This window comes from Crocuta crocuta, unplaced genomic scaffold, assembly GCF_008692635.1.
Source record: "Crocuta crocuta isolate KB4526 unplaced genomic scaffold, BGI_CrCroc_1.0 scaffold291, whole genome shotgun sequence".
Taxonomy (NCBI): domain Eukaryota; kingdom Metazoa; phylum Chordata; class Mammalia; order Carnivora; family Hyaenidae; genus Crocuta; species Crocuta crocuta.
In genome coordinates, this window is record NW_027527977.1 from 2,786,874 (window position 1) to 2,858,962 (window position 72,089).

The window sequence follows — 72,089 nt, forward strand, 5'->3', positions numbered from 1 at the left end:
ATCTGGTTTTAACTTTGGTCCTTGAATAGCTATTGTTGTTAAGTAAAGTATCCATAAAGCTCCTCACTGTCCCAGATAACCTAGCCTTTATCTCTGTGTCACTTTCAAGGCACCTGCCACAAGCCCTCTCCTCTCGAGGCTCTGTCTAGCTTGTGTCTCAGCAAGTTATGTGGTTAACCAGACCTGTCTACACCCTCCTGACTAGTTGATGCTCACCATAGTGATGCTTACCACAGGAATTCTCATATCCAGAGAGAAAATGGAAGAAAAAAATGTGTATGCTTTCTTTATCACAATGAACTTGAAATTCTCACCTTGAATAATGATATGAGTGAATCTAGCACAGCCAGAAAGAGAGCTACTCTAGTTCTAGTCTCTTTGGAGACCTTTCCCCTTCCTTTTCAGCCACTTTGCCTGCCCTCAGCATCGGCTTCAAGTCCAAAGCTAAAGAAAAATTAAACATAAAAAACTTTTCTCTACTTCTAGAAAAAGTGAAATACTTCACAATCATGGCTTAACCTGAAGTACTCTTGAGTTGTTACTACAGTTGTGATTTTTCTCAATTTATTCAGACACTGGAAGATCAGCAAGTTCAAAGAGGTTCTAAACAAAAAAAGGAAGAAAGAGAGAAAGTAATGAGAGGAAGGAAGAGAAAGAGGTAGAGAAAGAGTACCTGTGGAAAATAGAACATGACTACCTGTCCTTGAGGAGAGGGATGTTGGTGGCTTTAAGAACTTGACCTCATTGTACACACTGTACATGTTGGCTGAAGGAGGCAGCCCTGTCAGGCATGAGGAGATGGACTGGGGGTGGGATATGTCAGAACAGGACCCCCACTTTCTCTCCTCCTCCAATGGTGTGTGCTCCATTCCTGACACAGTACATTTCAACAGGCCCAGCTTACAGCAGGACAACTGAATCTCAATGAGACTGAGTAGTTCCCTCCCACCCATGGGTGTGAAGTAACTCACCTGTACCAGCAGGACATCCCATTGCAAATTCTAATAGATTATGCCTTTCCCAGGCATGATGGGGCTTGCTGTTCTCAATAGCCTAGCACCTATATCCAAGATAAGACTCAGGGCAATGGCTATTTTCCATGACTTCCAGGCCTTTATGGTATTGAGTGCCTTAGCAGGGATCTGAAGTCTGGCATGTGGGGTAACAGGTCCTACTTGTTGAGCATTCAAATGTATTAAAGTCTAGAACAGTACTTTAATCCACCAGGCCAAGGGGGTTTTACCTGTTAGTAATTTAATCTGATGCTTTAATATCCCATTTGTCCTTTCTGCAACCCTCCTGATAGGGGAGATGGAACCTCCATTGGATGTCTTGTTCTTTTGCCCAGTCTTGTATATCAGGACCTTTGGAAGGTGACCTCTGATTGCTATGTATTCAATGAGGGTACCCATGCATAGTACTTAGCTTCTCTGATCCTCTAATCATGGCAGCCTGGTCTGCACAGCTACACAAGATAGCTTGGATAGTTTGTTCACACAAACAAAGGCATATTTAAAATCCTCACTCACAGGGTGGGCGGGGGACCAATATCAATCTACCAATCCCTCACCAGTTGGGAACTCTGGTGGATGAGCCAGTCCATTTCAACAGTTGCCTTGGGCATCGTTTAGAACACACAGGACATGTTACTGCATTAATCAAGTCACCGTATTTCAAGAGCAGCCTGGTTTCTTGGCAAGACACCACCCCACCCAGGCACTATGGTGGCCACTCTTTCTATGAACTCAGTCTGCTATATCTCCTGAAGGGTCAGGTGCTAGGGCTTGTATCCAAGCAAGGCATCAGCTTCCTGATTGAATAAAAGACCTATAAGCTTCTAAAATCCCTAAAAAGGTTTGTGTCTCCATTATGCTCTTAGGGTTTGAACAAGCTTGCATCTTATCAAACATAGCTTGTGAAATAACATGCATCTTACCTGACCAAACAACTCCCAAACTTTATGGCTGTGTCTAGGCCTTGAATTCTCTATGGATTCATGGCACATTTTCTTCCTTGCAGATGTTCCGGCAAAGTCTTCAGGGTGCTGTCCTGCAGCAGAGGCAAATATTCACATGTTAACTTTACATCATCAATGCAATGGGCCCATTTGACTGATGTGGGGCTGGAGAACAGGGACACACCTTGAGCTACCATCCCATGACGTACCGTGAGGCTATGCAGGTAGCCTTGGGAAAGCACTTGAAAAGTTCATTAGCGTCCTTCCCACATGAAGGCAAATTGATCTTAGTTATCAGAAACCTGTACTTGTCAAAGTCTTTTCCATGAATCTCCTTGAAGATGAGACACTTTTACAGAAATCGTTTTTGCCAAAGCATCAGAGTAAAGCAATAACTGTCTGCGGATAACAAAGGACTTAAAAACAGCCCTAGTTAAGGATTCGATGAAAGTGCTTTATAATGCAATTGACAAGGGAATTTAGTTATTTTTTTTGACATCCATTTTCAAATGATCACCATTAGCATGATACCAGGGCATATCAGATTTAGAAATTTCATACAAATATACCCTATAGAAAGTCTGCATCGCTTCTTATTTTACAATGCTTCCTATGAAATTTAACATAGACAAAAAGTCACATCGTTATAAAAAAAAAAGACTTAGCTCTTTTAATAGAGAATATTCAGTTTCCTAAGCTATCAAACAAAGACTGGATAAACACAAAACAGAATCTTTGTTTTCTAGGTAGATTACATTAAAGGTAAAGAAAAACCTTCATATACAGTTTCTTATCAAGAACAGATCAATAATCTAAGAAAACTTTGTCCTTTTAACAGAGAGAAAACCAAATTCTAATTTTGCACCAGTGTAATATTGATATTAAAATTCTTTTTTTTTCTTCTTAACATAAATCCATTCCAAAGTCAGGAGTTGGATGCTTAACCAGTTGAGCCACCCAGGTGTCCCCTACATAAATCCATTCCAGTCTTAGCTTGACTGCACATAAAGTTTCTTTCTCATATTCTTTTTTGACAAGCCTTCTGCAAATTTCTATATCCATTCAGATTTTGCCCTCTAGATGTTTTTCATCCTGGAACAATTATTTTACTTTTCTATTTTTCTTTACAAAGGAAGGAAGGAAGGAAGGAAGGAAGGAAGGAAGGAAGAAGAGAGAGAGAGAGAAAGAAAGAACATCCACCCTTCATACCTTTCCTTATCCACATCTATTTTCCTTACCTGCATATCATATATACTCACTTTCTTTCACTCTTATTATTTCTTGTTAAAAAAGAAAAAAATCCAAAGCAACTTAGCTCTTTTACAAATCAGTTTTGGCAATACTCTCCAGAGGTGGGAAAACATCACCAGACACAACTTATTGATCTTTGATTCCCCAGTAATTGGCACAAGGAGAGTTTGGGGAGGATGTCGTGAAAATGTAACCTACCTTACCAGCTCAATGTGTCAACCTCCCACAGGTGTGTATTTTTTCACACGCACAAAAGAACACCCCCAGAAGTGAGGTTTTAAAGAAAGGATTTAAGCAGAGCACAAAAATCTATTTTGGAGGCAGAATCCCTTCTCAGTGCCCCCCCAAACCACAGCACATAGAAATGGTCTGTTTTGCTAAGCCTGAGAACCGGCCACGGCTGACTGTCCCACGTGAGAATGGAAACAAAGAGTGAGAGGCTCTGGAAGTGGAGGAGGCAGCTTTTCCTAAAAAACCTATCCACAAAGACAATGATGACCCACTCAAACTTTTTTGCCCTATTACCCCTTAATCTGTCAAATTCAAAAAGTTTAATGAAGTCAAAGGATTCAAAATAATCTTTATATCAAATACGACTGCCCTGCAGTGTTTACTTCACAGTGTTTTTTAACCCTGAACCACCACGAGAAGGAAGGTCATTTTGGAGGATGAAAATGTAGGTCAGACATCTGGGCTTAAGTTCGTGGAAGGAGCTCTCCACCAACACTGACTTCCTTCCCCCGAGCTTACTGTAAGAAGCTGCTTGTTTCGGTCAGATGGTGAGAAGCCACCTTTGTGTCCCAGAATGCTCTTCGTGCATCTCCCACACGGGGCACACAGCAGTCAACCTGAAAGAGCATCTTTCTGCCTCCTTTCCACTCCACCACAGGGGTGAGTCAGAGGCACTTCCTAGACGTTCACCTTCTGCTGTCACCGAAGACACTGCTCAACTGGGTTGGCCGCGAGGTTAAGCAAATTGTCCAGAATGGTCTAAAAAGGGGCCTGAACACCATGAAGCTCAATTACTGCTCTGCGGCAAAGACAGTAGCCCAGAGATCACCAATAGGTAAATCATGCCTAATAATTTCGTTTCCATCCCGGAAGTACACTGCTGTAGGCTAATCAAATACCGAAGCTGATCAAGAGTTTCCCATGCAAGAAAGATTTTCAAAGAAATAATCAGATTTGCACTCTATTACTTAGTTACCAGTACTACAACAAATTAGCACTAACTTGGCGGCTTAACACTGCACATATTTATTCCCTTACAGTTCACTGGGCCAAAATCAAGTTATCAGCAGGGTTCTGTTCCTTCTAGAAACTCCAGGGAATTTGCTATTGCCAGCTTCTGGAGCTGTATTCCTTGTCTGGTGGCCCTTCCTCCATCTATCACATTATCCTCTTCTGTTGTCAAATCTCTCTCTGTCCCCCTCCTATGTAGATGTTTGTGATGACGCTTAGGGTCTTCCGTAAAAATCTAGGATCATCTCCCCATTTCAACAGCCTTCTTTTAATCACATCTGCACAGGCCCTTTTGCCACTTAAGCAATAATCACAGGTTCCAGGGATTAGGATATGGATATCTTTGGGGGTCATTAATTAGCCTACTACTCCAGCAAGATTTTCAAAGAAGGAAACAATCAGAGACACTCTACGCTGACATAACGAAACATTACATTCTCTTGATTATTTAGAAAACGCCTAAGATTGTTCTCATTATGCATGTCAATTTATCATCATATTCTAAGGTCACAAAAGTGCTCGTCAATACAGAATTCTGGTAAATAAATGAAACCAGAGATTCAGCTCTATCTGATTTCAGAATAAACTATGAGTTATGTTTTCATTCAGTTAGAGTGCCCTAAAATCTCTGAAATCTTAATGCAAGTAGAATTTGAAAATCTGCATTTCCAAGAGACGAGCATTTTATTTTTGCCTTACACAAGATGTCTTGAAACTCCCTATTTTTTTTTTTCGAAGAAATGCATGCAGTTACGTCTTTCACTTATGCAAATATAAAGTGGAGCAACCTGGGAAAATGTGGTTCCTGGGGATGAAACGGCTTTCTGTAAAAGGTGATTTTAAAAGTCATTTATACTGTCGGCAGAGTCGCATCTCTGTGACTACGGCCTTTGTAGAAAGAAAATGCATTTTGAACCGTCGATATACTGTGGTGTTGTGCACTGTTGCTTTTGACTGCACAAGTGTGTGTTTATGAGTTTTTAATTAGCAGATGTTGAAACAGTCAAAAATGCAGCTAAGATACAAAGATGCAATTTTCAGCACCTGCTGGAGGACAGAACAATAAATAAAATTGGACCATAGGTATTGCCGAGCATACAAAAATTTAAGGCTAAATGAATGTTTAGAAAGTGTGACAGTGCTGGGCTGCCACAGTCGGAAATAATTGTCTTTGGGGCTGATGTGATTATTGTGGCCCTGTAATAAAACACCCCCAAATTTTCTGGTGTAAAACAACTATTTTATGTTGATCACAAAACTTCAGGAAGGGCTCAGTTGAGCAATTCTCTCCTGAGATCTTGTGAGCAGGCTGGCTTCATGCATGTACAAACAGTGAAGTTGCATGGGACCCTCTTCTTAAAGGGGCCCCACACTTGTTTTAGTGCACTGCTTGACAGTCTTAATGACTTTTTTTTTAGCAAGGAATTGTGTGCTTTCATTTTTCACTGGGCCCCGTGAATCATGTAGCCGGTTCTACTTATGAGGTTGCACTCAGACATTGGCTGGGGCTGCAATGAATTAAAGTCTCAGCTAGACTGAGTGCCCAAGATGGCTCTTTCACATGCCTGGCAGCTGATGCTGGCTGTCGGCTAGGAGCTCATTGAAGGCAGTCAACCAGAGCATGGCCTTTCCAGCATGACATTCTGAGGGTAGCTGGGCTTCTTGCACGGTAAATGGCTTCCACCAAAATTAGCATTTTAAGAGAACCAGATGGAAGCTGTATAACCTTTGACAGCCTAGCCCTGGAAAATCATAAAGCCTGTAAGAAGTTTCTTCCTGTAGGCATTGGAGTGGGGTAGGGATTGGTTGTCCAAAAGCAGACAATTCACCAAGGTAGTAAGCAACCTCAGGAAAAATTAGAGGGAACCGAGAATGTTCCTCAGAGATTCCCAGAAACCACTGAGGAACAGGGCTGGGTAAAGGACTGGAGTTCCTCCACACAAACAAGACAGAGGCCATTATAGTGTGAGGTATTTATGGAAGCTGGTGAAGTCAAGGATCTATTGATTATATTTCCAGTGAGTTTCCCATAAAAATCTTTAACTGTATGAGTAAGCAAATATTGAAATTAACATGCTCTCTCTGACTACTCACAGAGAAAGATCCTCAGAGAAGATTCCATGATTGAGAGACTTCAGTACAGGCAGTGATTCCTGGAAGATCTGTGACAGATCTTCAGCCAGAGTTTAACAACAAAAAGTTGAGCAACAAAAGCCAGAGTCTACCACCAGATGACTATCATAATCTCAAGAAAGGTACTCACTTGGAGTGCCTAGGTGGCTCAGTGAGCTAAGCATCTGACTCAATTTTGGCTCAGGTTATGATCTCATGGTTCATGGGATCGAGCCCCACATGAGGCTCTGCACTGACAGCATGGATACTGCTTGGGACTTTCTCTCTCCCTCTCTCTCTGCACCTCCCCTGCTTGCTCTCTCTCACGTGCATGCTCTCTCTCTCTCTCAAAATAAATAAATAAACTTTAAAAAAAAAGAAAGGTACTCACTTGAACTGTGCCTCAGCTTTCTCCTCTGTACAGTGACACTAATTAATAGTCCTAAAATCACAGCATTATTATGACAATTGAATGAGAAAATGCATGTGTTAGAAGAGATTATATTATATTCATTTTATTATAATCATTCAACAAGTCTAAGCTTTTATAAAAAGGGTTCGGTACTAATGAGAATAATTAGGAATCCCTTGATTCACCTTCTGTATAGTAGGAGTAATGCAATCATTTCTTCACCCAGTAAACTCACTCTCATTTGACAACTTCAACTCATCTAAATTCTTTTTAAAAAAATTTTTTAGTGTTTTATTTATTTCTGAGAGGGAGAGACAGTGTGAGCAGGGGGGTGTCAGAGCGAGAGGGATATACAGAATCTGAAACAGGCTCCAGGCTCTGAGCTGGCAGTCAGCACAGAGTCTGATGGGGGGCTCGTACCCACGAACCATCAGATCATGACCTGAGCCGAAGATGGACACTTAAGCGACTCAGCCACCCAGGCGTCCCTTCAACTCATCTAAATTCTTAAGCCCAAATTATAGTAGTAGATTTCACAAGCTAAGCAGCATAGATCTAAAGGATTTGCTTTCCTTTATACTGGATTCTATTTTCTATGTGTTTTCAAATACGGTAATGAGAAGTTTGGCATCCCCTATGCAGGCACAGTCAAAAGCAAGTGGTGGAAGCAAACTTTGCTTTCTTAATGGATCCCACTTAGGGTTTGGGGTGACCGTAGAAGGCAGTTAGGCACTTAACAAGTACTCTGTGGGAAATCTGCGTCTTTTTTCTCTTAGATGCTGAAAAGCCCAGGAGTGTGGAATTGGCAGATGCATGGGACCACAGGAAACTAGGAATTTTCCACAAACAAAGTGTCCCATCCAAGGAAGCCAGGTGCACTCAGTTCCCACTCCAACATCCAGCACACATATAGCCCATCCCAGGTCTGGTCTCTGTCACGAGAATGTGGTTGTGGGAAATGGTTACATGGCTTCTGGTGTTGTCACCACTATAAACAAGGGCTGGTCCTTGCCTTCAGGCCATGCAAAGGGCTGTGGTGTGTCACCTAAGAGAGCATGTAAGGAAACCACAGAGGTAAGCCAGTGGAGTAGGAAGTCTGTAAGTTTTGTGACAGCCACAACCCCAGACCAACTCATAAATCCATCTTTGTCAAATGCATTGATTTACTTAACTGTGAAAACAGGAATTAAAAGGTGGGAGGGGCTCCTGGGTGGCTCAGTCTCTTAAGTGTCTGACTCTTGGTTTTGGCTCAGCTCATGATTTCACCGTTCGTGAGTTCAAGCCCCTGCATCGGGCTCTGAGCTGACAGCGTGGAGCCTGATTGAGATTTTCTCTCTCTCCCTCTCTCTCTGCCCCTCCCCCACTCTCTCCCTTTTAAATAAATAAATAAATAAATAGGTGAGAACCTTTATCCATAGGCCCTGATTAACGTGGTGTATTAAACCAATAAGGAAGACCAGTAACAGCTAGTTCCAACTTAGAACTGCTCTAAGGATTTACATTTTTTACTTCTTTTAATCTACACCACAACCCTATGAGGCAAGTATTACTGTCATCCTCATTTTACAGTTGAGGAAACCAAGGCCCAAGATAGGCTTGAGATACAAAATGCACATACATAGAATTTTAAATGGAAGCCAACTGTACATATATAAAGACATATGTATACTCCCTGTCTACATTATATAGTTCACAATAAAAAAAAAAAACTAACACAGCTACAAGCATTATCTAATTTTTGTAAGTGGAAATAAAAGCACAAAAATGAAGGAATAACTATATAAATTCTGGTTCATCAATCTAAAAGAATAGTATGAAGCCACTAAAAATTATTGTGAACACTATATGGAAACACAGAAAATGTATGAAATGTAAAGTTAAGTAAAAAATCACCAAGTACAGATTGCATATATGTTATGGTTATGGCATTTTAAAGCAGGTGAGACAAATGAGCAGAAGTGAAAGCAGCATATGAAAAATAATATGTAATTGTGGCATGATACTGGATGACTTTTCTCTTTTAATAACATACTGGACAACACACGTTCCATGCCAGGTACTAGTCTTAGCACCTTATATATACGATCTTATTCTAGCCTCTCAACAGCCCTGTGAAGTAGGTACAGTTATAATCCCCATTTCACAGTAGAGAGAAGGAAGGCAAAGAGAGGTTAGGTGACTTGTCGAAGATTAGCGCAATAAGTGCCAGAGCTGGCACTGTAACCTGGTATCTGGCTCGTGTCACATGATCAGTCATTACACTGTGATCTCTGATACTGCTATGATGTTGGTACATTTTAAGAGAAGAGATAGCATGAACACCTTTATGCTCATATTTGAGTCATCCTTTTTTTAAAATTTAATCTTAGTTTTAAATCAAAATATTTTCACTGCTGAGCAAAACTCTCAAAATCAGCACCCACTGAGCGCTGTTAATGAGATAGCAATACATCGCAGTTTTTAAAGCACACGCTTCACATAGTCCCTATTATAAAATTACAAGACCAAGGTCATGCATCTAGTACTCATACATAGATGTGTGTTTCTGGAAAGGCAGCAAGTAGTAGATCTTCAATGTTCTTCGTAAATCAAGAGTTAATCTTGAGAACCTCCAGTGACCTATGTAAGAAACATGTTAGTCATAGGTAACTTACCCAACTTCATGCAGATAGAATGATAAGATGATCAGGCAGTGGCAGGTCTTAGTCCAAGAAATGCAGGTTTACATCTTAAGGCTAATATTTACTAGCTCTTGTGACCTTGGGCAAGTAATTGACTCCTCAGTTCCCTCATCTGTAGAATGAGGATAATAATATTTCCAAACTCATGCCATGTGAAGACTAAATGCACATAAAACAGCGCAGTGCCTGACACACACAGCCAACACTCAGCATCTGTGAACTGCTATTATCGTTATGGTTAATGACCCTCAGTGTAATTGTCATTGAGTTTAGCACCCAGGGCCACATTAGTACTCCAGGCATGAAAAGTAAGGTTCCATTACTTTTAAATGCAATTTAATCTTACCGCAAATATAAGAAGATGAAGAGTTATGACTTGGTAAGTACAACCTCCCTGATTGCCATATACACCAACATACGGAACAAATGAAGGAAAATACCTAAATGCTTCTCCTCACCACCATCAGGCCAACACCCCAAATCTGAGTTCTCTTACTAACTGAAGGAATTCTATTGTCTTTGGTACTCTTTAAGGAGCAGGGGTTGGATTTTTGTAGTTTTTTTATGACACTTGCAGATGCACAATGTTCAGAAGCTACCACTTTTTCGGTGTTTCTTTTTTTTTTTAATTTTTTNCCTTTCAGTGTTTCTTTTAGCACCAAACAGGGTGCCGGGAAAAAATGGCTTAGCGTTAGAGAAAATGTATGTTCCTTTTACCCTGAGGGAAGTCCAGCTGAACGTGTACAACTCCTGGGACTTATTGGACCAAAAAATAACTTTTCTTCCAGTTGGCATCAGTGGAGTAGGCTACACTGAACATTTGGGGCCAAAGGGAACTTTCTGAATGTGTAAATATGTAGCTTCCTATATTCCTTTCAAATTAATTTAAAGTGGGAGTACCTGGGTGGTTCAGTTGGTTAAGCATCCAACTTCGGATCAGGTCATGATCTAGCGGTTCTTGAGTTTGAGCCCCACATCAAGCTCTGTGCTGACAGCTTGGAGCCTGGAGCCTGGATCCTGCTTCTGATTCTGTGTCTCTCTCTGCCCCTTCCCTGCTCATTCTCTCTCTCTCTCTCTCTATCTCTCTCAAAAATAAGTAAACATGAAAAACATTTTAAGTGAACTAAAAGATCTATATAATAATATTAACATTGTATAGACACTTTGTTCAAACCACCTTAAATTACATATGTGTAGAGATTAAATGGAGAGTATAAATTTAATAACCATGAGGAATAATATAGCTGTGGTATTTGAACATAAAAGTTGGTTGTGAGTTTCCTGGGGCCACGCAAACAGGCTGCTCACTCCTCCTCAGCAGTGTCCCAAAGTGGCAGCCAAAGACAGATTCCCCCCAGAAGGGAGCCATTTACTCTGGGTACAGTGCGCCACCTTGTGAGCTGGAGAAGATGTGCAATTTCCTGAATGACAGCCTGCCCGCAGACCAAGCTATAACTTGGGCCCCAGACCCCAGAGGGCACCATGTCCAATGTATTTGGAGGTGTGAGATGTGGAAGTACTTTTGTATTGGCTCCCAGGGCCAGCTCTAGGCTGCACAGGGAAATGACTGTTGAGTATTTACTGGAAACATCAAGTGCTGCAAGCCCAACATAGAAAATCATAAACTGCCACTAACTACTCCAAGTGGATTTTAAGCAAGTCACCTAATTTCTCTGGGCCTCATGTGCAAATGGGAAAGTTCAGCCAGGTGATCTGCAGGGTCCCATCCAGCTTTGAGAGGAACTGTCACCTCTCTGGTCTTCTCACTGCCCTTGGGTTTCTGATCTTATTTGTTCATTACCTTAGAGCACGCAAAGCCTTTCACAAGTGGGCCATTTGCCTACTGTTCTTTTTTTTTCCTTTTTAAAAAGTTTTTTAAAATTTATTTTTGAGAGAGAGAGAGAGAGGAGAGGAGAGGCAGAGAGAGAGAGAGAGAGAGAGAAAGAGAAAGAAAGAGAATCCGAAGCAGGCTCCAGGTTCTGAGATGTCAGCACAGAACCCCACGTGGGGTTCAAACCCACAAACCACAAGATCATGACCTGAACCAAAGTCAGATGCTTAACCAACTGAGCCACTCAGGTGCTCCCACTTGCCTACTGTTCTTTGCCTACCACCATGTTCATTCATTCATTCAATTATTCTTTCAAGAAATATTTATTACGTATTCCCCACCATGTCCCTCTGTCCACGCTATCCCAAGTGCATGGGACTGCTTGCTGTTCCCCTAACATGCCAGGCTTCTTTTTGTGCCTCTGTGTTTGCTTATACTTTTCCTTGTGCTATGAATGCCTTTCTCCCATTTTCCACTAGACCAACTCAGAGTCATCTCAGTGCAAATCTTCTCCTTTCGAAATCTTCTGGATAGCTATCATCCTCTGTGGCTTCTTATCATTTCCTACCTTGATTATAGTATTTAGCACGTTGTTTTGAAATTACGTGTACATGTATAACAAGGTAATAATACCTTGATACACTCAGAGGTGTGATTTTTTCCTCTGTAAATTCCTTCCTCTGTCTACTTCTCCTACCCTTTTTTATATGTACTTTTATATGTACTTTTTATACTACTACCCTCAGGATAGGGCAATTACTGCCATATTCACTGGACAAAGGATTTATTGCACAAATCTGAACACCAAAATGGACTTGTGAGATTCACAGCAAAATTATAAAGTTGATAGATGGGACAGAAAATCTTTTCTAGCTTTCAAGAGCTTGAACACTTAAAGTACAAATGTCAATATTTGTACCCTGAGCAAAAGATTTTGCAGCTGAGAAATGAAGAGCCAGCCTATCCAGCTACTCCATTCCTACTCTTGTATAGACTAGCAAAAAATTAGAGTTAAAAAATAGGTATCCGGCTTCTGACACCTGCCTGTCCTCAAGCCAAGTTTCAGGTGGGAGTGAGAACTTAGGCCTCACTTCCTCTCTGGGACCTGGAAAAGTAACAACAGTGCAGATGTATTCTAAGCCAATGGTAGCATTAAGGAGAAAATGTGCTGTGCCATGTTGAGGCAAGGGAGGGATGAGAGAACCTCTGAGTTTTCCCCAGAGTGGCATGAAGACCAGAATCTGGAAGCTCCTGTGCCCCCCAAGAAGCATAAGATATTGATGAAGGACAACCAGTAACCCTAAAGGTCCCAGAAGTCAAAATGAGGATGCTGCAAAGGGATTGCATGGCTCCAATGACCAGGGGTTCTGTGGATGGCCAGTCCCAACACTGTGGCCCTTCCATACGCATTTCTTGTCTTTGCATCTCCAGTGGCTAGCACCGTGGCCATGAAATGTTTCCTTTGTAAAATAATGTAGCCAGAAAGATGGAGCAGTAGTTACCAAAGGAACTCAGTTCTATTAACACCATTTTCCTCAACTCTCCATGTAACCCTCAAGTACCCTTAATAATAAAATAACTCTCCAACTCATAGAAACAGAGAGTAGAACTGTAGTTGCCAGAAGCTGAGGGGTGGGGGCAGAGAAATGAGAAGATGTTGGACAAAGGGTACAAACTTATTTATAAGATGAATACATTCTGGGGAATTTAATGTATAGTGTGGTGACTATATTACCAGTACTGTATTGTATGCTTGCCATTTGCTGAGAGATCTTAAATGTTCTCCACAAACATACACACACAGAGGTAACTTATGTGAGGTGATGGATGTGTTGACTACCTTGCTGTGGTAATCCATTCTCTATATAGAGAGAAATAGACAAGTCATCATGCTACACACAATAAACTTATATAATTATTTGTCACCCATATTTCAATATCGCTGAAAAAACAAGTCCCCAACACACACACATAGACACACACACACTAATAATAACTCTAACAGTAGCCCTCTGATGAAAAACTGATAAGAAAATGTGGAAACAAATGACAAGTATATAGAATTTCAAAATCTTTAGGGCTACAAGCTCTGTGAGTATAAGTCAAGGCTGGAAACAAACACCGAACTGTTTTGCAATCATTAATACTTTATTATATTAGTACTTGACATGTTCATTTTTCTCCTAAAATTTTATATAACCAATATATTATAAATATATAAACAGTTTCCTTACAAATATAAGTATCAGGCCAACGTCTGTGTTTAACAAATGCTTAATAAACATAGGTGCTAGATCCTTAGCCCCATCCTTCCCACCCCAGCCCACCCTGCACAGCCCCTCCCACACATTCTTACATTGTGGTTGTGTTTTCTACATTTTCATCCACATGGCACAGAGCCCCATTTTACCAACAGAGTTCCCGGGGAATGGCACCATGACACGTGGCGGCATGGCTAGGAAGTAGTCATCGCGGCGCATAAACGAGCAGGCCACGGGCGCCTTCATTCTCCTCCGTCCGTTTTCAGGGGCTTGGGGCAGGGGAACAGCTATGGACTATGCTATGATTTGGAGGCGCCCCAGAAATGTAACACTAGATCTACTACAGAGCTTTGAGAATTCTGCGCAGGTCTTATCGAGAGGCCTATGAAGTGGAGAAAACCGGGGCCGCACAGGACTGGCTGCAGAGCGCTGGGTAAGGAACGGCGTCTCCCAGCTTCTTCAGCCCAACGCCGTTCAGGCGCTCACGTAGCGGACGATGGGGGTGACACAGGTGCAGCCCACGGTCACCCGCACCTTCTCCAGCCGGAAGGAGCGCGAGCAGCCCTGGGGCTCCCTCCGCAGGACCAGGAACTCCTGCTGGATGGGAACGGAATTCATGGAGCTGTCTTCCTGCCCCTCGGCGTTGATGCAGCCTGAGTGCCTGCACTGGGCCTCCACGATCTCCGAGGGGAACCGGTTCGGGTCCCGGGTGACGCTGCAGGAGGGGCGGACGGAGCAAGTGGTGAGACGAGGGAAAGGGGGACGGACATATGTGAGAGCCCAGGGCCTCTAGGTGCTCGCCTGCAGGGAGGCATTTCTCAGAGACCCAGGGCGGTGGCCAGAGGGCCTGGGTTCATACACTGCCCTCCGGCAGCTGTTGTGACTGCCGAAGGCTGTTTCCTCCACTCTAAAATGGAAATTCTCACAGGTCTCTTCCACGGAATGGTTGAGAATATTCAGTGATACAACTGCACACAAAACGCTACGCTGAAATATTGGCATTCAATAAATGTCAGATCTTTCATTTTTCATTGCAATGTTATAATTATTATTCATCCTTTGTCTAGATATGGAACATCGCTAGTAGGTCTCCTGATATACAGTCTACAAAGCCTGCTGCTTGGAAAGGAAAACCAAAGCCCCGGAGGTCTGTGAATGCACCACATGCTCTCAGTTTCTCCCTGAATACCCGTTCTGCCAGGGAACACAAAGGCAGCAAAGCCACGCCAGCCAACTTGCCACCAGACACGCTCCCTTCCTACAGGAAGCAATTTGGACAGCTCCAGAAGCCCTTCTAATTGCTCCTGGAATCTGTTTTCATACTTGTATTTGGAGCATAGATGAGGCCGTGGTATTCCAAGATCCAGCACATCAGACAGCAACCACAGGACGGTACCTTGAACATCCCATCCCCAAACTACGTCCCCTTCCCCAAACTGGCCTCTCTTGTCCACTCTGACCTCCTCACCATTCCTTGCAGGCTGATGTCTAATCTGAGTGGATCACTCCAAACTGATTTTTCTGGTTCCCACTTAGTCAGATTCAAAGATCATTATGTAGGCTGCTTTAAAGAGCCCCCTCTCTCAATATGGAAAGTTTGTAAACATCAACCTAGGGCTGCATGGAGCACCCAAAGGCAGAGAGTCAATAGAAAATTAGAAGCAAAACAGCAAGACCTCTGACCACACAGGAGGACCTAGCATGAACAGCAAACTGTGAGCTCCCAGGCAAAGTTGGATTTCTGTTTTTAAGGGCAAATACTAGGACTTTTTCCCCCTATATTTTCTAAATTCTCTACTTTATGATTAGAACAAATAAACATATTTTTCAAAAGAACATGAAGAGCAGTCTCATTTGCACTTACTTGTAATCCCAGGGGGAACTGGAGCGGTTCTGGAAATCATTTGCGACGGAAATACCCCCCTGGTTTTGCCTGAGGATGCGAATGTCGACCCTCACGCTGTTATCTTCCAGGGGAGGGCACAGGGCTGTATCCCCTGCTTTGGGGTTTTTCCGAGCTGCCACCTCCTTCAGGAGGGTGAGCCCCAACATCAACAGCAGCAGGGACTTAACCTGCAAAATAGAGAAAGTTGAGTGGGTTCGGAACGCTGGTGTCGCTTGCTCCCATGCTCTAGCTGAACTCAGCATGCCCAGCCTTTTAGGGGACCAGACTTCTCTCTGAACCTCAGATCCTCACCTGGAAATGGGAATAGTCATACATGAAGATATCAGGGTGCCAAACTGAGTATATACGCATTAGTCTGGTGATTGAGCCTCCAGCAGTCCGAGAGCTCCTCAGCAGTGGGGCAGAAAGGTTATCGGGATCTGGGACTGGGTTTAAATCTCATCACTGTATCTCTGGTTTCTCTTCTTTCCAAGTGGGTTATAACACTCCCTTCATAATAATATTCACAAGATTAAATCTAATGTTCTAAATAAAGGATTAATAAATGATAGCTCTCATTTTTATTTCCAACCTTGTATTTCATGAATTTTCCACAAAACCCCTCTTCCCAGCCATCTCTCCACCTGGAATACACTGCTCCACCTCTATCTGTCCAAACCCTACTCTTCCATCAAGGTCCCACTTAGAGTTGGCCTTCTCCAGGAAGTCTCTAAAGTTACTCAATTAGATATGATTGTTCGTTTTTCCTTCAATCATAAAGCACTTGCCATCTAGCATTCAAGTGTCATTTCTTTATTGTCTGGAAATGTGCCCTCTGTGTTCATGTCAGATATACATCTATTGGATTGTAAGTTCCTGCAGGAGAATGTGTCCTAGAACAGGTATTCTACAAATATTTTCTGGATGAATGAAACAAACAAAACAATACAGTTAAATTAACAGTATATTTAAACTCAAAGCACTAAGAAAAACACTTTGCAAAACCAACCATAGTAAAGTTCCAATTATCCATGTTAATTGAAAGAAGCAGAGCCACTAATGATGCACAACAACAAAGAATATGGAAACTATTTGTCTTTAGCTCTGAAACATATATTTTTCCTACTTACATTGAAGTATCAGTTTATCAGGTATTACAGGAATACACAAAGAAAGTGCTCTGTGAAGACCTAATTAAAAGAAGAGCTAAAAATCTCTCCAGCTTCCTTTTGTCACAACCATGCTCTGCTTACCCTACAATCACCCCCGACCCTTACTGGATGGACAAGACCCACTGCCAACTCTCAACATAATGCAGAACAAGAGCTAAAGCTGAGTTGCTTTCATTCTCTGGGCTCAATGTTGATCAGACTCACATTTTCCATGGGTTAAGGTAGGGGAGGTGATTAGACATGTCCATTTAAAGGACCTTCTTTTTATATTTTACAGATGCTGGAGGCAAGAAATAACAAGAATAAACAGGTCATGGTGTCAACTTGCTGTATGAAGGCAGGTGACACTAAAAAGAAGTTGAAAGTAAGATTGACCCAGATAACCCCAAGTAGTTGTCTACTTTCATCTACTACAATCATTCACTCATTCAGCAACTCTTTCTCAACTCTATAGTGTGGGAACTCAAGATACATGCTCTGGGGTCAGATGTCCTGGGTCCATAACTCAGTTTCAGGACTCTGATTAGCTGCGATTCAATTTTGTCCACCAGAAAATGTAAAGATCAAATGATATGACCCATATAAGGCATGAAAAGCACTGCCAGTATGTGGTAAGTATTGAACACAGGTGGTTATTAAGTAGACATTGTGCTGATGACACACAATGAACAGGAAATATGTGGAATTTGCCCTCATGAATCTTCTGTTTACTGCTATGAAATAAACTTTAAAAAGTTAAAGGATACCCATGTAGACCAGAGAGTTCTTTGGTAACTTCCCAAGCCTACCAATTACTTTTTTAAGTTTTTTTTTTTCTTTTTTGAGAGAGAGAGAGAGAGAGAGAGAGAACACACTTGCAAGCCAGGGAGGGGTGGAGGGAGAGGAACAGAGAGATTCTTAAGCAGGCTTCATGCCCAGCAAAGAATCCAACTTGGGTTTTGATCTCACAACCGTGAAATCAAGTGTCAGACATTTAATTGACTGAGCTACCCAGGCACTCCTACTTCCTTAGGTTTCTTAAGAAAATTCCTCCTGTGTGTTTTCATCTTTTATCTTCAGTATCATATTCACTGAGTCACTTCTCGCTTTCATTATCAAAGCTTTAAAGTAACTGTATCTTATGGTTATATGATTCAGCAATAATTTCCATGCTTCTAACAAATCATTATATTTGCTTATGTTATTGGAATATTTTAGAATACACTTTCACATCTCTGAATACTGGATTCTCAAAACCATCTCACAAGGTAGGCAGAGCCAGTATTAATTATCCCAATGACACTGGTAAGAGTCATGCCTGAAAAAAAACAAACAACTTGGTTGAGTTCACCAGCTTGTTGGTGTCAGTTAGGGGACTCAACCCTAGGTGTCAGTGGTCAGTACTATTGCTGTTAAAGTTCATCATTATCATCAATATAAAGCCATTCGTGGTGATCTAGCCTTAGCTTTGCCTCCCAAGAGGAACCAAACATTTTAAGCAATGTAAACAGCTGTGTCAGAATTGCATGAGCATTGTAGGTCACATAGGAAATCAGATAATGCCTGCAAATCACTCTAGTTTGCTCCTCAAAGCTTTTGATCTGAAACTGTAGATTTTAGTGGTTATGCACTACAGAGCAGGGGCTCTGATATGGCCCTTGCTGATTCTTAAGAAAATGACATATACAACACCTGTTCTCTGAGAGGTTCAGAGCGTGTCTTAGAGATTGAATTCTTATAGGCTACCTATGAGGCAGACATACAAATAGACATCACTCCTATTCTGTACAGTAGGAACAGAGCAAGAGAAGGCACCAGTGAAGGTGGGCAGTATCAGAACACTGACAGCCGGACTCCACAGTGTGCTCACCTGAGACTGAGTATTTGTTTCCTTTTTTTTCTTTTTTTTTTCAATTTTTTAAAGTATGCTTGTTTCTGAGAGAAATAGAGAGACAGAGCACAAGCATTGGAGGGGCAGAGAGAGAGGGAGACACAATCCAAAGCAGGCTCTAGGCTCTGAGCTGTCAGCACAGAGCCCGATTCGGGGCTTAAACTCATAAACAGTGAGATCATGACCTGAGCCAAAGTCGAACACTTAACTGACTGAGCCACCCAGGTGCCTCTGAGTATTTGTCTCCTGAACTGATCTGTAATGTATGCTCACCCCTGCGTAGGAATGTGTTCCAGAGCCTGGCAGTTCCTAAGCCCACAAGAATTTGCCTCAACTACTTACTGAGGATGCCCTACCTGTCTGTACCTCCCAGCTTCTAATCCTATTCTTTTTTTTTTTTTAAGGTCTATTCATTTTTCAGAGACAGAAACAAAGTGTGAGTGGGGAGGGACAGAGAGAGAGGGAGACATAGAATCTGATACAGGCTCCAGGTTCCTAGCTGTCAGCACAGAGCCCGATGCAGGGCAGGAACTCACAGACCGCAAGATCATGACCTGATCTGAAGTCGGACGCTTAACTGACTGAGCCACCCAGGTGCCCCCTGATCCTATTCTAATGCTCCTTGCATCATCATGTTTCTTGCAAATGATCCAACAGATTACTCCAAACCAGAAATAGAAATGGCTTTGGAGCACAAAATTATCTGATAGATTTTTTTTAGACATAAGGGCTTTGAATTTAGAAATCTTGCCTCTGAACCATTCAAGGAAAGGCATACTGTACTTGAAACCAGTAAACCTAGATTCATGTCCTAGTTCTTATGTGTACGGTACCCAGTGATGTTAAATCACTAGACTTAGTTGAGCCTTTTTTTTTTCATCTGTATAATGGGGAAACTAAACCCAATCTACTTCCCTGGGTTGACAAGAGTCTCAGAGATAAAAATAATATTTAACACATTGAATGCTTTCTCTATCCTTATGGTTGTTATATTAAAATGACCAATTTAACTAAAAACTAAGCCTTTTCAGAGTAAAGATTTAGTTATTCTCTATGATACTAATTAATCCTCCCCCAAAAAACCTATGAGGGAGATGCCATTATTATTCCCCTTTACAGATAAGGGGAATAATTAGGCACAGAGCAGCTAAGTAATTGACCCCAAATCCTACATTTAGTAAATAGTGGCGCTAGGACTAATCCCAAAGCCTATGTGTTCCCTAATCGTTACACTTTGCTGCATTTCTGATCATCTCTAAAATACTTAAATATAGTATTATCATCACCATATGCTATGACCTTTTATGAAATCCAAGCTCTTTTCAATTACATGGCTTGTAAAAGGAGAAAAAAAAAAGAGGGATTATTTATGCCAATAATATGGTGAATAATTTCCCAAGCCCTGTTTTCAAGCTCCTCTAAATTATATTCTTCCCAGCCTTTACCTATCTAATGTCAGGCAAGATTCTAGAGCCAAAAGAGTTAGCCTTTCCATCATACTAACATCTCTCTTTCTCCTCCATGAGGAATGAGACAAGGCAAAAATAATCAGCTATCTGAGACAAGGCCAATGGGAGCTATCCAAAGTTCAACACTGGGTGGCTCCACTTCTTTCATCCTGGGCACTCTTTGTCTACTTGTAGTCTTAGGGGAATCATTAAACCTCTTGTAATCTCACTATCCTTGGCTAAAATACATGTGCACACATCCTAAAAGGCTGGAAGTCCTCACCATGAGATAAGAAAGAGTTTTAGACTAACCTAACTCTGTAATGGTGGTGGCCACAGGAGTGATCATGTTCAGTTGTCTGTGACACCAAGAGTGAGCAAGCCAGCAATGACCTATGCGAAAGCTACCACATAAGAAGCTCTGTTTTACACCCCATTATAACTTCTAGTTATTTTTTTCTTTTTCTCCACCAGACCAGAATCAAAATTAAAGTCAGTTTAGCTTCTAAGAAAGGATACCAATAAAGATCCCAATCAAGCCCAATTCCTTAGAAATCTTCCATCCTGAAATCCCAGGGCTGTCTGCTACCAAACAGAAATTATTTTTACTCACCATGGCTATGTTGCACAGGATGGTCTTTGTCATTTTGCTCTGGTTGCCTGCTTTGTGTAGTAAACTCTTCCTGTGTGTGTGTGTGTCGCCCCGTGTATGCCTGTGCTGTGTCAGTGAGAGCACCTGTCGGTTTTATAGCAATCACTGTCCTTATTTCGATTGACCTGCTTACTAAGTTGTGGTTACCCCAGAATTACTGACGAATGTAGTTTTTTTTCTCTATTCCACTTCCTGAAGGGGAATCAGAGAGGGACCCTAAAAGAGGATGACGAAAAAAGGACCAAATCTTCCTTTTCTTCCACCCCCATTGGCCTCAAATTACAATAAAATTCTTAACTAATTTACTCCAGAGATGAACCAAATTACAAATTGCTGTCGTGATCTTTTATGTTCTTCCACAAATGGCTAATGACTCTTGTCACGTACCATATGTTCTACTTTCCATCATACGATATGAACCATGATTTAAGTGTGAGGTATATCATCCTTAGAGGATCCTTGGTATTAAATAAGGGGACTATTTTTAGCTCCATTTTTGAGCGGGAAAACAAAACCAAAGAAATTAATGACATCAGTGAGAGATTCAGAATTATTTCCCCAGGCAGTTTCATAGATTCCCTGAACAAATTCTGTTTTAACCCCATGCTTAAAATCCTATTGATGCATAATAAATAATCATTTTCACATTACATATAATGACCATTATCTTGGCCAACTCTGATTAAGGGTTTTTTTTTTTTTTTATTTTAACAAAAATGAATTAGCAAGTAAAGCCTTTAAATGCTCTAAGATAATTTCAGATGACCTACGGAAAGTTAAGTTTTCTCAGTTTTGTTCAAGTCACCAAACATTTATTAAGTACATATTATACATCAGTTATTGTATCCTAGGAATACATGGACATATCTGAAGTAGCAGTAACTTATTTTTTTTTTTTAATCTCCAGTAAGACCAGGTAAAACTACATATGCTCTTTTTAAAAAGGAAGGCACATTCTAGCATTTTCCTCTAAGTCATTTTCCTCTATCACAACCTGTTTGAACAACTTTACTCCATTTTCTTTAAATGAAGGAAATGAAAAGGAAGCAACTCTTAGGTTCACTGGAAGCCCCTCCAAGACCAATCAAAATTCTTCTGTGATCATGAGCCTTTCATCCATATTTCTCCTCCCCCTACCTCTGGATTCTTCTCTACACCTCTCCTCTGGAAGAATCAGAAGTTTAACTCCTATAAGAAGACTTCCTTGAATCATCCTCTCGGGCATCATCCCCTTCCTCATTACCTCTGTGTTCATATTTAGTCTGTCTCATACTTGTGTGTATGTTTCTGAGGTCTTCATGGACTTAGAGTAACTTTAGTCTCCCCTCCCCAATAATCTCTATCAGCCCTCTTCTCTAAATATACACCCCTCATATATAAGAACTAAATTAAAACACTATATTTTCTATGCATATACAAATTCAAGACAAGTCCCCTAGTCACTCCCTTCCAGCCATCCTGAAGCCCCTAATCCCACTGCGTAGGGAATTTCCAAGGTCATGCCAGACATATCCTTCTACATACTCAATAAAGCAAGCATATAAATCAAGAGCCATGTTTTCAAATTTGTTAATTATCAGTCATGCTACCAAAGCAATATATACAATAGACCTTTAAGAGCATATTAAATCAAGTGGGTCAAACCACTTAGTTTCTTCAGTGGTCTCTTCTCCATTCAGAGCCATACCTCACTGCACAGAAGGCTACACCAGCTCTCTTGAAAGAAGGAACAAGTAAATCACTTTTAATTAAGAGTGCCTGGTTCAATTCAAGAGGACTTGCTGCACTGCGGAGAATTAAATGGCCCTTGCTATAAGAAGGAAACTGACCTCTTACATCCAGCAGTCACAAAGTTTTCCCTCATCAAGGTAAAAATATATAACTCATCAGGATGTCAAACTAGTAACCAGCTATCACCAAGTTCAAACTCAATCAACAGATCCAGATCATTATTTCACCTAACTTTTATTAAGTACTTCTTACACTGTAAATTATGTGCAAATACTGGGGCCACAATAAGGAACATATGATGAACACAAAGCTGATTACGGTGGAAGTCCTTCACTGCCCCTGTACCACCCATGACCCAAGTTGTTACCACCATTAGGAGTTTTAGTAATACAAGTGGAGCCGTCATTCAATTCACTGACAGCCAGTACACTCTACACACAAGTCCAAGAACCCACAGAAAGAGATAACAGAAGATATCATAGTTCCAAGAATGAGACACAGCTCACGTGTGGTAAAATATTAGAGCTGGTCAAACATCCAAGTTAGCAAGACTTTTTTATGTCCTACCATGTGCTGGAAGCCATGCTACATGTCTGTTGGGGTTACTCTTATATAGGAAATAGAGAGTACTATTACAGTCTCTACCTTAATGAGTTTAAAATCTAGTTATAGAAAGAAAGCAAATACACACATATTAACCGATAAGATAATAACAAGATTGTTGAGGATCCTGATAGTTAAATGTACACATTTAGCTTTACAAATCCAACCTTGGACAGATTTTATCCTCAAAAAAGCTGAATCTGAGCAAGATAAGCTGTCATAACCTAACAGGATACATGTGGATATGGAAATTGATGCCTAGAAGTGAGGAGCTATTGCAGCAACAAGCTAAAATAGTAGCATGATCTCTAACGGTCAGGCAGGACGCTGAAATGACAAGGAAATTGTAGGCTAGATAAATGATGACCACATTATGCAATGGCAAAACATTTGGTAAAATTGCCTGCAATAACCTAGAGGTACAATAAGAGCTCTAAAGGAAGAGATGAGAAAACAGAATGTTATTGTATGTTAGATGCTACTCTCTGCATTTGGCAAGGTAATATAAGAAAGAGTTGGTGAGTTTGCAAACAAAATAAAAGAAAATGAAGAGTCCAGAAATTCAGAAAAACAAAAAACAAAACCCCCCCAAATATCTCTATCCCCCCCAAAGGCAAAAGATAAGATTGAAAAAAGTCTTTAAGAGATAAATGTCAAACCTGTCAAATAGACTTCCTACAGGCAAGAATCAAAATGAAGCATCTAGTAAATGCTTTTAATTGGATAAAAGGACTCAGAATAAAGAACGTAAGGGTGTAGTTCTAGTACTCTACCATTAAATCAAGAGAGGGAAACTTACAGGAATGAAAAAGCAAAGACATAGAGATGTTTTGGGAATTATGCCACAAAAAAGAACCAACTTAGATGAAAGTTTACTAAATTTTTGAGAGAGTTCTCAAAGTTAATCACAAATCAACTCTCAGCCCGGTAACCATCTAGGAGCACAAAGACCCTAAGGAAGGTATATTTGCCAACACTCTTTCAGATGTGGGTAGATTACTGGGGGGAGAAAACTCCCAGGAGGTGGAGCCAAGGACCACAATACACACTTGGGACGAGGTGATCCCCTCTCAAAAAATAGAATCAGGGTCCAATCAAAGAACATCCCACATGCACTGGCTATGGGACCTCCACAATGTCAACCAAGCAGGATTTCAAGGATTCTCCAGACCAGAACTACTGTGTGGCTCCCATTCTCTCTCTTTGCAAATGGAAGTGTCTTACCCCCATCTTAACTGATGGACCGAAACATTAAATAATTTTACAGGCTTTTCTGTTGATTTTCATTTTTTTATCAGACTTCTGACTCCATATCAAAATAGCCAGTTATACAATGATCTAAAGACTATTAACAAGGAATTAAATGCAAAAAATAAACTGAGGCTGTCACTCATTATCTCATTCACTAAATATAAGCTATTGGTATATAACTTACTTTCATCCAGTCTTATCTCCAAATGACACTGAAACACTTCTAATTTTCCTGAAGCACTTACTTATGTTAGAGTCAGACCTTTCTGAAGGTTAAGATCACTGGGTCAGAATTGCCTCAAAGTATTATGGCTTTTATTGTCAACCTCAACCTTTAAGTTTCTTGCAGCTCTTCTCCTTATCTTCCTCTGCTCAAGCTATTAAACTAATCAAATACATGATTTATTTTGCCATCTTAGTCCCTAGATCATTTAGAAAGTCAATGGGACATGGACTTTTAGAACCTTACCTCTCTATCCTCTATTGAAGAAAACCATGTGGTGACCTGATAGCATCTGTTACTGTAAAGCTACAGATTCCACAAACTCCACAATTCTTTTTTCCCTCTTTCAATGAAGAAGGTTATTATTTTCAGTTCCAGGATTCTTTGTGCCTATTAATTCAGTGTTACCTATTTTGTTGAAAGTAATATTCACATGTATTATGTGCTTTCTAGAATCTCCATAAGATCACATTCCATAGCAACGAACCCCCCTTTAAGTTTAACATATTTTCACTGTGGAAAGATTGTCAGGAACAAAACAACCTAAGTGTTTACCTAGGTTTAAACACTATAAAGAGTTTATTATAATGATCATTTGTCAGATGAAAATACTGTGCCGGGGTTTGTGGGCATGGGAATTATGTGGGCTTAAGTCCACAAAAGATAAAAAACATGGAAACCCTCCTTTCCCTTCTCTCTGTAACTGTCTCAAGTCCCTCTCTCTCTTTCTCTATGTGTCAATATGTCTATCTAAAAAAGAGTACAATTCCTGATCATCTGACGAAAAAGTGAATCTCTGTGAAGAGTTGCAGTGAAGAGTGAAAGAAGGGGACTGGAAACAAAACCTGACAAAGAAGAGAAGTAGAGGGAAGGGAAAGACGTGGGAAATGAGTTTCTCCAGGGTGCTGTGTGAGAATCCTGGGTGAAACAAGGTTGAGGTCACTGCAGAAAGTTCCAGATTAAATGAGGAACCAATCCCTCAATTCTGAGTCTATTTGCTACACTGTGGAGGCTTTTTGCACCAGAGTTTTTATCTCCTTGTTAACAAAAACACCATTTATTAAATGCCCACCCTGTGCCACTGTACTGGGTACCTAACATGGGTCAGAAGAAAAATAAAAGTGCTGTCCATAAAAACCAAGAAAAATACCATGACAGTTTCCTCCACCCAGGAGTGCCATGAATTTTATGTCAGACCAGACGGCACTTCTGTTTTGGAGAGAACTGACCATGGGCCTTTGGGGAAGTACAATGATAGAGCCTATTTCTATCCAGGGTAAACACAGAGAGGAAAATGCTATTCTTCCAAAACAGAAACAACGAGGGAAATCACTACCAATAGAAATAATAGGAATTTGAGTTATCCCTGGAGGGAAGAGAAATGGAGGGATGCCAGTAAGAAAGTGTGGTGGCTGACATAGCAGGGAAACTTTATAGAATCATGAGCCTCATCTTCAAATAGCTTCCATGTCTACACTGTGCTTTAATTCTCTTCCATTAATTCCACACCTAAAATTTGTTACATACAAAATAGTCCTACTATCTACATAGCTGCAAAGAGATACGAAGAGAGAATATAGCAGTCACGGGAACAGAGGCAGCAAGAGTGGAGCAAGCAAAAGCGTAGTAAGAAAGTAAGCACTGTCCCCATGTCCCCACCATCCAGGAGGGCCTTGCTGCAGAGTTTGATCTTGGGACCAGCAGCAGCCAGCTCGCTAGCCCCTGGGAACTTGTTAAAAAGCTAGAGTCTTGGTTGGTTGACAGATATTAACCAGACTTACTTGTGGTAATCACTTTGCAATAGATACAAATATCAAATCATTTTACACTTGAAACAAATATATTGTTATATATCAATTATATCTCAATTAAACAAGAAAAAAGAAAACAGTGTACACTAAAAAAACTAAAATAGATAGTACATGAAAAAATAGTTTAACTTAAGAGTAATCAAAGTACTGCAAATCATAATAAGATGCCATATCTAACCTCTCAAATTGGTATGGATTTTTAAATATACAATATTAATAGAATAGGGAAAGGGGACACTTTCAGGTGTGACAGGCAGGAGTGTTTCGGTATTGGTACAATTTTGTGTAGGTCATGTAATAAAATGCAACAAAAACCTAAAAAAAAGTTCCGCCCTTGGGAATTGTTCTAAAGAAACAGACACACTCAAATATCCACACATAACGATGCTTAGAGGGAAAAATTGAAAATGACCTAGATTTCCAACATAGAGTAACGGTTAAGTAAATGTCAGTATGCCTAATGACAGAATCTTTGTAGCCATTAGAAACTGCTTTCCCAGAAAATTTAAGATTTAAAAATATGTCTGTTGTAACATTTGTTGAAAATATCAAGACACAGTTCACATACCGCATGACCTTACTCTGTACAGATACATGCACACTATGTATATGCATGTATGTATATGTATATACGTGTAAATGTACACTCATAGAAAAGTACCTGAAAATATATGTCAAAAAAAAAAAAAGTAGAATCTCAGTCCCCCACCCCAAACCTATTGAATCACACTCTGCATTTTCACAGAATTTACATCACATAAAAGTCCAGGATACAGTGTTTTATGGAACATTTAAAAAGTGCGAGACTTCCCGTAAAATTATAGTGGAGTTCGCTAAACACATTACATTGTCTGAAACAGAAATGGTGAGTCAAGTACCCTAGAAGAGTGATCGGAATAAGAACACTTGAGCCTTAAATCTCAAAGTTGCACTCCCTCTTATCTAAGAACCCTCAGTGAGGCCAGGATGAAGAGATAGGACAGTGAGGTGGTTCCATGTCACAATTCAGTAGCAGCTACTTCAGGGTGGCCTAACCAAGGTACCCACAGACTTGCTGCCGGCAACTCAGGTTTCGTGCAGACTTTCACTTACTCAGCAGCCAAGCTGATTTCCTGCATTGAGATGGATGGAATTAGTCAACAGAAGATCTGAGTGCCGGTGACTGGGGAAAGCCCGAGTGAGTGTCTTTCGAATGCTGTCGATTTTTCCTAGCTTCCTCTCACTAAAATTTCTCCTCAGCTTGTTTCTACCAGGGTCATACAGGAACTAGGGATCAGAAATGTTTGCTCCTGGACTTCCCCACTGTCGTCATACTGACAACCAGCAAAGTTCTGGAGTGGTAACCTGGGATGGCAAGTCTGACCCCAGAAACATGACATTGCACTCCCTACTTGCCTCTCGATTACGTTGCCAGTTCCTGAGACTTTGGCCCAAATCTGGTGTGTGGCCCCAGCCTCGTTCATGAAACAAAGTCACCTTCTCAAACTTGCCATGTAAGGGAACCTTGTTTTTCAGCTTCTGATCCACAAAGTGTTTTTGTATTTGAGCCCTTCTCTCTCTGGGCCAGTTTCTTTCCCCTGGAGTGACCCCTTCAATTCTTGCTGCTCATTGAGGTTCTCCATAAACTCCTAGCTTCATCCTCAAAATCCATCTCCTTTGACTTTCCATCTCCCATTGTGCCTTTCCCTCTTCTGATCGCTCAACTTACCCTCATGGCATTTCATTTAGCATTTACTTAGAGACAACTTTTCTATGGTCCTCTTGAACATCTATGTGTACATGCTTTGGCTTTTTAAGTTTTCAAATGTTTATTCCTAATATGTTCCCTGGATCTTAAACTCTTTCAAGGAGACAGCTGTGATTTCTGCTTTATGTTCCCATCACTCCCACACCCCTAGCAAAATATCCTATTCACAGCTACTACTCTATGAATATTTATTCACTTGATTTAATTTAATGTTGACACTAGTCTATTTCTTCTTCCACCTAGTTTTTGCTAATGAAGTGGACCAGAGTATGTCACCATAAAATATGTAGGAAAAGCTCTCTGCCTTCCCGCTATGTAAAAGCAGGGCATAAATTTCCCTTTGTAAAGGTAACATATATTTTCATTTATAAAGGTGTCTCCCTCTCCCCTATTAGGCAGAGAAGGATAACTCTTAATCATAGGAGGCAACTCTTTTTCATCAATGGTGAAGGTACCAACTTGATTCTGTATAACAAATCCCACTAAATAGCTTTTATCTTTTATTAGTTTCTCCCATAGATCTACCTTCCCACAATTTACTTCTCCTAGAGTCCAACCTCTGTGTAGTTACTTTTCCGCAGTTTACCACTCTTTGTTTAAATAGTATATAAGCCCCCAGCTCTATCTACTTTTTTGGTCCTTCCTATCTCTTTTATGAAGGCCTCCATATGCATGCATAATAAACTCTTTCTCCCTCTAATTTTGTCAGTTTAATTTACAGGGCCCAAGTACAGGAGGTTAGAGGAGAGAATTTTTCCTTTCCTACATTAATTTCAATTCCTAATACATCAGATGGGCTGCTCCAAAAGTTATTAATTAAAGACGGTTATTTTGTACCAGAGAAAAACTTATAGACACATAATATTATTTGCAAGTATTCGGAAGTTTTGTAAAATGGAGAGAGATTGGACTCTCACCAGAAGGTCACACCAAGATGCTAATGAACATCAGGTAATGACATTCCAATGGGCAATTGTTTATCAGGTGGCTCTTTGGACTGGACCTCTATCAACATCTTTTCAAATGTTGGGATCCTGTGAAAACCAAAAAAGAAAAAATTTTTTTGATATTTTAATGTTTGTTTATTTTTGAGAGAGAGACAGAGTGTGAGCAGGGGAGGGGCAGAGAGAGAGGGAGACACAGAATTGGAAGCAGGCTACAGGGTCTGAGCTTATCAGCACAGAGGCCAACGCGGGGCTCAAACCCATGAGACATGAGATCATGACCTGAGCCAAAGTAGGAGACCCAACCCTGAGCCACCCGGGCGCCCCCAAAATTTGATATTTTACTTAAATATTCCCGTAATCTCAGTGTTAAGAGTAGGGGTGTGCATGAGTATGCACATGTGGATGGATACACTAATGTATCTTTTGCCCCTTTCTTGAGTTTTTCACTCTTTCTGTGGAAAACAATTACGTGATCCAAATGCTAAAAACTCTAAGTATGTTTCCTATACAGATCCAGGTTAAGAAGGGAATAACTTGGGGGTGGGGGGAAGACCAGAGAAAGAGCACTGAGAAACCACACTTCTGAGAAATGTTACTTTCACTCCTGCATAGGACTGACTCAGAATAATGAATCTCGGGGCTCTTCTCATTTTGGCAGAAACACTATAGGACAGGATGAAATGGGTTTCCTGCAAGGAACAGTTCATCTTTGTGGAGGCGAGGGACTGAAGGGAATACAAAGGAGAAGGGTGGGGAAGAAGGAAAGAAGAGGGGAAGGCACATGGGAAGAAAAAGCAGAGCGCATAGGAGCAGAGAACAAGTTAGCAGGGCTGTACCACCTCTCCTTCTGCTGCATTTGACCCAGGAGGAGATCAAAGGAAGGTGGATGGGGAAGGATCTCAGGGGAAAAACAAAGATCCTGTGGTTCTTGATTCCCAGATTCCCAGATTCTGACACAGGTCTTGGCCATGCATGCCGAGAGAGCACTTATTGAAGCTAGGGAGAAAGCTTCCTGTAGATTGCACACTTATGTCCATTACCCAGGTTTCGTATTGAGCAAATGGCCCAGAGAACACCACTGTTGACTTCTTATTCCATGACACCCCTCACACCCTGTGAACGTACGTGTCCAGAGCACCCCTGTGCTCTGTGTTAAGTTAGCACCTAACTTAACAGTAGCCATTAAGGCAGGGAGACATCTCTTTACCTTTTGCTATCAGCCTCCATCATAGATTTCAGGAGCTCTTTACATCTTTAGAGGTAATCTGATCCAACTTCCTCAGCTGATGATGGAGGTTGGATGGCTTTCCTACAGACTGGGCTGGTCCGAGGCCTCCCTCCAGTATCCATCTTCAAACAAAGGGGCCCTTCTCTACAACTCCTTCAGGGCCATTTTTCTCCTTAACAAAGAGCTGCCAAGAAAAACAAGTATATTAATAGCCTTACATTAGAGGTAAAGCTACACAGCTCACAAAGCACTTTCATGTACTTGATTTTATTGGACTCTTACAACAATCACATGAGGAAAAGAATCAATCTCTCCATTTCACAAGAAACTGAGACTTAAAGAGTGCATGGCAAGTGTCCAAAGCCACACAGCTATCAAATAACAGAGTTTGAAATTCAAACCAGGGCTTCTGACCCCAAGACCAGAGAAGGAATGCACATGCAAGGCTGGAGAAATTTTGACACAAAGGGGCCCAGGGCCTGGTGGAAGAGAGAGGGGTTGTCAGAGGATCAGACTTGAAAAGTGAGCAACATCTTTCAAGTGATGTCAGGACTGGAGTCAGGACACCTGAGTGACTGCCTGTTCTCTGAAGAGGAGAAGAAATAAAACCAGTCTTTTTTGTTGTTGTTGTTTTTTAATTCTGAATTCTTTTTAGCCTTTACACATTGTCTTACACATATTTATCTGTGTGTGAACAAGATAAATGGAAACAAGAGCAAGCAAAATCACATGGTTTCAGCTCTTAAGATGCCTTGCTCTACCAACTTTTCATTCCTAGTTCTCAAAGATTATATACTGATGGAAAGTTGCTCTCCATATAAAAGTAAGTCTGCACTTACTGTTTGTAATGATAGAATTTTTAAACCACCTCCATAAGTCTGAATTCCAAGTACTACTGTGGGGAATAAGCTTAGGAATTCCCTGAGCCTGCACTGATGGGTTAACAGGCAAAAAAAATTACAAAGCATAGGATGCTTACACCCAAGTTTGGGTAAATAGGATTAGGTAATAAGACTAAAGAGGGCAGAGGCAAAGGCCCAGTATAGAGAGGGTGGGGCCAAGGCCCCCAGGATGGGGGTGGGAGCAAAAGCCTCCAAGATGGGGGGGGGGAGCAAAAGCCCCAACACAAAGGTATATGAGGTGAGCAAGATTAGGTATTCAGGGTGAAAACGCCACCTGTTTAGTACTATAGCAGAAAGCTGCTTTCACAGGAAGGACCAAATTAGGTAAACAGGTAAATAAGGCTATAGACACCTGTGGGTGATACGGGCTTGGAGCTGATTAGCAAAAGAAAGTTGCCTTGTTAACCCTGAGGTTACTTGCCCTATCTGTCTTATCCCCTAAGCTAGCTAAGATAAACAGACAAGGCAACTCTTGTCTGCTATTAACAACCATCTGCCCATCTGCCTGGCACCAGGATTTTTTTATATTGACCCAAATCCCTAACAATGTATATCTTCAAAACCCCTTTTCCTCATGCCCATGAGTTAATGTTCACAGATTCATTGTCTCTTTGTGCACACCCATCACATTTGTAAGCCTTCTGATCTTAATAAATACGGAGTAAGGACCCTTATTCCAGGCTCTTGTCTTTTCCCAGACATTAGCCATCTCTTGTATTTTAATCCTGTGTCTGCTTTCTTGCAGGACAACAAAGAACTTTAGATAGAGTCTATGACACACTACTAAAGGTATTATATGGGAAGTACATGGTATGAAATCTTAAAAATTAATTTCAAATCCTAACTAGAGTAATTTTGGCAATTTAAAAAAGTTACAGGTGGGGGTGATGATGATATCAGCAAGGATGTCAGACAAAGGACATCCTTCACACACATATGGGGATATAAATTAGTAATTTGGTGAAACATATCTAAAACTTTAATGATGTTCATATTTTTGATCCAGCATGGACACGTCTAGGAAATCATCCTAAGGAAATAAATAAGTAGGTACAAGAAATTGGGCAACAAGACATTATTTATAATCATGAAAAATTAATAATAACAAATGCTCAATTATACAGGTATACATATAGATTTATCTCGAAAAAAAAACCGAAGGTATATTTTCCCTGGTGACTAGATTACAAGTGCTCCTATTTACTTCTTATGGTTATTGTCTAGTATTTTCCTAATGAAAACATTGTTTTTAATAAGAAAAAATTATATTTTAGCGGTTTTAGTACAAAACAATTTAAATGGCTTCCAGAGTAGAATTTCCTGGTAACTGAATGGGAGAAAAACATGGCAGAAGTAGGGGGCTCTGTACTTCCCGCCCGCATCTCTCAAACAAAGGGCTGAAGCCAAAGGACTCTGAACCCCAAGAGTCTGGGAGGAAAGGAGACAGAGTCTACTAGGAAGAAATTCCTGGTAACTATAGGGCCCACCATAGCATAAACTTTGTGAGACAATATGAAATAGCAAACACCAGTCACTGCCAAACAGGCTTCCAAGGGCAAATTGCTGAGAGCATTATCGATTATGGAAGGTCTTCAATTTCATCTTTGAACACTGGCACCCAGGCTATTGTCATACCAGGTTCACTCACAGAGGTAGCTGTGACCACTTCCTTAGAGCGGTCTCAGCCCTTTGAAAGCAGCAGATAGTATGATGGTTAGAATACAATAGTTAACAAACAAGATAGTTCTGAATTTGAATCTGGAATCTACTGGCTACTAGCTATGAGGACCTGGGCAAATCATCTGACCTCTCTAAGCCTACTACTTCCTCTTCAGTAAAATTGGGAGAGCAAAATTCATCCCAGAGGACAGTAGGGAAGATTTAATGAGGTAATTTACATGGTGCTTCATGTATATAGTAAGCTTTTAATAAAAGTGATCACTTTTAGGAGGGCCACCCCTTCTCACCTGTCCCAATCATTAAATGAATGAAGTTGCTATCTTTGGGAATTAGTTTGCTTAAGGAACTTGGAACCCTTCATCAGCTTCCCTATGTTATACAGCATTCCTATGTTAATCCTAATTTGCAATTTGCTAAATTTATTTTTTTTATCATCCATTAGAGTCAAATGTGACATATTTGAACTTCTGCAGGATTTTCAGAACTCTGACCTTAAAGTTTCAAAACATTCTTAGTCCCTAAATCCCTATCTTAATCTCAAATGCTTAATCCCTGACTTGCTGGTACCACTGGATATATTGCAAGGGGTCACTTTCAAAACTGGTTTTTCATGTTCATCAAAGATAAATTATAATAGCTATAGTGAGGTGGTAAAATCATTTTGGTTCTCTATTTTCCCAAACAGACCATTATGTTTTATTAGTCACAGGGACATTTTTAAAAAATAAAACTATGCACACAGTTCAATTCCAACTTTATATTTTTGGAGATTTTATCCAGCTTTATTATAGCTCTCATTCAGGACTCTATCCACATAAATTAATAGAACAGCAGCACATGTCTGTAAGATGGCATGAGCTGACCTATCTATGGCAAGGTTAAATGCTGATACTTAAATGTAGGAAGGCTTTGTCTGCAACCAAAAGTGCCTGCTGGGAGAACTATTAGCAGAATGGTAAATCCCAGCAGAAGCTAATATCCTCCTACAGGCTGTGGAAAGATACTCAGGGTTTAATAGTAAAAATGTTTAGGAAAAGAAGTTAAAATCTCAATTCTCTCCCTTGAGGAAAAACTGAAGAGAATGAGCTAGGATTACATGCTGGTTAATAATGGGCCAGGTAGAAATCAGCATTCATTACTGAGGCATCAGATTTGAAAAAGAATGTTAACGAGGTTTAGGGGCACCTGGGTGGCCCAGTGGGTTGAGCATCCAACTCTTGATCTTGGCTCAGGACGTGATCCCAGGGTGGTGGGACTGAGCCCTGCCTTGGGCTCTGCACTGATGGTGCAGAGCCTGCTATGGATTCTCTCTCTCTCCCCCTTTGTCCTTCCCCTGCTCAGGCTCTCAAAATAAATACTTTAAAAAACAAAACAATGAACTAGGTTTATATTTCAGCAAATTAAAATAAAGCTAAACACACTAATTATTTTTCTAAAATTATTCTAGGAATTAAACAAAACCCCTTAAGATAAGTGGAAACATCTCCGAGTTGTACCCACAAAAAAGGGAAGCCCCAAAATCACTACCCTCAAAAAGTGGATTTAACAAGATAACAGATTCATTCTGACCCACCTCCAAGTGGTGCCAGGGCTAAAAACATGTTTTGTGGGTAGAACTGACACTGGGTGTGTGTGTGTGTGTGTGTGTGTGTGTGTGTGTTAAGAATCATAGGCATTACCAGGAGGGACCTCAGAGATCACCTATTTCAACTATCTCCCTTCCGAGATAAACCAAGCATTCCCCTCAAAGCAAGTGGCTTGCCCAGTCTGGCTACTAAGTCAGCCATATATGGTTGGAAAAGGAACTTGAATGCAGCACCCTTGCTTCCCAGTGCAGGGCTCATTTCTTCTGCAAACTGTGGGCTCTCTAAAGAGGTTTCCTGTGCAACCGTGCACAACACTCCACCTCCCCACGTCCCTACTCTATAATAAAGCTTCAGTGGTGATACCTGCTCCTGGGAGGGGAGCGAGGATGGCAGGGTAGGTGGAGAAACTCCACACAGCTCAGTCAGGATGGAGTAACTTTGGCAGCCAGCACACAGGTGACTCATACCTGCCTTACTTCACTGACCAAACCCTTTGGGGGAAACCCGGCCTCAGAAAGTCTGGGATCATTGGGGACCACTGGTATAGTTCAAAAACTCAGGACAAATGAGAAGGGGATAACCTATTCTTTGGTTTCTATGAGCCTTTCTCATTACCTTCTTCCTCTTTCCTAATGACCACACCTCACAGGGCTGTTCTGAGGACTGAGGGAACACACTGCCTACACTGGGCAGATTCCAGTCCTTGGGAGAAGGCTGAAGAACCAACCCTTTGCTACAAGCATGAGGTAAGGGTCATCCCTGTGAGAAGCACTTGGAGTCAAAGCCACATTGACCAGAGGACAAGGAGTGGAAGGGCAGGAAAGAGAACAGAATTCAGGAACAAGGGGGAAAGTGTAAATGGCTTTGATGAAAGGATCATGTGTTTTGCTTTGTTTTGTATTTTAGAGAAAGGGAGAGAAGGTGCAAGCAGGAGAGGGGCAGGAGAGAATCTTAAGCAGGCTTCACGCTCAGTGTGGAGCCCAGCATGGGGCTCAATCCCATGACCCTGGGATCATGACCTGGGCCAAAATCAAGAGTCAGACGCTCAACCAACTGAGCCACTCAGGCGTCCGATAGTTTTTAAAAATACATCAAAATGAATCATTTTGCTTTAGTGAAACTTGGAATTTGCAATAACAGAAGTTATCATGGAGTATTTTCCACGCTGGCGGGCACTTACCACTTGCTCAGTTATGTCTCACAAGCACCCTAAGAGACAGCGAGCATCTCCATTTTACAGATAAAATAACAAGTAGCTCACCACTCACCCTAAGTTATTTGGTAAATGGCAGAGGAGAGACTCAATTCCAGCAACTCCTACCGAACTGTTTTTTTTGACATCTATCTTTTCATAATGACATTTCATTTACCCCCAAGAGAGTTCAAGAATAAGGTAGCATAAAATTTTTCGAGGTAGGACTTACTTCTCTAAGCCTCACACATTTTTCAACTATTTCAATGGCAAAATTAAATGTAAACAGACTTCTCTTTTTGAGTGAAGCATGTAGATAAAGAATCGTGTATTTCTGTGTCCTGGTGAATCTGGGCCATCACCAATCTCAGCGCCGTGTGGCACAGCAGCACCCTTGGGGAGAACAAGCTGCAGACAAGTCAACCCCCTGCACGAGCAGCCTGGCCGTTCCTGCAGCAGCAACAGGAACGTACAGATGCTGAGCTGGAACACATCCTTTAAATGCTTACCAGCTTCTTTCAGAAGTTGAGAAACTACACACATGTTTTTAAAGACCCGATGTGAAGACTGAGTTCCCAACAGTGAACCTGACACAATCACCATCCACTGTGGCTGCAGAATATATGGTTTTCTCCCTTCAGACCCTTTGGTTAGCTCGCAGAGCTGACATGTCAGCAAGGTAAACTTGGCTCTACAGCTTTTACAGAATACTAGATCTGCCTACTCTCCTCCTCCGTCTCAGTTTCTCCAGGCATATAAGATATAGAGCAAGGGTTCTACTGACAAAACATTGGACCTTTCTGGAAATGATCATTTGAGGAGATCCTTAAAAGCCCCTAGCTCTTCTTCATATCAGTACCCCATGGTCACTCCCACCCCTTCCTGATACTCTCCATCGTCCCCTCAATTCTACAGTTCTTACTGGGTGTAGCCTTCATTATATTTTAAAATTTCTCACTGACACATTAGGTGTGTGTATCCCTAACCATCCAGTCCTTTATCTGTACCAATGCAGAGCACACAATATAGGACTCCTTGCCAGTGTTCAATTCATGTCAGATTCCTCCCTGATACCACTGCCCTCTCCTGTGGAACTATGGTTTCTGGGTTACTTCCGACAGGACTTGGATCCCACTTATCTGCGAACGAACAAACAAAATCATAAAGGTGAAACTGGAACTCCCCATTTTCTGCTCCAGTTTCAGGGTAAGGTACTCCCCTCATCAGCAAGGGAGAAGGAAAAACTTCACCAATCACAGCGTGAAGAACTGACACAATCTCCTGTTCAGAGCAGCTTCCGATTCATGTGATGCAGGCCGCGCATAAAGTCATACTTCCCTTCCACGGATTCCTGTGCAAAAAGACTAGCAAACCCTAAGAGCCAAACATCCAAGTGCAAGTGTTTTCACAAGGATCCTGTAAGGAGATCTCTTTATGAGCAAGGACTCACAATACTGAGGTGTCTGACATACCAGGTATTACTTCTCCATGAAGAGGTTTTGATTCAGGCTCAGAAATACCAGGCAAAGGATCGGTTCTCCTGGACTTTCACTCACCAGCCCCCGTGGCCATTTAGCTATGTCAAATTGGCAGAATTTGATTTGTACAAGCTTATCTGGTAAATGCTGGGGTCACTGAGGAAGAAAACTGCCTAAAGACCTAACCCCCAAGGACACACAGCAGCCTGCTGCCACCGTGTGGCAACTTGGTGCAATTGTGGAAGCAGCAAATCCTGCAGGGCAGAGCTTTTAAGGAAAACAAAATTAAATGTGTCTACCAAAGCATACCATATTAAGGCCATATATATAATATAAAAATAGTTAAGTTTATTAAATGTCTCAGATATCTGGGTCAGAAGCATGTATTAGTCTTAACTAGTGCTACAGTAAAGAAAGCTTTCTTGACTTTTGTGACTTGCCTCAGAGCCTCATTCCACCAGCACAGAACCACTCAAAGCCTGTTCTAGACCCATGTGCTCAGGAGAGAAAAAACAGCCAACAAACACAGAAAGGATAAACAAAAACCAGCTGTGGTCCCCCTGCCCCCTTGTCAGAGGTTATATGTTATTTATAGCCAATAATGGCTTGGTTTGTTCTGGGCAGGAGATAGGAGAATGCATCAGTGGATGAATGAATGAATCGACATGCAACAATCTTAGTCCTTGCCCACTTTCTTCTCTTTACCCCATGGCAGCTTTGTCACATGTCCCTCAACTTCAATGCAATTAACACCGTTATTCGGGGAATGAAGGCAAAGATGGGCCAGGAGAGGAAATATGGGAGAAACTTCCTTGGCAGAACCCCAAAGTTCAGAGATGAGGCCTCCTCAGATGAGGAAGATGATGCCCTCAGAGACCATGACCTGGTTGTCATCCTGCATCTTGCTCAGGGCAGCCTGGATCTCTGCTGAAGAGAAAGGTTCTTCTTTGCCCCGGTTGATGGATTCTGTTAGGCGATTCATGCCCACTGACTGTGCATGAGCTTCCCGGAACACATCTAAGAGGGCCGCCTTGAATTCCTTCAACCTGTCCAAGTCAGGAAAAGATGGATGAAGGAGAAGTAAACAAGCCCAAGTGCTCTTGTTAATACAATACAGGCATCCCCCAATATCTCCTCTATTATAGAGCTTCCTGAACATTTTTAAGTACATATCCTTTGACCAACGGAGTCCATTTCTAGAAATTATCCTTACAACTACGCTTCCACAAGTACACAGTGATAAATATAAGAATGTTTTATTGTCAACAGCAGCTTTATAGAACCTAAGTGTCCATCATTAGAAAATGCAAATAAATTCATACATCCATACTACAGTCATTAAAAAAGAAAATCTAGGGGCCCCTGGGTGGCTCAGTCAGTCAAGTGTTCAACTCTTGGTTTCAGCTCAGGTCATGATCTCACAGCACAGTTTGTGGGTTCAAGCCCCACAGTGGGCTCCCCACTTTCAGCCTGGGATTCTCTCTCTTCCTCTCTCTATGCCCCTCCCCGCACATGCATGTGTGTGCTCTCTCTCAAAATAAATAAACTTAAAAAGAAAGAAAATCTATATAAGTTCCCGAGAACATGTTTTAAAATACAGTTCAAGGGCACCTGGCTGGCTCAGTTGGAAAAGGGTAAGACTCTTGACCTTGGGGTCGTGGGTTCGAGCTCCAAGTGGGGTGTAGAGATTACTTAAATACTTAAAAAAATAAAATAAAATATAGTTCAATGGTGTTTCTGGGGGATAGAACTGCAATTGATTTTAATGTCTTTTCTTAAACACTTTTCAATGTTTTCATATTCTCTTCAGTAAACATATTGTGTTGTATGCTTGAAAAAAAGCCAACTATAATTATAGATTTTCTTTGGTGTCCAGTACACATAAAAATTTACATATAAAACTGTTTCTGAACCTCTAGTGGTAAAAATTCCTCATCCCAAAGCAAAGAGCAACAATTCAATAAAGAAATGTGTCTGTATCCTACTGAAAAGAACTCAAGGTTACAGTAAGACAAAAATTTTGTTCTTGCTTCAAGACTCTCCTTCCTGATCTCCCAGGGACACCATATTCAAAATTCCCACAGAGCACTGTTTATAAAGCAAATGGTAAAATGTAAACAGCAGGGGATTCTGGGTAAAGGGTATAAAGGAGTTCTTTATACTATTCTTGCAACCTTTTTAAAGTTTGAAATTATAATATAAATATAAAATCAGAATATAAAATGTTCTAAATATCACTGGGCCTACGATTCTGAGCTCTGCTAATAACCAGCTTGTTCCATGCCCTCTCCCCAGAAAGCAGTCCTTGCCTCAGGGGCATTCACTTCCCTACTCACCTGGATTCACTCAATTCCACCTTCTGGGACTCCTTGGTCTCCTGTGAGTCTGCAGTCTTTGGAGTGTGCACTTCAGAGGATAAAGGGTTACAGTCAATGGGAAGACGACAGGTGAAGCCATTTCCACAGGCACTAGACAAGTAATCTCCACTCCCCACACCTCACTGAGTCTGCCAAATACTCACTTCCTAGGGTTCTTAAGGGCCAGCCAGGGTAAGGGAGTCAGACAGGAGACCCTCAACATACGTTATCTTGGATGCTTATGTCAGGCTTGGCAAAAAGTACAGCTCATCAAGAAGGAAGCAAACCACTGAGCAAATGGAGCCCAGTTTCCAAAATTTTGACTGGATTTCCCAAAGTTCCCTTTAGGAAAAACTCTTAGACCCAAAGCCCTGAGCAGGGAACCAAATGGAAATCCACAGATAACACAGTACACAGAGCAACTAAAGTCAGCAAAGGAACCATCCCTTTATCAAAAGGGGGCACTCACTCACCTTGAGGCATTTCCTCCTCTGTGTCACTGAAGTCATAAGGGTCATAGGTGTCCCCATCCTTGGCATCGGAGTGACGAGTTTTCCTCCTAAAAACGCCCATAGCAGTCAAGAGAAAGGCTTTGGGGAAATCCATCCTGTGCCTCCGACCAGAGGAAAAGAACTAGAACTACCTACAACCAAAGTCAAACACTAGGCCAAAGCCTGTAACAAACTGTTACTTTTACTTAAGAGATCAAAAGCCTCCAGACTAGAACACAAACAATCCTGCTTCCCAACGCTCTTTCTCCCTTATAAATTCAACCACAGGCATGAAAGGAAAAAGTAATCATGAGGAAAGGATTTTGAAAGACACACTCAAAAACCCAAGTGAGTTAGTGCTCCTGGTACTTAGCTGTAGCAGGAAAGAGGTCAAAAGCACCATGACAAAGACAACGGAGGGGCATGCTCACTCTCTACTTTGTCTAGGTTATCTCTGGCCTCCAACCCTGCGGATCTAGGCACCCTTTCCCTAAAACCTGGATGTTGACCAGCAGTACTTGATCCACCTCCTCCTCTCTCCCCGGCCCTGACTGTAGTCTTTTCTCATTTCTTTTTGCTCCGCCTTACCTCTTCCTCTTCTGCTCTTGGTCCTCCTGGCTTTTCTCCTCTTCATCATCTGTCTCTGATTCATCCTCATTTCGCTTCTTACGTTTCTTCTCCTTCTCTAGAACCTAAGACCAAGCCAAGCACAGGTGGGCGGGAAGGGTCACTGATTCTGGGCAACTGAATAAAGAACTCTGAATAAGAGTCCCTTCTACACCATCAGCTGAAAATCTTCCATGTCTAATGACTAAGCCTCTTTTGTCCCTGAGTCCCAGGACCAGGGGCAGAGGAAAAGGCTGCTACCTATCTTTAAAAATGTTGAGAAGTATGTTCAATGCCTTTCACATAAAAGGTATTTAATGAGTGTTTATAGTATGAAAAAATGAATGAAAAAAAAAAAGGCTGGCCAATAATGGTTAAGTGGAAAACAATTCATTTCTTTACAGATCAGGTGTTTAATTTAAATTTAAGACAACTCCCACCCTAGCAAAAAAAGTAAACCAGGAAATGCTTATGGACCCACAATTAAAGCCCAGAGTGGCTGTAATTCACTAAAGTGGAAAGGAGGTGGGCAACGAGGAAAAAGAAGTCAGTAAAGGCTTCAAGGCCTGGGTGTCTAAAATGACATAAACACAATGTCACACACAGAAATTGAGAGACAGAAGAATAAGAGGCAAGTTTGATAGTTCAACTTTTTTCTTCTTTAAGAGCTATGAGGAAAGGCTCCACATCTCTCCATATCTCTGTATTTACTGTATCCCAACCATCTAGAGTACCTGGCACCTAGAAGGGGCTCTTATATTTCATTTGAAATTTATCTGAATTCCCAGTATTACACTGTCAACTTTTTGAGTGTACTGAGTTTGGATATCTTTTGCAGCGCCAATCCAGTGACTATTACCCAGTAGTATAACTACTACATTTCTTTTTTTTCTTTACCTTTCTCTGAACAGAAAACTTAGGCCATGAGGCTTTCAAATATATGCCAACAAGGTGCTGGCTCTTTGGGCGTAACCTGTATGACACACACACTGCATTATCCCATCGGGCTGATCTCTTCCTCGTGGGGTGGGACCCTGATGGAAGCCTGTCACCTGGAAGGTCACTGAAAGCCTATGGTGTTTGTAACCAAGGGTAAGAAATAGTCTTGAAGTGTGAGAGAAAGCCGTCCAGGAAATTATGTAAAAGAGAAGGATCATGGTTTTCTTTCCAAATATATGTCCAAATATACATATGTCCAAATATGTACTGAATGTATGTAACTTATTCTAAGAACATGTAAGGCATTCTTTTTTTAAAGTTTGTTTTGTTTATTTATTTAATATAATTTATTGTCAAATTGGCTAACATACAAAGTGTACAGTGTGCTCTTGGTTTTGGGGGTAGATTCCCAGGATTCATCACTTACATATAACATCCCAGTGTTCATCCCAACAAGTGCCCTCTTCAATGCCCATCAACCAAATTTTCCCCTTTCCCCCACGTCCCCCCCCCGCCATCAACCCTCAGTTTCTTCTCTGTATTTAAGTCTCTTTTGGTTTGCCTTCCTCCCTCTCTGTTTGTAACTATTTTTTCCCCTTCTCTTCCCCCCTTGACCTTCTGTTAAGTTTCTCAAGTTCCACATGAGTGTGATAGTTCAACTTTCAATGCCAAGTTTTTGAGAAACTAATGGGATACCTCAAGAGACTGGCAAAGGAAAAAGGTAGAGAGGGGGTAAGAAGATCATCAGAGTCAATCCTTTGGAAACATCTACTTTTTTAAGAGATAAAGGAAGCACGAGTAGACAGAAAAGCAGTCTCTTGATGATGTAGCACATCAATTAAACCAGAATCTCTGGGGCCTCTAGAGGCTTAGCATCAGTATTTTAAAGCTTTCCAGTTGGTTCTCACACACAGTTAAATGTTGCTTTCCAATGATGATCTAAATGCAGGTGTCAGCCATGGAGAGCTGGGCAGCCCTGCTCTCCATGAACATACCAACATTTACTCAGAAGAAGCTCTCATGCCCAAGCATCTGAACCCTCACCTTCTTGAAGTAAGCATACTGGACCAATTCTACAGCTTCCTCTGCATCCTGCAGGTCCACAGTCTTGCTCATGCGGGCCTTGGCATGGGCTGTGGCCAAGCGAATCAGAGTTTCCAGTGTCCGGGCTGTAACTGGTGATGTCTGGGGAAGAAAATAAGGGAGGATTACTTGTCCAGAATTCCATAGGCATGCGTGTCATTCCCACTGCACAGAAAAGGATGAAGATACTACCAGAATGACTCTAAAGAGTACAAGAATTCAGAGCTCTGTATTCTATATAAACACCTTATAAAATTCAGAAAAATAAAAATAACCAAGGAGATCCAAATGTTGAGGGAGAAAAGAGTAGGTGAACAGAAAAGAAAATGAGACATCTTACAGCTAGAAAGAGAAAAAGCTAGAAAGACTACAATAATGAAAGAAGAATGATAATCCTTCACTGCCAGCCTGCAATGCTCTAGGAACTTTGCTTTTGTATCAACTAAGTCATTTAACACGCTCAATAACTCCTCCAAGTTTTATAGATGAGGAAAATGGGACTCAGGGCTTCAGGTAACTTGTGCAAGGCCACACTAGGGCAGGGGTGTGAAAGAAGTCATCTGAGGACGATTTTTTTTAATGCTTGTTTTTGAGAGAAAGACAGAGAGAGGGAGGAGAAGGAGAGGGAGAGAGAGAGCAGGCGCGCATGAGCAGGGCAGAGGCAGAGAGAGAAGGAGACACAGAATCTGAAGCAGGCTCCAGGCTCTGAGCGGTCAGCACAGAGCCCAACGCAGGGCTCAAACTCACGAACTGCAAGATCATGACCTGAGCCAAAGTCGGACACTTAACCAACTGAGCCCCCCAGGTACCCCTGAGGACAAAATTTTAAAGTAGGGTAAATTCAAGTCCAGAGAAGGAGAATTCTGGCATGCTCCCATCAAGTGATTCTCATGGACATGGGTGCATACCAAACTGGTGTGCTTCTATCTTTTTTAAATGCTACTGGCTAAATGGTATCTCTGGACTCATGAGTCAGAATGTCTGTGTTTAGGAACGGTCATGTATAGTTTTTCAGTTTCAGGGGATTTTGATATGCCTGCCCAGTTAAGCATCTGTGACATTATCTAGCGTTTTCATTTTTTTTTTTAGTGTTTATTTTTTTATTTTTGAGAGAGAGAGAGACCGAGTGCAAGTAGGGGAGGGGCAGAGAGAGAAGAACACAGAATCCGAAGCAGCCTTGAGGCTTCAAGGTGCCAGCATGGAGCCTGATGCAGGGCTCAAACTCACGAACCATGATATCAAGACCTGAGCCAAAGTCGGACGCTTAACCGACTGAGCCACCCAGGCACCCCTGGCCTTCTCAATTCCTGGATTTAAAAAAACAAAAAACCTACGGCTTGAGAGTGAAAGGATTTGTGAAAGGCCCAAAAATTGACTGAAGACTTGGGATCAGAACAGAGGGCTAGTTCTTTCTGTCGCACCCCCACATCTCCCACTGTGATTCTTCAGTGATGGAGCTGGTCACTTCTACTTCCAAGTTTATCCAATTATCATTTATACCCCATCCCACGTTCAAAAACAAATACACTCACTTTTACATAAATTCACCAAATCTTTTAATGGTTTAGAAGCTACCAGAATTTGGAGGTTACACACTACATTAAAAACTCCAATTCTTTTTTTTTTTTTTTTAAATGTTTTTTTTTTTAAATTTNCAAAAGCTCCAATTCTTGAATAACCTATAAAGAGTGACTGAAATCCTAGCCTGTATTAGCAGAACTACAGAATCCAAATGGAGAGATTTACCAGACCCACTAAGACCACAACTAAAATAGTGTATTACATTCAATGAGAGAGGGCTTCTGACACACTGAACATGTTCACATCATGAGAGAAACAGTTAAAAAGAAAAAAGAGTCCTTAATCTGAAGAAAAATCATACACAATCAATAGAAAACAAATTAAGACCTGTGGGTCTACACCATAGAAGAATATTCTAAGAGCGATGTACCAGGCATGCTGACACTGGCGGTGTCAAGGAAGTCTTAGCAGAAATTCCATAAGATGGAATGAATGCCTGTCCAAGTGTAAGGCTGGAAATGGCGATTTGGGATCATGTCTAAATCCAAGAGTCTATATCACATAATAATGGTCTTGGACTTGGATCTTTTTGCCATGAAATCTTATATGAACTACACTGCTCCACAAAATTCAGATAAATTCACGGGGAGATTTCTAGCAATAGCTTTGGATAATCATCATGGTTGTCTAACTAATCATTTGTTCAAGTCCAGCTCAAATATCATAGTCTCTTCCCTCCCATTCATACCCCTTCTACAAAGTCTAAAAGATAAACTAATAGCTTCTTCATCTCTACTCCAATCATCTTTTACATTCATTCCCTTTTAGGTAGCACACTGGTATATACTTATAAATATGCATATATGATCTTTCCATCTACCTTCCTGCCTCCCCATCCCAGATCTGAACTCTTTGAGGATAGCTCTTCCTATTTTAACCCTGCATGTAAGAACAAACACCAGTTCAGTTCCCAAAAGTTGTTCCTTATGTTGCTGAATGAATCCTAGCTCTGTAAGCCAATGTCATCTGAACCATGAGATACAGGCATCTCTGGCATTCTCACTTCATTTCCCTTTGTAAAAGGAAATGATAAGAATTGTATTTAACAGGAAGCCCTTCAGACCAGAAAGAAAAAAGTAAGGAATCACTAAGTTAAAATGTTTTCAGAGCTCCCAGAAAACTGGGACTCCGCAGCCTTCTACTTAAGGAATTCCCATGTCCATCTTCCCTGTGGGGACTTACCCTGGCAGTGTCCGAACTCATGCTGTCTTGACTGCGCAGGCGTGAATACTCTTCTGCAATGTAGGCAGCTGACTCCTGAGTTAGGACGGGCTTGATAATTTTGGCCACGTGGATGTACTTCCTCATGAAAGCTGCACTCACCATCTTCTCCCTGGACACATACACAGTGAATTCTACTTCTCTGCCACACCTTGGCACCTGGCTGGGATAGGGACTTGGCCTCTCCTCAGAGAAGTCAGGTCAAGATGTAGAGATGCAATCTAGAACACATTACCATAAATCCTATTTACATGGAATGTGTTTAAGACCCTTTCACATATCTTTTCTGAATTGTGTGGCTATTATTCACTTAGATATTATTTGTGAGATGAACAGTACAGGTATGAAGTTTAGGTATTATTTGTCCTACTTAACAGGTAAAAACTATGGCTCAGAGTGGCTTACATGGATTCAAATTCAGTTTTCGGACTCCAAATTCTATGTTCTTAAATGAACAGATTTGAAAACCATATACTTCCGACTGGACCACGGCCCAAAGCAGAGGTATAAAATCTCACATTTCATGCTTTGAGCACTTGATTCCTAGTCTCCTTTATCCAAATCCACCCACACAACACCCAGTGCTTGCTATCTACTGCCCCTTCAATGTAAGCCTGTCACAAACGGCTACATGATTTGTGCAGTACTTCATAAGTGAGGATGACATGAAACACCCCCAATTAGTTGGGCATGTAGTCAAAGCCTTCCATTTTAAGAAAAGATCAGAACCTAAGCCTAATCACCACAGACACAAGGCAACTAGCCAGAAAAAGTGGTTATGTTCCTCTCCAGAAAAGAAAATAGGCCCAGAGTATTATAATCCAAGCATGATCCTGCATGGGGGGGCACATAAAAACATGGGCTAATATGACCTAAATCTCGGGTTCCCTCAAGGGAGAAGCATGAAGAATACTCACTTTTTCTTCTTGGTCCCATGCAGAAGGTTGTCATGCTTCTCATAAATCTGGGTGTCCTGCTGGTCCTCCTGGTTAAAATTCGGATCGTCTGTGGCCAGGATATCAATGGCACTACCTAAAGGCATAGCTGGAAAACCCAAGTTGGGGGAAGAGAGTAAAAAGTTGCTTCTTCTGAAGACAGACAAGACTAACAAAGCAAAGACAGACACACACACACACGTGGAGCCCACAAACAAGAAAGGTGGGACCACCTGGTTCACAGATGCTCAAAGGCATTCTCAGGCCCAGAAATGGACAGAAGACACACCTCAGGGTAACTTCCAATGAGCAAGAAGGGAATGGCCAGGCAGGCAAGGGCTCAACATCAACTCAGACACTCCCCACCACCCAGGCCAGGCCTGAGGTAACAGCATCTACTTAGATTTCTTTCCATTAGTTCATCTTACTCTTCTCGCAGCCTCACCATCGCCATCCTGCTCTCCGGGTGCCCTGTAACGGTGCATCCTAAGGACATGGTCTGAGATCTCTCGATCCTGCTCAGGATCCATCTGATCCAGCATGATGAAGAGTAAGTCAAATCGGGACAGCAGTGAGTCCTGCAGCCCAATGTTCTCCATAGGGGTCTTGTACTGATCGTACTGCAGAACGTAAGGGAAAAGGAAAGTGGAGGTGACATCAATGGGAAGAAAGGACGAGGAGGCTATTTAAAGCTATTAATGATTCTGTTACTAGGTATTTATCATACAGATATATTTCCAAATATATAACAAAATACACGTAAAGGGATATTCATTACAACTTCATTTCATAATAACAAGAGGAAAAGGGGGAAACACCAAATGCCCATCAAAAGGCTACTAAAAAGAAAGAAAAAGTAAAGGCAAAATTCAGTAAACCCCAAGCTGGATGAATGTAAAAGATTCCACATTAGCACATCATCATCATGGTAAAAAACAAAGGTAGACAGACTAATTTGTTAACAAAGAGATCACCTAGCTGTTGGTACATGCTTAAGTGATTTCCTGAAACAGTTAAGAACTATTAGTGGTTATCTCCTGAGAAAGAGAAAAGAGAGAAGAAGCTTTTAATGTCCCTATCGTACTCCCTGTCCTGTTTATATATGTTACCATCTGCATGTAGTACTTTGGTTGTAATGGCCATATAGGCTACTGGGCTGTCAGACTGCAGGTCGCTTTTGTTTTCTGGTTTGTATTTTTAAAGTTATTGCAAACAAGTAACTTTCCAGGGGATTCTGATGTGTGTGAAAAGGTGAGGAACCATTGCCCTATATCAAAGGCAGTAACAAAATGATGGATGAGCTTCCTTTAGTCTTTGGCTTATTATTTCTCTGGGGCATCAAGAATAAACTTCATGGCTCAGTTATTCAACAAAACCAAACGAAGGTGAAGACAACAGTAAAGTACCTAATTCCACTCACCCTGCCATAGACGGGGTTGGCAGCTGCCAAAACACTACAGCGGGCATTCAGCCGAGCATGGATGCCGGCCTTGGCAATGGTGACTCGACCCTGCTCCATCACTTCGTGGATGGCCGTGCGGTCCATGTCAGACATCTTGTCAAATTCATCAATACAAACCACACCTCGGTCAGCAAGGACCATGGCCCCTGCTTCCAGACGGCGTTCCCCTGGGAAATAAGGACAAGGGGAAAGACTTCAGTCTCCTTCCTAGGCACTCACTGTCACTCATGAGAACACAGTGAAGGGCTGTTAAGTTCCTAGAGCCTTAGAGAAAAACCTTAGTGGGTCAACATTTTAAGGTCCAATCTGAATGATCCCTCAGCAGACAGCCTCCAACACACTTGACTCAAGGATTCTCTATCTTCATCCTCACGTAACTCCCCAACTAGATCTCTACTCTCTTTTCACTAATCTTCAAATCCCTTCCTCTAACTTATAAATAGCACAATCTTCATTTTTATGTCCCTTCCAATTTGCAAAGCTTTCTCCTCCAAAAACTGAAGACAGTCTTGTCAATAGAGGGTCACCCAAAGACTTAAATAATTCACCCACTATTACCAGAAGCTACTCAGTCCTCTACAACTGGGCTCAAACTAACCTTTCAAGTTTTGGGCTCAAACTAACCTTTCAAGTTTATCTTCCCAACACAGGCCAATGCAGAGAGCAAACTCAAAGAATCTATGCTTTACCTTGCTGCGGGACCTTTGCCAAAGACCTTTATACCCTTACCGGTTTCCTGGTCTGTGGTGACAGCAGCGGTCAGACCCACTCCAGAGGAACCCCGGCCAGTAGTGGGGATAGCCCTGGGCGCAGTGCACAGCACATAGCGTAGAAGCTGAGACTTGGCAACCGATGGGTCTCCTGTAATTAGGTGAGGGTAATGGTGACTTATTAGGAAACTCCTCCTGCCCACCCCCCCCAGCAAGTTCTGCCAAGAGCATAACAGAAATTTATAACAATTGGTTGTTAATTGTATTCCTTTCACTTTCCTTTACTATTCATGGAAGAATATATTTTAGATATTATATATCAGGAACCCCCAAAATGAGAATAATAGTAAGAAAAGACTTTCAGCCTTTGATGGAATTGAAATACACTAGGTAAAGAATACACAATCTTACAGATTATAGATTCCCACAACCACACTCCACAAGGGAAGACCAAGAGTCTAAAGCAAATCCCCAATGCCATACCAATTAGGAGAATATTGATGTCTCCACGGATGTGGCTGCCATTTTCTAGGTCTCGTTCCACTCCTCCCAAGAGCAAGCAGAGAATTGCTTTCTTAACATAGTCATGTCCATGGATGCTAGGGGCCAACGACTTGGCCAGCTGGTCAAAGATATCCTATAGGAAGAATAACCAAAGCTGTAAAGAGCCTGGTGAGATTCAGTGGAGTTTTGCTGAGCTCCGCTTTATACTTTAACCTATAAAAATACTTGAAGACACCCACAGATACAGACACTGTTTCTAACTGTAAAAGGCTTTCTTAAGACAAATCCCACTGATCAAACCACTAACAGAACAGATACAGAGAAAGCCTGGATTCCAAAACTTGCTTAGAGGTTTAATATTTAAGAAAAAAAAGTATTTCCAGGTTCAAAACACATTAGGTTGAATAAGAATGTGTACTGTGCTTCCAGTAACCTTGATCACACAGGCATATACAGATGACCCTTGTACAATGCAGAGGTTACCAGTGCCAACCACTTCATGCAGTTGAAAATCCAGGCAGAACTTTTGATTCCCCAAAACCTTTACTAATACCCTACTGTTGGGGGAAAGCTTACAAGTAACAAAAAATCAATCAATTAATACATTTTTGTGTATGATATGTGTTCTATGCTCTATTTAGCTAGAGAAAGGAAAAGATCATTAAGAAAATCATAAAGAAGAGAAATGCATTTACAGTACTTGTATTTATCAGAAAAAACCCACAAGTAAACCCACACAGTTCAAACTTGTGTTGTTCAAGCGTCAACTATATTTTCTTCAATTCTAATGTACTCATTGATAACATTGATATTCTTTAATTCTAGTATTTGTTTTAGGTTCACTCAGCGGCCTAGCAGGTAAGACAACAGAAATATTAAACAGCAAAAACACTTTTACTTGCTGACTGGGTCAAAACTAAAAGCTAACACCACATACTTCAAAGGAGACCTTCCTCCTGATCCAGTACAAAGATGAAAGGTGGCCCATGGCCAAACACAACCCTCACAAATCCATCCCCAGCTTCAGATCCCTAAAGGATGCTCAAACCTTGGAACGAGTTTTACTGAACTTCTTGATCTTGGCTATATCCTCAGCAGAGAATGAAGGCTGAATATCCTTGCTCATTTGCTTCACATTACAGGCAATCAGGATAGTCCTGGGACAAAGAGAATGAAAGGAAGCCTGTTGTTTTCAATTCTGAACATCAGAGCCAATAGCACATTGGGAAAAAATAAAGGAAAAAAGAGAAAAAGGCAAGTTGTTTTGAATTCAACAACTGAGTCTTAGTCAATGATTCTTCACCACAGGAATTTATTCTATGTACTGTCCCACAGAACTTCAAACAGAAGAGTAGATGAGGAGGAGATGGGGATACATGAGAAACTCTCCCAGGTAAGCCATGAGGCTATAACCATGTTCCCAGTAACTCCTGCTTTTAGCATAATAATGATAGTATTATCAGCTTATCTGATAGAGAGAAGAGGCAACCTGTCTCCCAGGCAGGCAGACTGCTCCACATGTCTGATGTGACGTTCCAGAATATAGCAAACTGGCTCAAGAATACAAGAAATGTAAGCTGCAAGCAGCATGCCAAATATTGCACAACTGCCCCTTTACCTGAAGTTTCCTGAGGTATAGCCTCCCTTCTTTCCAGGAAGGCACCGGTAGGTCCCCACCACCTGGACTCGATCACCAGGCTTCACTTTATCTACCAAGTCATCATCCAGAATGACATCCACAGAACGGGGGAGTTGGCCAGCGGGGGCCTTCTCTGGCATCTCCTGGATGGTGATGGTCTGGTGGTCTTTGTAGACAGAAAGGCCATATTCTGTCTCAAGAGGATTGTTTTCCTCATCCTTAAAAAGACACGCAGAAGAGCATTATCTCATCCTGGTCTTAAAAATGCCACACTCACTTTTGGCAGGAAACAAATACTATTTGAATATGACCTGAGGTTTTAGTATTTAGGAAGTAAACAAGCCAAATGTCTTCTCTAGCTTTTTCCATTCCCATCTCTTCTAGTAACAAATCATTTAATGGGAGGGACAACTACAGTCCGAAGGAATCACAGCTATATTAACATCTAAAATAAGATTCTTATTTCCCCTATACTATGATGTAACATTTCCACTCCTAGGTAATACCTGACAGAAACATTTGCCCAAAGCCACACACTACAATGTTCACAGCAGTATTATACCTAATAGCCCAAATTAGAAAATATCCAAATCCCATCAACAGAATTGTTAAATAAATGTAGCACATCCATACAAGTCAATACTACACAGTGATGAAAACGTATGAAATACACCTATTTACAACATGGATGAATCTCAAAAACATCTGTTGAACAAAGGAAGCCCAACATGGGAGTCTTCAAATATATAAAAACAAGCAAGCTGAGTAGTATCAGGATATGGTTAAGCCTTGGGGAGTGTGGGCCCTCAAAACCTTCTGAGTGCTAGGAAGGTTCTATTTCCTGGTATGGATGCTGATTTTACAGGTATATTCAGTTTGTGAAATTTCACTGAGCTGCAAACTCATATCAGCTTTCCTATATATATATATATTAAACTTTAATGAAAACATTTTAAACTTTGATTTCTTGCCATTTTAGTTTCTAAATACACAACAGCTGTCACTTACTAAGTGCTTACTATATACAAGGCATCGTGCTATTATCTCATGAGATTATCTCATATAATCCTCACAACAACTCTGTCATGCAGATGTTTTTCACATTTAACATATAAGGAAACTGAGGCTGGAGAGTTTCCCAAAGTCACACAGGCAGAGCCAGGACTTGAGGCAAGTATAACTCCAAAGGCATATTCTTAAGTACCACACTAGATGACCTCTAGGAGTCCAAAGTATTTCAGGTATTGGGCAAAAAAGCCTGACCCCAGTAATCAACAGAAGAGTACTCTCTGAGTAGTTACTGAAGACATTCTAGAAGGAAGGCTCTTAATGAAGAAGAGAGCAGGGAGACTTAGACAACCCAAATGGCCTGAAAGAAAAAGACATAGGTCCTAGTCCTTAGAGTCATCACTGAGACCATATGCAAGTCACTTAACCTCTCCAAACCTCAGCATTTCACCTAGAGGCAGACTAAATGATTCTAAATCATGCTTATTATAATTCTAAGATATTTGTTCTTGTTTCATGTTCAGATTCCTGCACCAGTTGAGTTGAAAACAAGAACTGGGTCTCATTCATATCTGTGTTCTCCACAGTACTTAACAATTCTTTGGATACAGTACCTCTCAATTATTATTTGATGGAAGGGACAGGTATTCTTTGATAGAATGAATTCAGACATCAAGAAACCAACATTAACCATCTTTTGTCATTAAGGAGGCCTCACATTGGCCTCAATTCGTATCAACTGACCACTTAAGAATAAAGCCATTTCCAATGCCATTCTTTCCCCAAACCCAAAGTAAAAGAGTTGCAAAGATTTCCTATTAGCATCATAGCATATCCTCCCATATTACTTTAAGTAGATTACAAAATTACATCTAACTTTGCTAAAAGATCAACGTAGATTGATGGTTTTCAACCCTTCCAAAATTTCTCAAATTTTCTGAAGTGAATATTTATAGAATTGGAAGACTTTCCATATTAAACTCTGGCTAGCAATCAATCTTTCCTTCAGGTTAATCCTTACTTTTCATCTTATTTACTTCTAGAAGACCTCAGACATAATTATTTGCATAAAAACAGACATCTTTGATTCCAACCTCCAAAGAAGCCCAATTAATTCATTCTCCTCACCTTGGTAGGATAGACAGAGCTGGATGGAAAAGCCACCAGGCTGGTGAGATCAGAATAACGTCGCTCTATAGTCTTCTTGGTAGCAGGGCAGTAGTGGACACTGCGGACGACTTTGGGACGAACTAGAGAGCCTAGGAATGGAAAACATGCATAGTAAGTCATGCAACTAGGCAGTGACAGGGTGGAATCTGACTCGGGCAAGTCTGTCATAACTCCAAATACTGTGTTCTTCTGACTAGTTACAGCTACTTCATTAATATTTGTCATTTATTCATTTTTATATTTATATGGAGAACATAAACATATCTGTATAAAATCCAAAGTACAACTGAGCCTGTCCAAGAAGTCAGGCACAGGAGTTCAGAATTAGAACGAGGAGATTGCCAAGAACCAAGAGTCCCCTACTCTCAGCAAAATTCACCATTCTGGACCCCCTGATCATGACACTCACAGCCCCTTCCAATTTAGCCCTGTAAGTTCAATGCTATATGCTACCTGTCTCTGCTTGGCCTCTCCTGCTTTCCCAGCCCCCCCTAAGTCTATCCCGCCTCCATTCCCCTAGTCCCCTACTTGAAGCCACTCACACTTAGTGACAATGCCCTCCACGCAGACCACACAGCTGAGGAAGCAGGAGGTAAGAGTCCGGGGAGACACATGCTTGGAGCCAAAGCTGCCCTCCAATCCTATGTAGAACTCTTCATACTGCTTGGCATAGGTAGCATCAATGGAGGCCACAAATTCCTTTAAAGCCCGCTGAAAGGCAACCAGCTCCTCAAAGGCATTGCTCAGGAGGCTGCATATGGGCAAGAAAAAGAACAATTCAGCAGAGAAAGAAAAATTCAAAAAAGCTGACCCTCAAAAACAAAAGTGGACATTCTTTGGTGATGAAGCCAACAAGTGAAAATCTAGCTCTTCCTTTCTCCTGCCATCCTACAAGACTCAGTAATTATATCAGAACTGACGCGAACGTTAGTTCAACTTTTCAAAGATGCAGAAATGTTACTCAGTTAAACATGAAAGGGGGACCTCTCGAGAGGAAAATGCCCACCACCCACTTTGGGAAGAAGAAGAAAAAAAAAAACCACAGGAGGTGAGGCAATAAGGTTCAAAAACATTTCATCCAGGTCCTCTCCTGACAAGCCTGTTCCAATATGGAGAAGAGAAAAGGGAGCCATTCTCACTCAGAGCAAGAATATCCAATTGGAAACCCTTGCCACATACCGGTTAGCCCGCTTCTCATTTTTCCTGCGCAGGTCATTCACATTGACAATCAACCGGTATTGGTTGTCACTGATCAGCTCCCGAACTTTGCTCTGATAAATTCCCTGGTCTTCCTGCAAAACAGCCACCACATACCACAACAGCCATAAATTCAAATACAAGATGGTATTTAAACAGAGGCAGTTCTCACAGCAAGATGTAGGTCATTCTCTATAGCACAGCTGATGCCCAACTGCTTCACATTTTCACTCACTAGCCTGAAATTCCAAATACACCCTACAAGGCCAATGCAAGAGGGTAATGATTTCCTCAACGTCCATGGTATTATTCCTGTTGACAACTACAGCTTTTCTGTTTGCGGTCATTTCTCAACTTTTAATGGGGAATTAAAACAAGCTCATAATAAGTCTACAAGGACAAGTAAAAATCTTGTCAAAACAAGATTAGCATATCAAAATGACTTTTCATTTAAGAATTACATAGGGAATTAAGAGATTTTATTTCTCGATGGGCTGTACATAGAATAGGAAAAGAGTTCTCTGTATCCAGACCTAAAGGAATAGGGAGCCTTTCCTATTTGTTTACAGACACAGCATTATCAACCTTTTAAGATAATGTATTCTAAGGCTTCCAATCTAGCGTGGCATACAAAACCCCCTTTACCAGCAAACCAAACACTTTGCCTCTGCATCTCCTTTGGCACTGAAAAAGAAGAATGCGGTCAAATGAGAAGGAAGTCTTTTCGCCCTGTAGGAAGTCAGTCATTAGAATCTGCGCGTCGATAACGTCAGGGTCATTACCGTTCTACTGCCTTCTTTCCCCCACACTCCCTCCAAATTCGAAGAGCAGAGAGTAATTTCCAAAAGGTCAAAGGGGGCTTTGCTATTTTGTGTGCACTTTCGCGAGGCCCCGCTATCGTTTGCACTTATGAGGAAGTTACAGGATCGCTCTGTCAAGGATGCACCTACAGGCGACCAACTAATGACGGATTCCACCGCGAGAAACGTTACGAGATCGGGCATGGAAGGGTCCTGAGGGCGCCGGTCAGGCCGCAACAGTCCGGAAGCCCAGCGGTCCTCTCGGGAGCTCCAGGACCCTGCCGCGGCTCCGCGTGGAGTCGTAGCTAACCTCGGCCCGTCAGCGTCCCCCGGGGCTCCAAGCAACAGAGAAGCGCGACCCCGTGCCTTTCTCACCTCATCATCCAAGAAGTCCAGGTAATCTCTCTGCGCCTCTCGCAGCTCCACGTCGTCCAGTACCACGGTCCCCGCCATGCTCGCCGCCTGGGAACCGCTACCTCCAACACTGCGCGGAAGGCCCCCAGATGACCCAGCCCTGGCGCGAAAACTACCGAACTTTTCCCGCCACCAAAGGCTACGTCGAGAAGGGGCGGGGCTTTGCTGGGAATATACACATTCTGATTGGCTGATTCCTCTTACGCGAGAATAGCGAGTATCCAATCGGGAACTTTTTCTTCTTCGGCTTTATGGAGCGGCGCAGAGCCTTGGCGGGAAAACGTGACCTCTGGGGCTGTTTCTCCCCCCCNCTGACCTGCAGCTGAGTGAGGAAACCGCCTGGCGGTAGTACTGAGAGTAGCCGAAACGTCAGAGAATGGGAGTCGATACTCAGGGAGATAAAAACATAAAAGCAAATCGTTTTTTAAATGAATTAAATCAAGTGTGCTGGATATGTCTNTGGAAATAGAATAATAACATCTTTGGGAAAGGTTCTTTAGTTGAGCGACCCATTTGATCTCTGACTACTGTTGCCTGAAAAACCCCACAAACATCAGGCCGCGGAGAACGACGAAGTGAAAGAAACGTTTTCAGTATTGTATCTCAGNGACATAATTACTACACCATCTTACTTGCAAATGGGTAAGTTAAAGCCTTTCTCGCCTTATAAGGGGATCACAAGATCTTTTAAAATAACTTAGTTTATTGGAAGATAATTAAACTGAAGAAGAAACAGAAAAAAAGTGTTTAAACCACTCTTAAGTATCCGTCGCAATTAAGATATAGCAAATCTGAAATTACAAATATCTAAAAGATCAATTGCATGTCCAAGGTTTTCTGTTTTGTTTTGTTTTTAATCTTTTGTGGTTTATGTTTTTGAGTTTTATTTTGGGGGCGTAATTTATATATAGTAAAACACACAAATCATTAAGTGTACAACTCCATACATGTGTATATTAAACGGTCTTCAGGACTCACTGTGCCCAGTATTCTAAGTGTAATCTGCCTAAACAAAATGTATATGCCATCTATTTGTATGTGAAATATGTATATTTATTTAGTTATTATACAATTTATGGTATCTATGTGTTTAGTGTCATCCTAGAGGGCGGATAGATACATTGATCCTCAGTCAAGGAACAAAGTTGTTCATCTGACTGCTTACTTTTGTTTATATTAACATGCAAAATTTTTAGAAATAGAAATTCTAGGTGAGGATCCTATTTGAAATTATATAGTAAGACATAATTCCATATTAATTTAAGAGTACCCTTATCACCTGATCATAACTATCGCTTTATGAATATATTGAAAGCAGTACTGATGATATTTTCAGCTCTGGAAACAAATTGAAAATACCAAAAGAACCAGGCAGCTTAGTTCAAGCAAGCAAATTAAACAAATAATTTCATTTGTAAGGGAAAAATCCAAAGAAGTGGGAGTCTGAAACCAAATCTTTGACTCTAACACACTCTTCTGTGGGTTTCAGTTTCCTCATATAAAAAATGAGGAAGTTAGAAAACTGCTAATAATTTATCCCATTCTAACATTCCATGAGCCTACGGCAAATTTGGAAACTATGTAAAGACAGTTCCATTTAAAATTAATCACACTGTGGTTCTTGATAGACTTTATTTGCTTTAATGTCATAATCTTCAGTCACGAAGGACTTTTGGATATTGGTGTTTCTCCAATTCATTAGGGTGTAGATCTTTGAGCAAAAAAAGTGTTTCATTTGTTCTTTCCTATTCCTCCAAACTATTCAGAAAGAAAAACCAATCAGGTTGCTACTTAAAAAAAAAAAAAAAAGTTGGGGGCATTTGTACACATCTTATATAGAGTCTACTTGAGCTTAGCCAATGTACTTCTCCCTCAGAATGAAGCACATGTAACCTGATGAAGTAGTGGATCAATAGTTTTTATTTTTGCTCACAGTCTTGCTTTCCCTCTGTATCCATTCTCTCCACCCTATGTCTTGATGAACCCAAGCCAGTCTCTAAGGCTAAAGACACCCTAGGGGGCTCCCTGGAGAACAGAAGTATGTAGGAAGATGGTAGAAAACAAAAATTGTGAAGTTTATGTAGTACTTCCATTTTCCATTTCCTTAGGGACCAGAAAGTATCCAAGGGCACCATAAGAAATAGGCTTTATTTTCACTAAATGATACACATCTTTGTTCAAACCAATGAACAATATTATGTGTTGCAAAACTTCAAACAATACCCTGTGATTAAAGACTAGCTTTAGGCACCAGGAAAATGCCATAGGCCATTATAGACCTTTGGCACTCTCTCAAAGGCCACAAAAGATCGGAAGTCAAAAATTCTACACCTCTAGGTGCCAGAGCAGCCTAAGGAATAACCTATAGGTCCAGGCTTGCCCTGGCCAAGCAGATCTCTTCCTTTGTGTTATGTAGACTAGTCAGAATATTCTCCAGATGACATAGTCTGGGGTCTTGAGCACCAAGATCAGCAGTCTCATTTCTCTTTCTGGCTGCTCTAATTATTAGTTGTGTGACTGTGGGCAACTTAATTACTCTACCTCAGTTTCCTCATCTTGAAAGTTAGAAGTAGTATCTAATTTAAAGAATGTCTTGAGTACTCAGTGAGGTAATAACAGATAAAAAATACTTAGGAATGTAGTAAGCACTAAATAAATATTAACCACCATGGTGGTGGTGGTGAGATGGTGGTGGAGGTGTTGATTGGAAAAGAGTCAAGAGATGTTGGAGGAAAAGAGGAGTAAGCACTCTGTTGCATTCTGGAACAATTCAAACAATCATATTCAAGCCTCCTTCTCACTCCCACCAAAAGCTTAGAATAGAACCAATCCATGCATTTCTTTCAGTGAGAGTTTGTTGGCTGCACATCCAATAAGGCTAAAGGAGTAATATATTCAGAGAGTATTATCTGGCCCCAGTTCTACCTGTGTTGAGAGCCATCAGAGACATTTACTCCATGCTTAAGGAACTTTATGGAAGAAGACCAAATGGTCTCTGGAGTTAGCCAGCATGTCTTGTACCAAGAAGAGAGTGTCAAAGCATCTGCCCTCATCCTTTGCTTCCCGGAATCCTTCAGGTTAGATACGCTATAAAGAGCAGGAAAATGCATGAGCCAAAGAGCATCAGTGATACTGATTTACCCATTAGATTTGACAACATAGTTGGCCTACTGACAATTTGTGATTCATCGTCGTTTGCCAAATTTAATTTCAGCAATTGGATTTCTTTGTCCTGGAAAGGTCATCGCCATTCTTTTTTCTTTTTCTTCCAGCTTTACTAAGGTTTTATTGACAAATAAAAGGTCATTCCCATTCTTAACACCACAAGTTTCCTTAAAGCTCTGGCTGAAGAGTTTTGCTCCAGTGCTTAAAGATTTGCAGGAGAAAATTACCAAAAACTTACTGAGTAAATAATTCATTTACATATGAGAATCTCTAATAATAACCATCCTGGAAATCTGTCTTGATTTGTGTGCACTTAAAAAAATACAGCCTCTTATGCTTTTAATTGTGTCAGTGTAATGAAATGTTGAAGAGATTTAGCATATCAATCAGCAAAATATTAGTTGAACATCTGTATACTGAGTTCTGTCCTTGACCAGAGACTTTAGCTCAGTATTGCCCAATGGAAATACAATGCATGACACATATATAACATAAGGTTTTCTAGTACCTACATTTTAAAAAGTAAAAACAGTTTTTACTTTTGAGAGGTGAAATTTTAATGTGACAATACATTTTATTTAACCCAATTTATCTAAAATACCATTTCAATATGTATTCCATATAAAAGAAGTATTAATAAGATATTTGACTTTTCTAATTATTTTTCCTTTTTGAGAGCAAGTGAGAGTGCACGTGCATGCGTGTGCAATTGGGGAATTGGGGAAGTGGCGGAGGGAAAGGGAGGGAGAATCTTAAGCAGGCTACAGGCTCAGCACAGAGCCAAGCGTGAGGTGGGGCTCGATCCCAGGACCTTGAGGTCGTGACCCGAGCCGAAATCAAGAGTCAGGTGTTTAACCCACTGAGTCACCCAGGTGCCCCTTGCTTTTTTTTTTTATACTGAGTCTTTAAAATCCAGTGTGATTTTTATACTTACCCATATCCCAGTTCAGACTAGCCACGTTTCAGAAGCTCAGTTACCACATGTGGGTAGTATCTACCATATTAGCACAACTTTAGAATACAAAAATCGATCTCTTGAAATAGGTTATGATTTAACTTGAAAAAATAGCAATCATATATTGAACATATACTGTATGTCAGACACTATGCTAAGTATTTTACCATATAATCTTATTGTTTAAAATACTTTATGATGTGGTTGGGTTTTTTTTAAGTTTATTTATTTATTTTGAGAGACAGAGACAGTGTGAACAGGGGAGGGGTAGAGAGAGAAGGAGACAGAAAATCCCAAGTAGGCTCTGTGCTGCCAGTGCAGAGCCTGATGCAGGGGTTGAACTCATGAAACTGTGAGATCATGACCTGAGTCGAAACCAAGAGTCAGATGCTTAACCAACTGAGCCACCCAGGTGCTCCATAATGTGGTTATTTCTAATCCTCATTTTACAAGTGAGGAGACTACGGCTTTAAAGATCCCAGAGAGTACCTGGATGGCTCAGTCGGTTAAGTCTCCAACTTTAGCCGAGGTCATGATCGTGCAGTCCGTGGCTTCAAGCCCGGTTTTGGGCTCTGTGCTGACAAGTCAGAGCCTTGAGCCTACTTTCTCTCTCTCAAAAATGAATAAACATTAAAAAAAAAAAAAGGATCCCAGAATTCCATACCAGTAAAGGATAAAAACAGAATATGAACCCAGGTCTGTATCGCTATACTGAATACTCCTTTAAGAACAAATGAGTGGGACTCCTGGGTGGCTCAATCGGTTAAGCATCTGACTTCAGTTCAGGTCATGATCTCATGGTTTGTAGGTTCGAGCCCCATGTCGAGCTCAGTGCTGACAGCTCAGAGCCTGGAGCCTACTTGTGATTCTGTGTCTCCCTCTCTCTCTGCCCCTCCCCCAATCACACTCTGTCTCTCTCACAAAATAAATAAACATTAAAAAAAAAAAAGAACAAATGAGTATGTTAAGATCCAAATGCAGAATCTGACCCAACAGACTTAGAAGAATTTACTTAAATATTGAGCAAATGGATATTTTATATTTTAAAATACTTTACATTGGTTAATAATGTATTTTTACCTTAATTCATTTTAGTTTTTTTTATTCATTTTACTGTTTTAATGTACAAAGAGATTTTTTCTCTGGACATGATGAATACCTTCTGCTAGTTTACAGATGGGCTAGCATCTGTATGTGTCCTGCAACATCTGTTTTTATTCATTCATTTAATCTATCATATGAGTCATGTATGACACAGTAAATTAGGTATCATTTGTAATCAGTTTTTATTCTACCTTATCTTTCAAGTAAACTGTATATCATAATTTTGAAGTTTCAAAATATTTTAAATATTTGTCTTTATTCAGACAACAGAGCTTTGAGATGAGGATATTTATTCATACTACAAATAATGGTGCCAGTTTTTTTATTATATTATATGCAAGGTATTTAGGAGGGTACAAAGATGAATAAGATGAGAAGTTTACAATCTAGTATGAAAAATAAGGCACAAACATAAATTACCCTGAGAAAAGGCAACATGTGTTCTAGGCACAGTACAAAGTGCCATACGAGTTAAAAAAAAAAATGGCAGATATAAATTTGCACAGGAGTCCAGGAAAAAACCTCTTTGACCTCAGCCACAGCAACTTCTTACTCATCACGTCCCTGGAAGCAAGGGAAACAAAAGCAAAAATGAATTACTGGGACTTCATCAAGATAAAAAGCTTCTGCACAGCCAAGGAAACAATCAGCAAAACTAAAAGGCAACAACGGAATGGGAAAGGATATTTGCAAATGACATATCAGATAAAGGGTTAGTATCCAAAATCTGTAAAGAACTTAGCAAACTCAACACCCCAAAACAAATAATCCCATGAAGCAATGGGCAAAAGATATGAATAGACACTTTTCCAAAGATGACACCCAAATGGCCAACAGACACATGAAAAATGCTCAACACCACTCATCATCAGGGAAATACAAATCAAAACCACAATGGGATACCACCTCACACCTGTCAGAATGGCTAACATGAACAATTCAGGCCACAACAGATATTGGCAAGGATGTGGAGAAAGAGGATCTCTTTGGACTGCTGGTGGGAATGCAAACTGGTGTAGCCACTCTGGAAAACAGTATGGAGGTTCCTCAAAAAATTAAAACTAGGACTACACTATGACCCAGCAATTTCACTACTATGTGTTTATCCAAGATCCCTTGGTGCACCAAGGTATCCCTTGGTATACCTTAAAGCAGCACTATCGACAATAGCCAAAGTATGGAAAGAGCCCAAATGTCCATTGACACATGAATGGATAAAGATGTGATACACACACACACACACACACACACACACACACACACACACACAATGGAGTATTACTCAGCAATCAAAAAGAATGAAATCTTGCCATTTGCAACAGTGTGGATGGAACTAGAGGGTATTATGCTAAGCGAAATTACTCAGTCAGAGATAGACAAATATCATATGACTTCACTCATATCTGGACTTTAAGATGCAAAACAGACAAACATAAGGAAATGGAAGCAAAAATAAATAAAAACAGAGAGGGGGACAAATACAGAGAACAAATTAAGGGTTTCTGGGGGGGGGTTGGGCTAAATGGATAAGGGGCATTAAAGAAGACACTTGTTGGGATAAGCACTGGGTGTTATACATAGAGGATGAATCATTGATTCTACTCCTGAAGTCATTATTGTACTATATGCTAACTAACTTTGATGTAAATTAAAAAATAAATTCATTAAAAAAAATAAATAGAAAAATATTGCATACAAGTGATGATGGAGAGGTAAAGAAAAGGATAGTATGGTTTGAGAATCAAAAGGTGGGCAATCTTTCCTACAGGGAGATGTGACAGCAGTAACATTCTAAGCAAAATAAAAGGCTGGTGAATACATAGTGAGGCAAGGGTTCATTGGGCCTGACTGTAGGGGACACTGACCAGTAGAGTAAGAAGTCTGTGTTTGATTTAGTAGGCAGAAGGGAACCAATGATAGCCTTTGAGCAAAAGGAAGACTATGAAGTTGTGCTTTAGGAAGGTTAATCTGGCTAGAGAATATGTAGAATGGGTTATTTTAAAATGTTTATTTGTTTTGAGGGATGGAGGAACTCCCAAGCAGGCCCCACACTGTCAGCACAAAGCCCAACGCTTGGCTCCATCTCTTGAACTGCAAGACTATGACCTGAACCAAAATCAAGAGTCATACCAACTGAGCCACCCAGGCGCTCCCAGAATGGATTACTTCAATCAGATAAAAGAAATGAAGCTGGAAAGGGTATGCAAAGAAAGAACTAAAAGAGAAGGATGAGAATGAGACATTTCAAAGGAAAAATAGATCTAAAAGCTATTTAGTTGGAAGTAGGAATGAAGGAGAGAGAGATAAAAATTACATATATGTAAAATAAATGCAGGTGCTTCACCAACAGTGCCTCAGGGGCTTAACAAAAAGTTTCTCCCAGATAATCTTTATTTAGATTACTGTTTAGAATGAATAATTGTTTTGCAGTTAAGACACAGAGGAAAAGAAATTTAAGAGGCAACCACATTTTTCAAGAACACCAGTAGTCAGGAGAGAAATACAGCTTTGACATTTAGTTCCAAAACTTTGTCTGGGGCAGCATGGGAAAAGAAGGGAAATTATATTTTGTTGAATTTTAAGACAAAGTATATATAAATTATACCTCAGTAGGCAAACTGTTCATAAATTATGCCTCAATCAAATTTATTCCAGAAAATCTAAACGAAGGAAATAAATCATAAAAGCAGCATGACTACATTCGGTNGTGCTCTTTGACTTATGCTAAATATCACTTTTAATTGGCTCCATGTCATTTGCCTAAGAATGTACAGTTCCTGTGCACAGCATTCACAACCAGTTTGATAGACCAGAAGCCAGGGCTTAGGAGCACTGAATCTCATTGCATCTTCTACTCACTGAATATTCGACATTGACATGGAGCAGAATTTGAAAGATGCTTGTGAGGCACTTCAGGATATAAGCCACAGAGATGGTTGTATTGATCACTCACTTTCCCTTTATAGAAATATATTAAGATCACATCCTACACCCCCAGCTTATAACCTTCTGTACACTTCCAGCACCTTTTTGTATTCTTCTAGCTCAATTGTGGTGATCTTTAGATAAAAAGAAATACAGGCCTTCATTATCCCTCTTCCAGCTCTCCAATATCCCATTGGGTTTAAAGAGTATAGAAAAACCATTAACACTCTAATTTTATATTTTAAGTGCCGCAACAACCAAACTAAAAATCTCTGAAAAGCTGAGAGGGTTAGCGTTTACCTCTTTTCCCCAGCCTTTCAACTGGATTCTTTGATGAACCTCCAAAAAATAACTCTGATCCAAAAGCAAACTCAGATGGATATTTTTCCTGGCCTGTTTTCATCTGTCTTACCACCTGTTTCTTTCTGTGCTAATACAGGAAGGGGATGTGAGAAAATGGAAGGTGTTGACTCAAAGCCCTAGAGATCTGGGGAAAGTGGCTTTTAAAATAATCCTTTATTGGGGCGCCTGGGTGGCTTAGTCGGTTAAGCGTCCGACTTTTGCTTAGGTCATGATCTCGCGGTTCATGGGTTCGAGCCCCGCGTCGGGCTCTGTGCTGACTGCCAGCTCAGAGCCTGGAGCCTGTTTCGGTCTGTGACTCCCTCTCTCTCTGACCCTCCCCTGCTCGTGCTGTCTCTCTCTCTCTCTCTCCTAGAAATAAATAAAACATTAAAAAAAAAATCCTTTATTCACTGCCATGCTCCAGTGCCACCTTCATTGATGGGAAATGCAAAGTATGCCAATGGTGTTTATTAAAAAAATAAATGAATATCAGGGTGCATACTAAAACTTCAAAAGTAGAAGTTACTATAGAGGCCATTTAATTTAAAGCCCCTTCATAATCTAGAGAACTGAAGTCCAGAGAAATTCAATTAGATTCTAAAATCAATATATTTAAAATAAATAGGTAAAGAAACAGGACACAACAAGACTCTGAAAGGAAGGTAGGTTTGAGCAAATCAAACTTTTAGAACTGAAAAATATAGTTATTGAAAAAATAAAGTAATGGACCGATTAAAAGCAGAGTAGACACATTTGAAAAGAGAATTAGTAAACTAAAAGATGGAGCTGAGGAAACTGCCATAATGCATAATGCAGAGTAGAGGAAATAAAAAATATGAAGAGGAGTGAAGGAAATGAATGATTGAATGAAAAGTTTCAAATATATTTAATGGGAATTTTAGATGGAAAAAAATTAAGGAAATAGATAATAAATAAAAATTGTCCAGAATTGGTCAAAGACAGGAATCCTCAGATTAAAGAATTACAATTAATCCAAAGCAAGGAATATGAAATTAAACCTTCACTTAGACACTATAATGAAACCCAGAAATATAGGGGAAATATTAAAAGTAAAGTAATCAAAAAAGAACAGTTTAGACTGGCCACAAATTTCACAATTATAACAACCAAGACTAAAAAACAGTGGAATAATATTTTCAATTCCCAAAGAAAATAACTGACAGCCTAGAATCCTCTATCTTGCTAAACTGTAATTAAAGAGGGCAACATTGGGGCACATGGATGTCTCAGTCATTTGAACATCCAACGTTGGCTCAGGTCATGACCTCACAGTTTATGAGTTCAAGCCCTGCATCGGGCTGTCTGTTGTCAGTTCAGATCCCACTTTGGATCTTCTGTGTCCCTCTCTTCTGCCCCTTCCCTGCTCATTCTCTCTCTCTCTCTCTCTCTCTTAAAAAATAAACATTTTTTTTAAAAAGAGGGCAAAATAAAGACTTTCAGGGTAACACTTGAGACCTTTGTTAAATGGACTCTATATTTGTCTGTTAGAGCTGCCATAACAAAATATCACAGGCTAGATGGCTTAAACAATAGAAATTTATTTCTCATAGTTCTGGAAGCAGAAGTCCCAGATAAAGGTCTGGCAGGATTCAGTTTCTAGTGAGAGCTTTCTTTCTGGCTTTCAAATGTCCACCTTCTTGCCTAGTCCTCCCATGACCTTCCCTATGAGCATATGCAGAAAAAGAGAGATGGAGAGAGAAAAGGAAAGAAGGGTCTATTTTCTTCTTCTAATAAGGCCACCAGTCCTATTGGATTAGGGCCCCACCCTTATCATCTCATTTAACCTTTATTATCTCCTAAAGATCTTACCTCCACATACAAGCACATTGGAGGTTAGGGCATCAGTGTAAGAATTTTGGGGAGGACACAATTCTGTCCATGGCAGATGCATAAGATACATTTCAGAAAAAAGGAAGTTGAACAAAAGTAAGGAAAAAAGTAAAGATGAGCAAAGAAATTGGTAAACACAAGGGTATATCTAGAGAAATAATTGACTCTAAAAATTAGTACTACTAATAACTAATTTAGAGGGGGCTAAAACTGTATGCAAATAACTAGCATTGTCAAACAGTACTTTCTTTTTTTTTTTTTTTTTAAAAAGTGTTTTATTTATTTCTGAGAGAGAGACAGTGTGAACACGGGAGGGTCAGAGAGAGAGGGAGACACAGAATTGGAAACAGGCTCCAGGCTCTGAGCTAGCTGTCAGCACAGAGCCCGATGCAGGGCTCAAACCCATGAACTGTGAGATCATGACCTGAGCCGAAGTCAGACACTTAACCGACTGAGCCACCCAGGCACCCCTGTCTAATAGTACTTTCAATAGTGATGGAAATGTTCTATATCTGCTGTGTCCAAAATGGTAGTCATTAGCCACATGTAGCTATGAAGCACTTAAAATGTGGCTGTACAAGCAAGAAAATTTTTAATTATATTTAATATTAATTTCAATTTAAGTATCTCCATGTGGGTAGTGGCTACCATATTAGTACATTACACAATAATAACATTGCAAATGGCTAGAGCAGATCAAAGTTAAATATTCTAAGTTCTTTGTTTATTTGGAAAGACAAGGGACATTTTGAAGGTAGTTATTCATATTAAAATTTTAAGGATAGAAAAATCAAAATATAATGTATCATTTCCAAAGTAGCAGAAGGAAACAGGAATAAAGAAAACATTGTTGATACACAGAAGATAGGAAAAAGAGATGGAAAAAAAAGAAATCAAAGAAAACCATGGTAAATAGAAACCATAAGAAATATGATGAAAATAAATAAAATATATACTAGTTTCTTCTTACAGTGGAATATAGAATATTAATGGAACCTAATATATCAAGAGTATATTGAGTTAAAAAAAATCAGATAGCAAAATATATGTACATTATTAAACCTTTTACGTAAAGTTTCAAAACATATAAGCTATTACTATTTATTTTTATTAACACATAAATATATCAAGTATAACGCTATGCATGGGAATGAATAACACAACCCAACTTCAGGACAGTGATAGCTTCTGGAGGAAGGGCAATGGAAAGGGTGTAGATCTTTAGTTGAATCTAAATTCTTTTTTTAAAGTTTTTTAATGTTTTATTTCTTTCTGAGAGATAGAGACAGTGTGAGCAGGGGAAGGTCAGAGAGAGACACAGAATCTGAAATAGGCTCCAGACTCTGAGCTAGCTGTCAGCACAGAGCCTGACGTGGGGCTCAAACCCACGAACCATGAGATCATGACCTGAGCCAAAGTTGGACGCTTAACCGACTGAGCCACCCAGCGGTCCCTAGAATCTAAATATTTTTAAGAAAAGACTTGAAGCAAATATGACAATGTCAGCCTATAAAATGCGGGTGGTAAGTGCCTGCGTTTCAAATTCTATTGTGTGAAACTGGTAAGTTTCAAACTCTTTCATAAAGAAAAACTCAAGTTCAAAAGAAACCTATCTATCCAGATACTTTCTTCTTTTCTTTGTGTTAAACTATTTCTATCTGACTGCTTTAGATCTTAGGACTTGAACCTGATTTCTTGTCACTTAGGAAACTTCCATTCACAAAATAATAATCTAACATAATGAACCCTCCTCACACCAGAGGACTAAGGAGCTAGACACCCCAGTTCCACTGGGAAGTTCTGTTTTCTTATGACAGAGGTCAGCAATTTAATTCAACACTGTGTTCTATTAGTGGAATTAGTGAGTACTCTTGGGTGCCATTGGATGGCTGTGAGAAAGGAAGAAAGAAGAGAGAGAAGAAAATGAAAATAGGGGGAGTGTAGGGTGAAGAGAAAGAGGTATGGTAGTGGGCTATAAATTGACATGCAAGCCACCTCCAGCATATCCCTATAAAAGAAAGCAGGTTGGAATGAAATCATCTCATTGCTTTGGCATTTTTCTGTTAGTGCTCCTTTTATTATATTGCAAGTAGTTTACATATCTCTCTCCCCAACTTGACCATGTCTCATTCTGCTTCTTACCTTGAGTGCTTGGCACTCTGCCTGACAGAGTAGGTCTTAATGAACGTCTGTTGAATTAACATTTAATATACAACTTCCGATCTTAAGTGATTTCTTGGCTTCTTGTTTAATAAGCCTTCCAAGCCTTTCTCTTTTGCTTTACCACCTTCTTGGGTCCTTTTTCAGGCTTTTGAAATTTGAAACCTTTAAGCCTCTGTCCAGCTCTAAACTGGGACATCCAAAACAACTTCTAGGTGGCCCACAGAATGCTTTGTCAGGAAAGTAAGGGAGATAGGGAGCAGTGTCTGGAAATGGGGACATTCTGGGGGTGTCTCAGGAGTGTCACAGAATCCTGAGCTTAGTTTTTTACTTTGTGGGAGCCGTGACAGGAAGCCATGGTCAAGAAGATCAAGGAGAGGGATTGTGGCTTTCTTGACACCTAGTATTCATGCCCTCCCTCCCCTGTGTCTCAGGCGGAAGTGTGAGTCCCCCAGCTTCCTTCTTACACCAGCCCCAGCCTCCCAAAGCCAGCCCTGGTCTTCATGATGACAATCCTGACTTTTCAGGAGAATTCAGCTGTTGCTTACAGCTGTGGGAAGTACTATCTTAAAGACAGCAGTCTGGCCAGGAATATATTTGTCAATTGTGCTGTGGGAATAAGTCTATTCCGTTTGGTTGCCATTAAAGGGATTTTCCTACAAAGATGTTTGTGCAGTCTGTTGGAGGGTAACTGGCCCTGCCTTGGGCCTGCTTGCTCACTGGCCAGCCAGCATCTTTCAGCAGTGAGCTGTTCAGGAGCCATGTTGAAGTGAAGGCAGATAAGTGGGAAGGCTGAATGTAGGTCAGATAATTGCACATTGCAGTGAGATGGGCACATGGGCAATGCACCCCTGGCTTATTTGCTTCAAAGGGCACAAGACAACAGTTGCATACTTACCTTTCCCTGTTGACAGATTGAGGTGACTATGGCGGGCCAAGAAAACTCCTCACCTCATATCCAGTCTTGTTGGGTCCTGAGCAGGTCTGGGGTCTCTGATTCATCATTGGTGAATGAAGCCTCCCTGCCATAGGCTCTAACTTGAGCAAAGCAGGGCAGAGTCAAGTGCCTACGACATTAGCAAGCTCTACTATCTTGGAACCTCCACAGCATCATCTGTTGCACCAGGTGCATCCCCAATAATCTCCAGCAGTTAAACAAACACAAAAAGCAGCAGCCATAGCAAATGCTACAGCACTGGCTTCTCTGGGAGTTCTTTCCTTAATAGCATTGTCCCTCACCTGTTGCTGTTCCAGCCACTCTCTGAAACAGAGGTAGAAACACAGTACAGGGCCTTTCTGTACTCTTAACTGGCCTTGGTGTTGTCCACTCTGACACATCCCATCAGCCACTGGGGCTTGTAAAGAAAGAAAATGGATCCCAGATCACTGCCCTCATAGCCTCCAGATTACTCCAGATTACACTATGCACCAGGAAAAAACAATGAGCTCTGAACTCTCATGCACTACAAAAGATTTGCCCCAACACTGTGCCAAGAAACTTGACCAAACTTCTGCTTACAGTAGGCTGTATCCCTAAAGGTGACCCCACCCCTTGTGCTAAGTCATTGAGCAAGAAAATACAATTCTGCCAAACTTCAGAATTTACTTTGTCCCAAGCCACATTGCCAAACTTTTTAAATCATTTTCCACATAATTTTTTATTTCCCTGTGGCTCCCTTTTTAGTTCACTGTAGTCTTCCCTATCCCCTTTTTGTTCCCCCTTTTATACTAGTCAGTAGCCCCTTTTAATTACCTTTAAGGGGTTAATTCCCATTAGCCCCTTTAAAAACCTCAGTCACCTTTGTCTTAGTTGGTGTTAAGCTCACTCTGTATTGGAGTCTCTCTTCCCTATTGCTCTAGTCTGAATAAAACCTACCTTGCCACCTTTAACAAGTGTCCAGTTCTGTTTCTCTTTGGAAGAGCCAGTCCAGGACTTCCACTGATGGCTTCAACCCTCATGCTCCCAGGCCAGGAGCCCGTGGGACCATCCCAGACATCACAGCAGGATCCATCTGTGGTCACTGGCTCCAGCAGATATCCAGTAGCTGTTCACCATTATAGGAGAGCCTGCCATCAAGAGGTGCCGGAAGACATCTCACCGCAACACTTCAGCTTTCAAAGATGTGGCCAGGAGCCTTCAGGAGCAAGAATGTGTCTGGCATGCACACCAGTGCTCTATCAGGTTCAAGGCCCCCTATGTGGCCTACACAAAGGCCCACATGGCATCCTGCACTACACAGAGATAGGTGGTGCAGATCATGGGCAACAGCAGCCTGACAACCTTAGGGAGCAGACCTGGCTATGGGATCTGGCCACCACCAGGCCAACCCACGGAAGGAGAGAAGGTAATGAGCAGAAATCTGGATGAGCAGAAGAATACTCTTCCGGACAGCAACAGCTGGAGGCACCAGAACCACAGATGAAGACAGTATCAGTTTAATCTGGAAGTGGAAGTGTTAGAGCTGTCCAGTGACCTCAGCCCTGAAAGTTCAGCTGGTGTCCAAACCAGTAAGACAACTGAGATGAAGGACCCAAGGGATGTCCAAAGGACTGGACACATAAGTAGTCAAGTGTGTTCTGCCAGAGCCCTGATGACATGAGACTGAGTGGAGAAGGAAGTCATAAATGATAAAACCAAAGTTGGGATTCCCCTCAAAGGAGTCAGAGCTCCTGAAAAGTTAAGAAAGCATGGTTTCATGGGAATGCAAACTGGTGCAGCCCCTCTGGAAAACAGTATCGAGGCTCCTCAAAAAATTAAAAAAAGAACTACCCTATGACCCAGCAGTTGCACTACTAGGTATTTATCCAAGAGATACAGGTGTGCTGTTTCTAAGGGGCACATGCACCCCAGTGTTTACAGCAGCACTATCAACAATAGCCAAAGTATGGAAAGAGCCAAATGTCCATCGATGGGTGGATGGATAAAGAAGATGTGGTATATACATACATACATACATACACACATACACACACGCACACAACAGAGTATTACTCAGCAATCGAAAAGAATGAAATCTTGCCATTTGCAACTACATGGATGGAACTAGAGGGTATTATGCTAAGCAAAATTAGTCAGTCAGAGAATTAGCAAAATTAGTCAGGCAAATATCTATGACTTCACTCATGTGAGGACTTTAAATTACAAAAGAGATGAACATAAAGGAAGGGAAGCAAAAATAATATAGAAACAAGGAGGGGGATGAAACATAAGAGACTCTTAAATATGAAGAACAAACAGAGTTGCTGGAGGAGTTGTGGGAGGGGGGATGGGCTAAATGAGTAAGGGACATTAAGGAATCTATTCCTGAAATCATTGTGGCATTGTATGCTAACTAACTTCGATGTAAATTAAACAAACAAACAAACAAACAAAAAACATGGTTTCACTACAGGTGTTGAAGTCCACATATTAAAGCTGGAAGGGATGGCTGGAGACTATCTTCAAGCCTTGTATTTTACAGATGAGGAAACCTAGGCAGAGGAAAGTCATTTGCAGAAGGTGACATTGCCAGTCAATGTTAAGACTGATACTAGAATCCAAGCCCAGTGATCCTTCCTTTGGCCTTTATGGTCTCTTGCCTTAAATGTAGTTGATAATTGGTCATCATAGTGATCATTTGCCATCTTACAACTGGGGCCTGGAAAGAATGGGAAGAGGAAAGCAGCAGGTAGAATTTCTTTCTCCAGAAGAACTCCACAGGAGGCCAGAGTCTCCAGACAGACACCAGCCTCCGAGAGAGATTCCACCAGCAACCCTAAATATTCCAGGGGGGGGTCAGCAGTATTCCTGGAGTACAGATGGGCCAAGTACACAAGTTCCAGCACATCCAGGACCCCCAGGCACCACCAGACTCTTGTTGCCATGGCTGTAGCTGAAATGGCAGAGACCAGGTGCCTAGTCAGAGAACTGGCCCAGGAATCAGCTGCTCAACTAGACCAGCACAATGCCCACATGGCAGCCCTGGTCAGCTGGCCGGAGAGAGTTACATCTACTGCCAGGAGGGTGTCTGTGAGAGAGTAGCCCTCCTAATGTCATCTCTAGGCTACATGGGCCAGGAATGATACTTACAGACCACAGCCTCTGCCATACCCAACTACCCCAGAACTTTGGGAAGATTTCTCCATTGGGACTTGGATTCTTGCTTTTTTTTTTTTCCTTCTCCTTTTTCTTTTAGAAGAAATTTGATAATTAAATGGAAGAAAGGGACGGATAAAAAGATGAACAAGAAACAAAGGAACTTGGGATTTTAATAAAAAGATCTTGATATGAAAGCAGCTAGTATTTTGGGGTTTTTCCTTATGTTTCATCCTGTCTCA

General features: G+C 41.0%; 2 protein-coding genes across 2 annotated transcripts; both read right to left on the bottom strand.

The window, feature by feature from the left end:
• Positions 1 to 13,857: 13,857 nt before the first annotated feature.
• Positions 13,858 to 37,247, bottom strand: IL17F (interleukin 17F). Its single transcript, XM_077752876.1, has 4 exons — positions 37,232 to 37,247; positions 36,750 to 36,814; positions 15,612 to 15,820; positions 13,858 to 14,462 (listed from the first exon to the last, which is right to left on the bottom strand). Exons 1-4 carry the CDS (start codon positions 37,245 to 37,247, stop codon positions 14,222 to 14,224), a joined length of 531 nt encoding a protein of 176 aa, XP_077609002.1. The 3' UTR covers positions 13,858 to 14,221.
• A 232-nt stretch (positions 37,248 to 37,479) lies between these two features.
• On the bottom strand, positions 37,480 to 55,503 carry MCM3 (minichromosome maintenance complex component 3). The gene is made up of 17 exons (XM_077752831.1): positions 55,232 to 55,503; positions 54,039 to 54,151; positions 53,402 to 53,610; positions 52,818 to 52,948; positions 50,661 to 50,899; positions 50,091 to 50,199; positions 49,022 to 49,175; positions 48,558 to 48,689; positions 47,787 to 47,995; positions 46,812 to 46,986; positions 46,349 to 46,475; positions 45,393 to 45,543; positions 42,591 to 42,731; positions 40,590 to 40,693; positions 39,984 to 40,069; positions 39,490 to 39,559; positions 37,480 to 38,199 (listed from the first exon to the last, which is right to left on the bottom strand). Exons 1-17 carry the CDS (start codon positions 55,307 to 55,309, stop codon positions 38,001 to 38,003), a joined length of 2,427 nt encoding a protein of 808 aa, XP_077608957.1. The 5' UTR covers positions 55,310 to 55,503; the 3' UTR covers positions 37,480 to 38,000.
• Between the last annotated feature and the right edge of the window lie 16,586 nt (positions 55,504 to 72,089).

Coding starts and splice junctions, on each gene's coding strand:
- MCM3 (XM_077752831.1), bottom strand. CDS start 55,309: ATGGCGGGGACCGTGGTACTGGACGACGTGGAGCTGCGAGAGGCGCAG. Junction 50,200..50,660: donor TATACCTCAGGAAACTTCAG/GTAAAGGGGCAG, acceptor TCTTTGTCCCAG/GACTATCCTGATTGCCTGTA. Junction 40,694..42,590: donor AGTATGCTTACTTCAAGAAG/GTGAGGGTTCAG, acceptor GCTTGGTCTTAG/GTTCTAGAGAAGGAGAAGAA.
- IL17F (XM_077752876.1), bottom strand. Junction 15,821..36,749: donor TTCCACAGGAGAGGGCAGTG/GTATCAGGGAGG, acceptor TCTATTTTGCAG/GTTAAGTCCCTGCTGCTGTT. Junction 14,463..15,611: donor AGTTCCCCCTGGGATTACAA/GTAAGTGCAAAT, acceptor CCCCTCCTGCAG/CGTCACCCGGGACCCGAACC.